Source organism: Malaclemys terrapin, chromosome 3 (assembly GCF_027887155.1).
Source record: "Malaclemys terrapin pileata isolate rMalTer1 chromosome 3, rMalTer1.hap1, whole genome shotgun sequence".
Lineage (NCBI taxonomy): Eukaryota > Metazoa > Chordata > Testudines > Emydidae > Malaclemys > Malaclemys terrapin.
Genome location: NC_071507.1, coordinates 18998349 through 19069952, shown reverse-complemented (window position 1 = coordinate 19069952; position 71604 = coordinate 18998349). Strand labels below are relative to the sequence as shown.

The window sequence follows — 71604 nt, the reverse complement described above, 5'->3', positions numbered from 1 at the left end:
TTAAGAGACAGTCCCTAGCCTCTCTCAAATCACGGTCAATTCCAGGGTCGGCACCTGGCCAAGCTGCCTGTCTGGTAAGCCGTTGCCAAACTTCGGCTGGCATAACCATCCGCAAGAGTTGATTAATGTCTGCCCAAGATGGATTATAACACTGAACCACCATCTGGAGTTCGTCTCTAAATTTTTCTGGCTCTTCCCTGACATTAGGAAATTCCTTCACCAAGTTTCTCAGATCTCCTGGTGACCACGGGGCATGCACTGTAACCAACTGTCCTGCAGTCCCAGGCAGTTCTCTTAAAGGATCCTGGAGTGTCTGGGCTAGGCTTCTAGTGAAGTAACGGGTACCCTCCTCTGAAGGACCAGAGTCGGGAGAGCTACTGGGAAGATCAGAATCACCCCTTTGTGGTGAAGAGGAGGATTCTCTCATAGGAGAAGAGGGAACAATTTGTTTAGCTGATACATGTGGTGGTGAAGCTGGCACTGCCGGGTGAGGTTCGTTAGCAGACCCAGGCAGCGGAGGGGGAGGAGGCGGCACGGGCTGCTGCTGCTGAATGTTACTGAAAAAATCTACAATGTCCTCAAAAGTTTCCTCCTTACTCTCAGCCCTAACTAATCGGGGATAAAGAGGAGCAGAAGGAATTGCTCGAGCAGGAAGACAGCTGGATGCCTTACATTTAAGTTGTAAATTGTGTACTTGGGCTTTTAATTTTTCCTGGGAGTCCTTTAGACTCCTCACCCGAGACTCGTGGAGTCTCTTTGTTGCTTCCTCCCACCAACAGACAAATTGCTCCCACTGTGTTTCAGAGGCTTTTGGCGAAGCCAGGGTTTCTCTGAGATATTTAAGTTTATCTAAATCGAAGGTACCTTCTAGTGGGCATTGTTTAGATGGATTTGCACGCGTGTAAAGATTCCAATTATCTAAATACCTGCAGGTTGTCGGACCATAATGTACGTACATGAAATAAGCTGGGGTACCCTTAGGGGGTGAAAGGGAATGCTTAGACTGTCCCCCACCCATTTTCCAATCACACACACAGGGAGGAGGATGCCCTGTCCGTGCTAGCGGCTTATAAACTAAGGATCTCTCCCTACAGGGTACTCACACAGGAGAGACTAACGAGGATAGCCATGACCCTCCTACACCTCCCTTCAGCAAAGAGCGTCGGCTAATCTCAGAGAGACGGCGCCGCTTACTCTGTTGCATCCAGTGAGATGATCAGACTGTCAGTGGCTCACACGGAGAGGAAAAGGGGAGGGAAGATGGGTTCACACACTCCTAGACCCAGGTAGCCTCCTCGCCGGACGATGCCAGGCCGAGTCAACCTACCGTGGGTCAGATCCCCTAAAAGATCCTCTAGTTACCGGGCTTGTGTTAGAGTAGTTCTGGTCACGAGCCAAAAGACTTTGCAGAGTACCCTGGGCGTCTTCCGGTAACACTCAATTCACACTGGTGTACACACACACACACACACACACACACACACACACACACAAAGGCCTTATACCAGGTACTATTCCCAAGTACCTCCAGGTACTATTCCCAAGTACCTCGATGCATCACTCGAGGCGGTAACAACCCCTCCTGAGGCGGTAACAACCCCTCAACACCGGTGTAAACCTATGCACCTAGCATATGCATACAGGGGGCGGCAACAATTCCCCTATTACGCCGCTCAGCATCTGACCTTGCTGCACAGTCAATAAGTTCAGATGGCGTGAGCCCAACAGGGACAGACAGCCCCACGGACAGTCCTCCTCCGACACCCCAATAGAGATTTCAAAAGGTCTCTTACCTCTATTGTGGCGCCATGGGGTTCGAAGGGGAACGATACGTAGCAGCTGCCGGTGCTTCTGTGGGCGTTGCCATCCCGGACGAGCCCCCAAATTGTTGGAGAAAAACAGAGTTCTCACTCTTTTGTTTAGGTATAGCAAGTTAGATGCTTTATTAACTCTCACAATTGTGCAGAGGGAGAGAGCTAAGCAGATCTCTCTCAGGTAACTAATTACAGCAAGCATTTATACCTTTCACTACAGAAATAATGAGGAACAGCTGCATTTTGTTTATACATAGGCCATCTTGATATCTTATTTCCTCACTTGTTTTGACTCTAGCCAACATACAATATTTTCTATACCTTATCTACACAAGGTCTTCTACACCTTATCTATACAAGGTCGCAACAACTTCTCACACAGTTCTTTCCCACCCGCCTCACACAATCCTCGCTTCTACAAATCTCGCGTTATTAGGGTTACAGTTAGCCTGACTCTTGCTAACGAACTGTCATGCATTGCAGTTCCTTCCTGTCAGTTCTTTCTCTGCTTCCACACCTGGTTAGACGCTTTCCCTATCCCTGGATCCCAGCCCTGGTACAGAGACCTATTTCTCATCATGATATCCTCATTTTTTTCTCAGAGGATGTGTCCAGGATCCTGGATAATGTTTTCTGCAGGAGGTTTGAATGGGGAGAGATCACTCACTGTCAGGACCCAGAGGTCTTCAACCCGGGGCTGTAGGATTCATGGAAGCAGCCACACTCCAACCCTCCACCTGGAAGCCTGCTGAAAATTGCTTACCTAGGACCCATGAAGTTCAGCCCCAGTTTGAGGCTCCACTCCTGAGGTCCTATTGGAGGAATCCCAGAGAAGCTAATTGGCCCTCTGGCCCTGCTTAAGGCAGCAGCAGGAAAAGGAAGCTGACTGAACACCAGGGCTGTTCCCTGTTCTGGACCATGTGCTGCCTGTTTCTGCTGCTGCTCCCCTGGCTTGATTTCGTGGCATCTGATTTGTGGCTGTGATCGCAAGTTTCTCTTGTGCTTCTGATCTTCCAGAATCCTGACCCAGCTGACTCTCAACTCCTGTCATGTGAGTGTGGACTCTGGCTCTGACCAGTAGGTCTGGCTGCCCTTGACCAAGCCGTGACATTGTACAATTTCTCCAATGCTCTTTTTTGCTCTTCAGAAAGATACACCAGTACCTTGGCTCCCAAAGTCCTGGTTGCCTGCTATTCAAGGGCTGAGGGGTAGTGCTTGTATTGCCCCCACCCCCACCCCAGCTGCTTTTCCCATGGGAATCTCCCTAGAGCAGAGGAGAAATCTCCTCTTTTCTTAGGATCAGTCCCAACAGTAATTCCACCCACCCTGGCCTCAGCTCAGCTACTTTGTTGACCTGGGATCAGGGACCACTTTTGAAGCCCTTAGCATGTGTGTGGAGGTGGGAGCAGAGGCTGAAGTTCCAGCAGTTTCCACCAAAGAACACCACCTTGTCTTTCTATGGTCTGACTAGGGCTCACCATCCATCTTGGAGCTGAACACCAAATGGGAGCTGATAGATTGTCCTTGGTGGGCCATGTTCTTGTGTGTGATGGAGCTGTGTGTCAGAGAGGGCCAGGAGAAGATGCACCACGCATGGCCAGGACCGGGCTAAACAGTCTGTAATGGGAGGTGAGTCAAACCATGGCCACATATATATATCTTAGGCATCCGTGGGGACTGAATCTGGGCCCTTCGCTGCCAAGAGCACAACTCACTCCAATTTAAGTCATTACAGTAGTGACCCCTACCAGCCCCTCTGAGGGGGTCAGTATTATCTCTGTTAGCTGGCGCACAGGGATGGAAAGCAACTGTCTGCAAGGTCACACACAACATCACTGCCAGAGGCAGGAAGGAAGCATGGTACTGATACCAGTCCAGCTCCAACCACTAGACTCCACCCGCCTCTAAAGCCAGAGAACCCCAGGAGCCCTGACTCTGATAGCTAGGCCTTAAATGACAAGACCAACCTCCCTCCCACTCAGGAAGCCATAGAAAGGGACCATCTGCTGAGCTCCCCTTTGCAATGACAGTGTCAGAGACCATTGCTAGTGAGTGCCAAGTGACTGAGCAGGGAACTCCTTGAGAGACTCCTAGAGACTTGCAGATGTTTCACTGTGACCCTCTGGGGTCTGTGGAAAGAGAGCTGCATTGAAGAGACTCTCCTGCTCTAACAAAAGGTTTCTATGCTCCTAGAGAGTCAGCCAGTGAGGCCAGTTTTCAGAATGTGGAAGAGCTGTTTGGCGATGGGTTGGAGGATTCACCATGTAGGTGGCAGCAGCTGCAGTGCCTGGGGTCCCCATGGGCCAAGCCTCCACTCCTGACACACTAAGCTCATTTCCCACTGCTCTCAGTGGGGCTTTGGCATTAGCTGCTGGGCCTGCGTGCCTAGACAGAGGACTCAGGTATTTCCATCATGCTGCTCAATGGCAAATACAGCCATCCACAGAAGTGAAGAAGAATGGAAGTGAAAGAGTAAAGCTGGAGCATCCGCTGAGCTGCTGCAATCAAGTGAGCAGAGCTGGGGAGAGAAGAGGGAGAACGCGAAGGTGGCTGGTGGCAGTAAGGAGGAAAAACAGTTTGGGAGCCAGGAGCGTAGAAATAAATAGTTAATGATGAATACTGTGGGCTTTGTCTTGTGTGGTGAAGGGTTGAAAATGGGTCTCTTTACTATCACACTCAACTTTAAAATAGCCTTGTACGATGAAAGGGCAGGTCTATAAAGGTAAGAGGTCACTCTAGGGGCTTGACATCCCAGTTTCTGTCACTACTGCATGCTTCTATCAACATGATCTCAAGCCAACAAATCCCTGAGGTGGTAGCAGTAGTGAGCTCTTCTTCTCTTTTTCTGGACTAGCCACCAGAAAAAGGACACAATACATGTGGCCAAGGAAATAGAGAGGCATGGGGGTCAGTCGCAGTGTTGCCTGTTAATATGGCTCTTGTCAGGGAGCACGGCAGGTTACTTTGGACTAGGTAGGAGCAGGTCCAGCTTTAGGCCGATTCAGCCGTTTCGGCTGAATTGGGCCCCGCGCCAAGAGGGACCCGCGCTGCAGCTCTCCACCCCGCCCCCAGCTCACTTCCCCCTCCTCCCCTCCCCTGAACGCTCCGCCCCCTCCCCTGCTTCCCGCGAATCTCTGATTCGCGGGAAGTCTGAAAAGAAGCAGGGGCGGGCCGGCAGCACCAGGTAAGCTGGGGTGGTGGGGGCGCGAGAAGGGCTCCGGGGAGGCACGGCCCGTTCCCGCAGGCACCAGCGGCTCTGGCCCGGCTTGGCTCCAGCCCGGCCCCTGCGGCGCGGCGCGGCCCGGCTCCAGCTCGGCTCGGCCCCCGCGGCGCGGCCCGGGTCTGGCCCGGCCCGGCCCGGTTGGCGCGGCTCGGGTCGGCTCCGGCCCGGCCCGGTCGGCACGGCTCGGGTCGGCTCTGGCCCGGTCCCCGCGGCGCGGCTCCGGCCCGGGTCCCCCCCCGGCGCAGCCTCCACGGCGCGGCTCAGGTGCCCCCCCCCCCCCCCGGCGCGGCCCCCACGGCGCAGCTCGGGTCCCCCCTCCCCGGCGCGGCCCCCGCGGCGCGGCTCGATTCCTGGGGGCGGGGATTGCAGCAAGCCCCGCCCGCAAGAATCAGGCCCCGCTCTTGCTAAAGCCGGCCCTGGGTAGGAGCCACATGTCTCCAAACCTGCACATCCCGAGGCTCCAGAGACCTCTCTTCAGATCCCAGAGCTTATGTCATGTGTCCTCTCCTGCCACACTCACCTGTTGGTGACTAATGCAGTCACAGAGTTCAGGCTCAGTGTCATGCATTCCTCTGGGCTGCGACAAGCGGGAGGACTTGAGCTGCAATGGATCCTCCTGTGCATGGGCTGAGTGGGTAACCTCCTTATTGCCATATCTGGTTTCCAGCCCATACACACTAAGGAGGAGGTGATGGACTTACCCCAAAGGTGGGTTGGGAACAAGCAGAGCGAGGCGGTGATCAGAAAGCCATCCCATAGCATTCCACCTAGAGTCATTCCAACAACCACCTGGCTCCTTCCTGCTGTAGGCTGCAGCCCCTAGGTTCCATAGGGAATTTCTGAATGCCTCTGGCTCTCTACAAGCTCTCACACAGCCCTATCATGAGAGGTAAGGAATAAGGTCCTGCCTCCCACAACTGCTCATGGGAATCTTCTCAGAGAAATCACTGCAGGGCGTTATGCATCTCTACAAACAGATCACTTTGCATTGTGTAGTCAAGAAGCTGCACCACTCTTTTTAGAGAAACATTAACACCCACAGGGATTTCTGCTCTAAATACTCTGGGCCTCAGGGAAGGATTCTGTGGGAAAAGAGGCCGTTCCCTTGCTCCAATCCAGGCTCTGCTGTTCTGATGCTGCAGAGCAGATAGGGAAGGCTTGAGGGTTCCTGGAGAGCATGCTGCAACGCCAGCAATCGCATTTTGCAATGCCAGCAATCCCATCCTGCCTCAGCCCTTGGGACACGTTCTCTTTCTCCCCCCGCCACCTTCCAATGGAGGGAAGAAAGGAACACGTAAGATGGAGTCTCTCCCTGGCTTACAGATAACCCAACCTGCAGTAACCCAAGTGTGGACTCAGAGGAATGCTGTGGTGCAGTGTATGTGCCCTTCAAGACATCTCTCGTGAAGGGAAGCAACACTGCTCTTGGCACTGGAACCTGGGCAATAAGGAAGAGGAGCTGGAAATTCTCCCTGGGGTGGGGAAATGGGGAAACCCGGTGGGACGATGTGTATGACTGGAATGTTAATGTCACTGGTTACAACCCATTGAGGTAGGGGAGAGAGGATAAAAGTGGTGGGCAGGGTTACATTAGACCAGCGGTTCTCAAACTGTGGGTCAGGACCCCAAAGTGGGTTGCAACCCCATTTTAATGGGGTCACCATGGCTGGCTTAGATTTTCTGGGGCCTGGGGCCAAAGCTGAAGCCCAAGCTCCACTGTCTGAGGTTGAATCCAAAGCCTGAGGGCTTCAGCCCTGGGCAGTCAGGCTCAGGTTGCAGGCCCCACGTCTGGGGCTGAAGCCCTTGGGCTTCGATTTTGGCCTCCCCACGCAGGGTGATGGGGCTCGGGCTTTGGCTTCCCCCCACACCTGGAGCGGTGGGGTTCGGGAGGGCTCAGGCTTCGGTCTCCCCTCCTGGCGTCGTTTAGTAATTTTTGTTGTCAGAAGGGAGTGGGAGTGCAGTGAAGTTTGAGAATCCCCACGTTAGACACATCATTACCTGTTTTATGTTCTTGGTTATTGAGAACCCCAGGACCTCGAATGGATGGGGATCAATCTGCTAATTCACACAGCCCAGCAGGTTAACCGGTGGGGGCTGGCACAGTTCACTGAATCCAAACCAGAGAGCAGGAAATGTTTCTCCTTTTGCACCTGTCTGTGACTTGTGGGAAGAAATTAGGTCAGCACGGGGGACTTCCTACTGGGAGACAGACGGGGAGGTCTCCCGTAGCCAGGAGTAAATCATCCTTGGAGATTTTGAAAAATTATAAATACTTTTCTAATGCAAAGTTTTGTACCCAACTAGGGGTGACTCTATTGTGGGCCTCCTTGTGGTGGATAAAGATGAACTGATCACTGGACTGGATGTTCGTGGTTGCTCTGGGGCACTGATCATAGATTCATAGATTCATAGATTCATAGATTCTAGGACTGGAAGGGACCTCGAGAGGTCATCGAGTCCAGTCCCCTGCCCGCATGGCAGGACCAAATACTGCCTAGACCATCCCTAGTAGACATTTATCTAACCTACCCTTAAATATCTCCAGAGACGGAGATTCCACAACCTCCCTAGGCAATTTGTTCCAGTGTTTAACCACCCTGACAGTTAGGAACTTTTTCCTAATGTCCAATCTAGACCTCCCTTGCTGCAGTTTAAACCCATTGTTTCTGGTTCTATCCTTAGAGGCTAAGGTGAACAAGTTCTCTCCCTCCTCCTTATGACACCCTTTTATATACCTGAAAACTGCTATCATGTCCCCTCTCAGTCTTCTCTTTTCCAAACTAAACAAACCCAATTCTTTCAGCCTTCCTTCATAGGTCATGTTCTCAAGACCTTTAATCATTCTTGTTGCTCTTCTTTGGACCCTTTCCAGTTTCTCCACATCTTTTTTAAAATGCGGCGCCCAGAACTGGACACAATACTCCAGCTGAGGCCTAACCAGAGCAGAGTAGAGCGGAAGAATGACTTCTCGTGTCTTGCTCACAACACACCTGTTAATGCATCCCAGAATCATGTTTGCTTTGTTTGCAACAGCATCACACTGTTGACTCATATTTAGCTTGTGGTCCACTATAACCCCTAGATCCCTTTCTGCCGTACTCCTTCCTAGACAGTCTTTTCCCATTCTGTATGTGTGAAATTGATTTTTCCTTCCTAAGTGGAGCACTTTGCATTTGTCTTTTTTAAACTTCATCCTGTTTAACTCAGACCATTTCTCCAATTTGTCCAGATCATTTTGAATTATGACCCTGTCCTCCAAAGTAGTTGCAATCCCTCCCAGTTTGGTATCATCCGCAAACTTAATAAGCGTACTTTCTATCTATAAGCGTACTATCATGACTTGACTGTATTCAGTAAGGACCAGTAAGGAGGTTTTGGAACAAATTCATAAATTAAACAGCAATAAGTCACCAGAACCAGATGGTATTCACCCAAGAGTTCTGAAGAAACTCAAATGTGAAATTGCAGTACTACTAACTAACTCTGGTATGTAACCTATCTTTTAAATCAGCTTCCATACCAGATGTCTGGAGTATAGCTAATATGACACCAATGTTTTTAAAAGGCTCCAGCGATGCTCCCGGCAATTACAGGCCACTAAGGCTAACTTCAGTACCAGGCAAATTGGGTGAAATTATAGTAAAGAGCAGAATTATTAGACACATAGATAAACACTATTTGTTGGGGAAGAGTGAACATGGTTTTTGTAAAGGGAAATCATGCCTCACGAATCTACTAGAATTCTTTCAGGGAGTCAACAAGCATGTGGATAAAGGTGATCCAGTGCATATAGTGTACTTAGATTTTCAGAAAGCCTTTGCCAAGGTCCCTCACCAAAAGCTCTGAAGCAAAATGGGTTACGATGGAAGGTCCTCTCTGGGATAGGTAACTGGTTAAAAGGCAAGAATGAAAGGGTCTGACTAAATGGTCAGTTTTCAGAATGGAGAGAGGTAAATAGTGGTGTCCCCCAGGGGTCTGTACTGGGACCAGTACTGTTCATCATACTCCTTTGTGATCTGGAAAAAGGGGTAAACAGTGAGGTGGCAACATTTGCAATTGATACAAACCAACTCAAGTTACAGAGTGGTAGCCGTGTTAAGCTGTATCAGCCAAAAAAATGTGGAGTCCTTGTGGCACCTTAGAGACTAACGAATTTATTTGGGCATAAGCTTTCATGGGCTAAAACCCACATCCGATGAAGTGGGTTTCAGCCCATGAAAGCTTATGCCCAAATAAATGTGTTAATCTCTAAGGTGCCACAAGTAAACCAACTCAAGTTAGTTAATGCCAAAAGAGACTGCAAAGTGTGGCAAAGGGATCTCACCAAACTGGGTGACAGGGCAACAAAATGGCAGATGAAATTCAATGTTGATAAATGCAAAGTAATGCACATTGAGAAACATGATCCCAACTCTACATCTAAAATGATGGGGTCTAAATTAGCTCTTACAACTTAAGAAAGAGATCTTGGAGTCATTGTGGATAGTTCTCTGAAAACATCCACTCAATGTGCATCGGCAGTCAAAAAAGCGAACAATATGTTGGGAAATCATTAGGAAAGGGAAAGGGGTTGTTACCCCAAAATCTCTGTGTGGAATAATAAGGAGGTGACATATACAACAGGTTCAACTCCTACCAGCATCTATCAGCTGGGAGAATTAGAAATCTGTGTGCCTCCCGCCCATGTTGCATTGAAATAAAGGATAGAAAGAATATAACCTTAAACAGAAAGCAGATTTATTAAGGGATAGATACAACTGGGGGAAGATTCACTGTGGGGAACACTACAAATACCCATGAATAGATTCCAGCAAGGGGGCATAAAGCCCAGGCCCTTAAACTGTCCCTTGGCTAAACTAATAAATGCCCCAAAATAATTACTGTCTCTCTTCTAGCTGCAGGAGGACACCGGCAACGAATGGTCTGTCTCGGGATCTCTGGAACATCGGAGGATCTGGCTCTCTACTGCCCAAGCAGGAGATCAACAGATCTGAGCGGACAGCACAGCCTTCACTGGATCCTTTGGTGGATTACAGGAGTCAGGTAAGTATCAGAGTCCTTGACAGATGTTAGTAAGCAAAGTCTTGATCTAATGCCGCACAAAGAAGCTGGACGTGGCTGCCTCGATGGTGGACAGCGCCTGCATCACCACTAACAGTCCCTTATACGCTCTCTGAGGCGCGCACTCCTGAGGCACACTCTGACAGGCACCGCTCCCAACCGGTTCCCGCCAGTTCTCTGTCCCTCAGGTTCCGTGAGGAAAACAGAGTTTTGGCAGGAAAATGCCATGAAGAAAGGGTACCATAACGGCGTTCAAACCCTTCCTATCATATGCGCCATCTTGAATTTCTAAACTCCATTTTGAATTACAGCAACCTTCCTAACAGAATATGACCATGTACCAAAATCACATTACAGGATAGGTAAGAAGACAGAAATGTAATATTGCCTCTCAATAAATCCATGGTATGCCCCATCTTGAATACTGGAGCTGGTCTGTAAAAGATATCCTGGAATTGGAAAAGGTACAGAAAAGGACAAGCAAAATTATTAGGGATATGGAACAGCTTCTGTATGAGATGAAATTAGTAAGACTGGGTGGAGTTTTCAGCTTGGAAAAGAGGTGACTAAGGGGGGATATGATAGAGGTCTATAAAATGATCACTGGTATGGAGAAAGTAAATAAGGAAGTGTTATTTACTTCTTCTCGTAACACAAGAACTAGGGGTCACTAAATGAAATGAATAGGCAGCAGGTTTAAAACAAAAAAAGGGAGTATTTCATCACACAACACAGTCAACCTGGGGAAACTCTTTGCTAGAGGATGTTGTGAAGGCCAAGACTATAACAGAGTTCAACAAAGAACTAAATAAGTTCATGGAGGATAGGTCCATCATTGGCTATTAGCCAGGATGGGCAGGGATACAAAACCATGCTCTTGAAGTGTCCCTAGCCTCTGTTTGCCAGAATCTGGGACTGGGCGACAGGGGATGGATCGCTTGATGATTACCTGTTCTGTCGATTCCCTCTAGGGCACCTGGTATTAGCCACTGTGGGAGGATAGGATTCTGGGCTGGATGGACCATTGGTCTCATCCAGTATGGCTGTTCTTATGACCAACAGAGGGCAGACCCAACCAGCAATATGTATATTTGGTGCACTGAAAGGGTTAACTTTCCAAAGCTGACCAAAACGATTAGTGAAAGTGTTTTGGAGCAAAAGAATTAAACAGAACAATGTGAATGAAAATTGGGAGCTATTGTTTAAGGAGCTTGTTAGATGGGGCATAACCCCCATTACATAATTAGCTGAGCTTGCAATGGCCTTCCACTCAACTCGCTGACATTTCTCTGTCTGTAAATGTGGTAACCATTTTTAAATCTAGATCCAATCAATTACAACATGTCAGGGAACAGTTTAGGCATCAATGGTCTGATCATTGGGTTGATGGCGGTAAACAAGAGATTCCCATACGGCTCCCACCCTCCCTCTCTCTCTCTCTCTCTCAATGTCTCCCCTCCCCCCCTCGCCAACAGCCACCCTCATCCTCTCTCCCCTTTCTGCCCCTGCATCCTCTGCAAACTTTCAAAGACGGATGCCTCGTGATGGCATTCGCTCGTGGGGATGTTGCCTAGTGGTCAGGGTTTCAGTCCTTCGACATGCGGAGGGGAAGGGCGCGGCAGGTGGTGGGGGAGCCCAGGGCCTCCCACAGGGTCTCACCAGGCCACTCTGAGGGCAACACAAGGGTGTGACACTTCCTACCAGCCAGTTAGTGTCCAAAGTTCAGAGTTTATCACAGGAGGCTCTGAAGGGTGTCAGCTCACTGCTTGGCACCTCTTCTCAGCTGGGCGTGGCATGGCAGCTCTCTCCCTCTTGGGGTGGCAGCTGCCTCTGTAATGCTGACAGAGCCTGGTTGTTGGGACCTCTGGAGCTTAGTGCATGAGCCTCTACAGCATGAGCTAAAAGCCAACTGGCTGTTGGCTAAGACTGTAGAGCAGACTCATTTTATCTTTCTCTCTAAGTGGTCTCGGTGCCACTAGATGGGACACATCACCACACCCAGAAGGTGTGTGGGTTACATACTTCCCCTAGCTGAGGAAGCGCATCCTGAGCTTCAGAGACTTCCCAGTTGAAATCCCAGATGACCCCTGTAACGATGCGGCCTCTGGTGGGACACTACTGAGAGTATCAATTCAGGATAAATTGCTTGGAGCAGGACAGTTACAGCCCAAGGCTGGGTGTCCTTTACTATTAAGGCACACCAAACCAGCCAAACAGAAAGGACTTTGGTTTTACCCCACTGGCTAACCAGAAGTCATACAAGCAATTCCCTCAGATACCCCAGTTCCCTTGTATTACCACCAGCACCACTCCTTATTGGGATGAATGGTTATGAAAACCAATACCAATACAGAAAAGGACCTAGGGGTTACAGTGGACTAGAAGCTGGATATGAGTCAACAGTGTGCCCTTGTTTCCAAAAAGGCTAACAGCATTTTGGGCTGTATAAGTAGGGGCATTGCCAGCAGATCGAGGGACATGATCATTCCCCTCTATTTGACATTGGTGAGGCCTCATCTGGAGTACTGTGTCCAGTTTTGGGCCCCACACTCCAAGAAGGATGTGGAAAAATTGGAGAGAGTCCAGCGGAGGGCAACAAAAATGATTAGGGGGCTGGAGCACATGACTTATGAGGAGAGGCTGAGGGAACTGGAATTATTTAGTCTGCAGAAGAGAAGAATGAGGGGGGATTTGATAGCTGCTTTCAACTACCTGAAAGGAGGTTCCAAAGAGAATGGATCGAGACTGTTCTCAGTGGTAGCAGATGACAGAACAAGGAGTAATGGTCTCAAGTTGCAGTGTGGGAGGATGGTGGGTGGAGATGGATGGCAGGAGAGAGATCAGTTGATCATTACCTGTTGGGTTCACTCCCTCTGGGGCACTTGGCATTGGCTACTGTCGGTAGACAGGATACTGTGCTGGATGGACCTTTTGTCTGACTCAGTATGGCCATTCTTATGTCTAAGTTGGTGATTAGGAAAAACCTTTTCAGTAGGAGGGCGGTGAAGTTCTGCAATGGGTTACCTAGGGAGGTGGTGGAATCTCCTTCCGTAGACTTTTTAAGGTCAGGCTTGACAAAGCCCTGGCTGGGATGATTTAGTTGGGGATTGGTCCTGCTTAGAGCAGGGGGTTGGACTAGATACCTCCTGAGGTCCCTTCCAATCCTGATAGTCTATGATACTCTCATAACATCTCTCTTTGTAGTTAATAAACTTGTTTTCTATGTTATATAAAACTAGGGTTACCATATGTCCGGTTTTTCCCGGACATGTCCGGCTTTTTGGTAATCAAACCCCCGTCCGGGGGGAACTGCCAAAAAGCCGAACATGTCCAGGAAAATACCGGCCGGGCACTTCCCCTCCCGCGGCTGCTCTGCTCCTCCCCTGACTATTCGGCTCTGTTTAAGAGCCGAGCTGCCCGAGTATAAATTATAAAAGCAGTGATCTTGGACATATAAAATTAGTTTTTATGACATGCTTATTACACACTATTTATTATTAATTATTATATATCATTACAGTATTTTTATTACATTATGAAAACGGCAACACCCTTCCAAGGTCTCACTTTCGTAGCTTGTATCACTTTGAATAAGCCTGTTTATAAGACAAGGCTCCTATGTTTCATCAAGGAGTATCAGATGTGAAACAGCATGAAGGTATTTAAGAAGCCAACTCAAAGAGTTCCTCCTACACAAGCATTCAGGTCTTGAGCAGTCCAGGCAAACAACACACATTACAACAGAGCTTAAACTTGTTCTTCATAATAATTTAAAAACAATACTAGCTGCCTATTTAATTTTAAAAACAGCAAAAAATATCCCCCTCCCTTTCCATTTCTTATAAGGTGTCTTGAAGTTTAAATCTCCTCAGTATGATAGATATGCTTGCTTTGATGTGCTTAGCTCTTGGCAATCCAAGGGCTCCGGGCTGCTGGCCTCGTGATGGTCGGGGTCCCTATGGACAGCTCTGTCCGCCATTACGGAATTTTTTCCCAAGAATCCCCTGTAACATTTTGCGAACCCCCAGGGGTTCACAAATCCCAGTTTGGGAACCACTGATCTAGACCATGCCTGACTAACCTGCTCTTAAAAACCTCCAGTGAGGGAGATTCCACAACCTAGGAAGAATTGGGGGAACAGATAGCTCAATGGTTTGAGCATTGGCCTCCTAAACCCAGGGTTTGTGAGTTCAATCCCTGAGGGGGCCATTTAGAGATCTGGGGCAAAAATTGGGGATTGGTCCTGCTTTGAGCAGGGGGTTGGACTAGATGACCTCCTAAGGTTCATTCCAACCCTGAGATTCTATGATTCTAACCTCTCCAAACAATTTATTCCAGTGTTTAACCACTCTGACAGGATTTTTTTCCTAATGTCCAACCTAAACTTCCCTTGCTGCAATTTAAACCCATTGCTTCTTCTCCTATTCTCAGAGGTTGATGAAAACAATTTTTTCCCTCCTCCTTGTAACAACCTTTTATGTACTTGAAAACTGTTATCACATTTCCCCCTCAGTCTTCTCTTCTGCAGACTACACAAACCCAGTTCTTTCAGTCTTTCCCCATAGGTCATGTTTTCTAGATCTTTAATCATTCTTGTTGCTCTCCCGTGGATTTTCTCCAGTTTGTCCACATCCTTCCTGGACACAATACTCCAGTTGAGGCCTAATCAGCGCAGAGTAGAGTGGAAGAATTACTTCCTGTGTCTTGCTTACGACACTCCAGCTAATACATCCCAGAATTATGTATGTTTGTTTTTTTGCAACAGTGTTACACTGCTGACTCGTATTTACTTTGTGATCCACTATGACCCCTAGATCCCTTTCTGCAGTACTCCTTCCTAGGCAGTCATTTCCCAATTCTTTATGTGTGCAACTGATTGTACCTTCCTAAGTGTGGTAATTTACATTTGTCCTTATTAAATTTCATCCTACTTATTTCAGACCATTTCTCTAGTTTGTCCAGATCATTTTTGTATTCCAAAGCACTTGCAACGCCTCCCACCTTAGTATCATCCAAAAAACTTTATAAGTGTACTCTCTGTGCCATTATCTAAACCATTGATGAAGTCATTGAACAGAACCAGACCCTGAACTGATCCCTGAGGGGCCCCACTTGTTATGCCCTTCTAACATGACTGTGAATTATTGATAACTACTCTTTAGGAACGGTTTTCTAACCAGTTCTGCACCCACCTTATAGTAGCTCCATCTAGGCTGCATTTCCCTAGTTTGTTAATGAGAAGGTCCTGTGAGACAGTATCAAAAACCTTACTGAAGTCAAGATATACCACATCTACCATTCCCCCCACCCCATAAGGCTTGTTCTTCTTCGAGTGATTGTTCACGTCCATTACACATTAGGTGTGTGCGCGTTGCGTGCACGGACGTTGGAAACTTTTTCCCTCAGCGGCTCCCGTTGGGCTGGCAGGGTACCCCCCTCCTGCCAGAGCGGCGCCCCGCTCTAGCGTATATATATCCCTGCGGGCCCGACCCTCCCTCAGTTCCTTCTTACCGTCCATGACGGCGTTGGAACAACTCTGTCTCTCACTTGAGAGTGTCCCTTAGCGTTAATAGTTAGAGTTCTTCTTAGCAGTTATCAGTTCGTTAGTTCCTAGTGTTAATCTTAGCAGTTAACAGTTCTTTTGTAGTTGTTAAGCTCCTTTGTGTTAGGTATTAGGTCAATCCCGACACCGGCCCTGGGCGGCGGGGCATGCCGCACGCCCAAGGCTTCAAGGCTTGTGCCATGTGCCACAAACCTATGCCGATAAGCGATCCCCACGACTTGTGTCTCCGTTGCCTGGGGGAAGCGCACCAAAAAGAGCGCTGCAAGTTCTGTAAGGCCTTCAAGCCCAGGACTAAGAAAGAGAGAGAATTTCGCCTTAAGCAGCTGCTCATGGAGGCTGCATTACAGCCCTCCATTTCGACGCAACAGGCCGCGGCACCGTCAACTTCGGTACGGAGTGCCCCGGCATCGGTTCGTGATCCGGCACCGGCAGGGCCCCATAAGCCGACAGCACCGGCACAGCAAGACCGCCCCCGGCACCGGTCATCTTCGCCAGCAAAATCGAAGGGCCAACCCAAGGCCCGAGGACGCTCCCCGCATAAGAGGGCAGCGCCCGCGAAGACCTCAACTGCGCCTATGGGAGTGGCGACCCCAGCACAGATCCCAGTGCCAGTGGCTCCGGCGCCGAAAGGCCCATCGAGCCCCGGGATAGGCGCATCGAGTGAGGAGGAAGGGCTGGAGGAGCTTTTGGAACAGCCCTCCACCCTGGGCACATTTTAGGCAGCAAAGGACCTCATCAAATTGTCCTCGGAGGGCCCCCTCCAAGCCAAAGATAATCCGCCGAGACTGCCATCCAGAGGCAAGCCGGCAATGGTGCGCCCATCACGGTCACCATCTCGGCACCGTTCACGGCGCCGTTCACGGTCGAGCTCCACCTTGGTGGACTCCCGGCTTCCCTCGGCGCAGAGGGCCGCATGGCCGTTGGGCTCCAACAAGCGCCCGGCACCGACCCAGTAGCCCTACTCGAGTAGGCACCGGGACGTGTCAGCCACACGGTCCCCAAGACCGACCACTCGTAGTCGTTCCCGGTCCCGAGGTCACCGGTACCGGTCCAGGTCCAGGTCGGCAAGACGTTACTCCCGGTCCCGGAGGTACTACTCTCCGACCCTGGACCGGCACCGTCCCACGGCACCACCATGGCCATCCAGGTCACCGTCCGTGTTTTCGGAGGCAGACTTGGGCCAGTCCAGCAGATTTGCCCACAGGGCACCGGCCGGTAGGGAACACGAAGCCGCTTGGCACCCACAGTGGGGCCAGCCAGGACAGTGGCCATTCTGGACCCCTTGGGCCTACCACCAGCAAGGCCCCCCGTCCAGGACCTCGAGATCTGGCCCCTTGAGACACCGGTCCCGCTCCCCGCTGGGGCGCCCCTCCTCGCGCAAGGAGGCCACGGTCTCCAGACCTCCGGAGCAAGAAAGAGCCGACTCAGCACCGAGCCCGGCACCGTCTCACGCCCACACTATAGGATAGACCCCAGAGGAGCGCCCAGTAGGTGAGGAGTTGCAGGAAGAGGAGGACGCACAGAAGGCCCTAACCTCTTCCTCCTCACCAGATGAAGCCGTGGCAGGCACGACAGTGTCCGGCCCTCCCCCGATTGACCATCGGGCACACCAGGATCTGCTCCGTCGAGTAGCCCTCAACCTGGGGTTGCAGGCGGAGGAGACTGTAGAGCAGGAGGACCCCATGGTTGACATCCTAAGCCCAGAAGGCCCCTCCAGGATTGCACTCCCGCTCATAAAAACTGTACAGTCTAACTATAAGACAGTGTGGCAAACACCGGCCTCCAGCGCACCAACTGCGAAAGGCGTAGAGAGGAAGTACTTCGCCCCCTCCAAGGGGTTCGACTTCCTCTTTTCTCACCCAGCACCCTGTTCGCTGGTCATCTCTGCGGTCAACGAATGAGAGCGGCATGGCCAGCAAGCCCCGGCCCCCAAGGCCAAGGAGGCAAAGCACTTGGACTTATTCGGTAGGAAGATCTACTCGTCCAGGGGCCTCCAGTTGAGGATCGCTAACCAACAAGCGATTCTGAGCAGACACAATTTCAATTCTTGGACATCAGTCTCCAAGTTTAAGGACTCCCTGCCCCAGGGTTCACAGCCAGAGTTAGCTGCCTTGGTGGACGAGGGGAAGGCAGTAGCCAAAACCTCTTTGCAGGCTTCCCTTGACTCCGCGGACGCAGCGGCCAGGACAATCGCGTCAGGAGTGGTGATGAGGCGCTCGGCATGGCTACAGGCTTCTGGCCTTCCCCCAGAGGTACAAAACACCTTGCAAGACCTCCCGTTTGAAGGGTCAGGCTTGTTCTCAGACCAGATGGATGCCAGATTGCATAGCCTCAAAGACTCTCGAGCAACCCTCAAGTCGTTGGGAATGCACACCCCAGTGACACAGAGGAAACCCTTTAAGCTCCAACCACCGCAGAGGCAATACCATCCTCGTCCTAGACAGGAACCATACTGCAGAAGGGGCAGGGATAACAGGCGTAGACGTAACAACACACCTAACCAGGGCCAAAGCCACGGCCAAGGCAAGCCACAGCCGGGAAATAAGCAACGGTTTTGAAGCTGCGGTCGAGGACAGCGTACCAACCCTTATACCGGATCCTCCTCTATGTTTCAGGGACCGTCTGTCCCATTTTTACCATGCTTGGTCCCGTATAACTTCGGACCGCTGGGTCCTTCACCCGGTGGAGGCAGGATACACCCTTCAGTTCTCCTCGCCCCCTCCCTCCCACCCACCATCCCCGTCCCTCTTCAGGGACCCCTCTCACGAGCAACTCCTTATGCAGGAGGTGTGGGCCCTCCTTGAAGTAGGAGCAGTGGAAGAGGTCCCTCCAGACCTAAGAGGGAAAGGGTTTTACTCCAGATAGTTCCTCATTCCCAAAGCAAAAGGGGGCCTCTGCCCCATTTTGGACCTACGCAAACTAAACAAATTTTTGATCAAGGCACGTTTTCGTATGGTCTCCCTTGGCGCTATTATCCCATCCCTGGATCCGGGGGATTGGTACGCTGCCCTCGGTATGAAAGATGCGTACTTTCACATGGCCATCCGCCTGCCCTGCCCGGCGGTTCCTGCGCTTCACCATCAGCCAACACCATTTCCAATTTACGGTTTTGCCCTTCAGCCTAGCAACGGCCCCGCGAGTGTTCACAAAATGCATGTCCGTGGTGGCAGCCTTTCTTCGAAAAAGAAAGATGCGGGTATACCCGTATTTGGACGACTGGCTCCTCGTGGGCAGGTCAGAGGACGAGGTCCGCTCCCACGTGGCGCTGGCATTACAGATGTTCCGCAAGCTCGGTCTACTGGTCAATGTACCCAAGTCCTCACTGATCCCCACGCAGAGACTGGATTTCATAGGAGCAGTCCTGGACTTGGTGGCGGCACGGGCAGGTCTTCCAGTGTCACGGTTCCTAGCCATTCCAAGGGTCGTAAGCTCCATCCAACAATTCCCCATGACCACAGCCAGATGCTGTATGCAACTTTTGGGGCACGTGGCGGCTTGCACACATGTAGTCAGACATGCCCGCCTAAGACTCAGACCGTTACAGTTGTGGCTGGCCCAAATGTATCGCCCCAACAGAGACCCCTTAGACCTAGTAGTGACAATCCCAGCTCGGGTGTCGAACTCCCTCCGCTGGTGGCTCGATCAGCAGCAGGTTTGCGAAGGGGTCCCTTTCGCCACCCCGCAACCCACGCTGACGCTAGTAACAGATGCGTCAGACCTGGGCTGGGGGGCGCACCTTGGGGACCTGCGGACCCAGGGCTTATGGTCCAGGGAAGAAAAGTTGCTTCACATCAATCTGAAGGAGTTAAGGGCAGTTCGCCTCGCCTGCTAGACCTTTCACGCTACCATAGAAGGCCACAGCGTGTCAGTTCTGAGGGACAACACTACCGCCATGTTCTACATAAACAAGCAGGGCGGGTCCCGATCCTCTCCCCTCTGTCATGAGGCGCTCCTCCTATGGGACTTCTGTATAGCCCATTCAGTCCACCTGCTGGCAGCATATCTCCCAGGGATCCAAAACGGGTTAGCAGACCGCCTCAGCAGGTCCTACCACATGCACGAATGGACTATGAGAGAGGACGTCCTGCATTCAATCTTCCAGAGGTGGGGGTTTCCCCAGGTGGATCTCTTCGCCACCAAGGACAACAGCCAATGCCCTCAGTTTTATTCATTCCAGAACCTCAGCCCGGGCTCATTGGCAGATGCCTTCGCAATCCCGTGGGGCGGGAGCCTGAGGTATGCACTCCCACCATTCACGCTCATCCACAGGGTCCTGCTCAAGATCCGCAGGGACAAGGCGACAGTCATCCTCATCGCACAGGCGTGGCCACGCCAGAATTGGTTCACGACCCTGCTGGAACTGTCCGTGACCACCCCGAACTCCCTCCCCCTCCATCGCGACCTCATCATGCAAGACCAGGGTCACCTACTCCACCCGAACCTACCATCACTACATCTCACAGTGTGGTATCTCTCTGGCTAAACGATACGGAGCACAAGTGCTCCCACCAGGTCCAGCAAATTCTTCTTGGTAGTATTAAGCCCTCCACAAGAGCGACCTACCTTGCCAAATGGAAGAGGTTCTCCCACTGGTGTGAGCCTCATCACATACAGCCTCTGCAGGCCTCCGTCCCATCAATACTGGACTACTTGCTGCACCTCAAGCATCAAGGGCTCGCCCCCACCTCAATTAAAGTGTATCTGGCCACCATATCAGCGTTCCACCCTGGAGAGTCGGGGGTTTCGGTGTTCTCCAACCCCACAGTAGTCCTATTCCTCAAGGGGCTGGAGAGGGTGTTTCCCTACTCGCGCCTGCCAGTCCCTGCATGGAATCTTAACCTGGTCCTAACTAAACTCATGGGGCCACCCTTTGAACCCCTAGCCTCTTGCTCCCTCATGCACCTCTCATGGAAGGTAGCGTTTCTAGTGGCCATCACATTGGCTAGGAGGGTATCGGAATTGAGAGCCCTCACTTTGGAACCCCCTTATACAGTTTTTTATAAGGATAAGGTACAACTGAGGCCGCACCCCAAATTCCTTCCTAAGGTGGTCACGCAATTTCATATGGGGCAGGACGTTTGTTTACCGGTATTTTTCCCTAAGCTCCATACGGACCCAAGCCACCGCAGCCTGCATACCCTCGATGTCCGTAGAGCCTTGGCATTCTATCTGGAACAGACCAGGCCATTCCGCAAGTCGACGCAACTGTTCATTGCCATTGCGGAGACAATGAAAGGCCAGCCTATCTTGGCGCAACGCTTGTCAGCATGGATTGTGCTTTGCATACGCACATGCTATGAGCTCGCCAACGTACCAGCCCCGGAGATCAGGGCTCACTCGACTAGGGCCCAAGCGTCCTCGGCGGCTTTCTTGGCGCAGGTTCCGCTCCAGGAAATCTGTAAAGCGGCCACCTGGTCGTCGGTGCATACGTTCACAGTCCACTACGCGATCCATCATCAGACCAGAGAGGACGCGGTGGTCGGCAGGGCTGTGCTTCAATCAATTGTTCCTTGACTCCTACCCTCCTCCAATGATAAGCTTGTGAGTCACCTAATGTGTAATGGACGTGAACAATCACTTGAAGAAGAAAAAACGGTTACTTACCTTCTGTTACTGTTGTTCTTCGAGATGTGTTGTTCACGTCCATTACACTTCCCACCCTCCTTCCCCTCTTTCGGAGTCACCGGCAAGGAGGAACCGAGGGAGGGTCGGGCCCACAGGGACATATATACGCTAGAGCGGGGCGCAGCTCTGGCGGGAGGCAGGGACCCTGCCGGCCCGATGGGAGCCGCTGAGGGAAAAAGTTTCCGACGTCCGTGCACGCAACGCACGCACACCTAATGTGTAATGGACGTGAACAACACATCTCGAAGAACAACAGTTACAGAAGGTATGTAACCATTTTTTACCCTGTCAAAGAAAGCCATCAGGTTGGTTTGACACAATTTGTCCTTGACCAATCATGCTGACTGTTACTTATCACCTTATTATGTTCTATGTGTTTTCAAATTGATTGCCTAATTATTTGCCCTATTATCTTTCTGGGTACTGAAGTTAAACTGACTGGTCTGTAATTCCTCAGGTTGTCCCTAATCCCCTTTTTTAGAGATTGGCACTATATTTCCCCTCTTCCAGTCCCTCTCCCCCATCTTCCATGGCTTTCCAGAGATATTGGCTCAGATATCTCCTCTGTCAGTTCCTTGAGTATTCTAGGATGCTTTTCATCAGGCCTTGGTGACTTGAAGACATCTAACTTGTCTAAATAATTTTTAACTTGTTCTTTCCCTATTTTAGCCTCAGATTCTACCTCAATTTCACTGGTATTCACTATGTTAGACGTCCAATCGCTATGAAACGTTTGGGTGAAAACCAAAACAAAAAACATTTAGCCCTTTTCCCATTTTCACATGTTCTGTTATTGGCATTTCTTCCTCATTGGCTAATGGGTCTACCCTGTCCTTGGTCTTCCTCTTGCTTCTAATGTATCTGTAGAATGTTTTCTTGTGACCCTTTATGTCTTTAGCTAGTTTGATCTTGTTTTGCACCTTGGCCTTTCTAACTTTGCCCCTACATACTTGTGTTATTTATTTACAGTTGTCCTTTGTAATTTAACCTAGTTTCCACTTTGTGTAGGACTCTTTTGATTTTTAGATCATTAAAGATCTCCTGGTTAAGCCAGCGTGGTCTCTTGCCATCCTTCATTTCTTTCCTGTGCAGTGGGATAGTTTGCACCTGTGCTCTTGATAATGTCTCCTTGAGAACTTTCCAACTCTCCTGAACTGTTTTTCCCCTTAGACTTGCTTCCCATGGGATCTTACCTACCAACTCCCTGAGTTCGCTAAAGTCTGCCTTCTTGAAATCCATTATTTTATTATGTTGTTTTGCCTCGTACCATTCCTTAGAATCATGAACGCTATCATTTCATTATCACTTTCACCCAAGCTGCCTTCCACTTTCAAATTCTCAACCAGTTCCTCCCTATTTGTCAAAGTCAAATCTAGAACAGCCTCTCCCCCAGTAGCTTTCTCCATCTTCTGAAAGAAAAATTGTCTCCAATACATTCCAAGAACTTGTTGGATAATCTGTACCCTGCTCTGTTATTTTCCCAGCAGAGGTCTTCTTCAGTAGTGTAGAGTGGCTGTAGACACATGTTCTATAACCTTGCTCAGAGGAAGTCTAGATGATGCCATGGTTAAAAACACCTGAACCCCGTCTCCTCAGTTCCTCCACCTTTGCTATCACTGGTGGAATTGCATTGCTTGTGGGGATGGGTCCCAATTTTGCTAGTGCAGACAAGGCGATAGTCAGGAATGTATACGGTGGTGTTGGACTGAGTTATTATCCCCCTAGAGCTGTGCTGTGTGTGGCTGAGTGTGACCCTGAAGGTGTCTGACCTGCTTTTAATGTTATACTGTGCTTTTTTTGACTCATCTGAAAGTTGGGTTTCAACACATGTGAAATCTGGGTCTTTTTCAAAGCCTGTTAAAGCCAATGGGCATCTTTCCATTGACTTCAGATCAGCACCAAGCTGTCACGTGGATGACAAGTTCAAATCCCCTCCTCAGTAGTCTCCATAATTAGCTTTAGGAACAAGACCAAGACTAACAACTATGGGAAATGTTTACATAAATGATGGACTGCATCTGAGGCCATCTAATGCCTGGCACCAAGAGTCAGTATAAAGTGCGCAGATCTGCCGGGCCCTGCTAGGGTGTAGCCGTCCAGCTCTCTCTTTACCCTCTCAGGGGTGCCTCCAGCAGATAACTGAGGGGGTTTGAGAAGTGCCAACACAACCTCCTCAGAGCACCCCCCTTCCTCCTACAGCTGGCCCTCAGTTGTGCCTCCTTCGCTCCTCCTCGTTACTCCAGAACAATGGAAATTCACAAGCAAGAACTTTGTTAATGTGGAGTTAAGGTTGTAGGTGCTCAGCCCTGCCCTGGGTTCCCTATGTCCTTTCAGAATGGGAGTGTTTAATTCCCAGAAGTCAAAGGTTGGCAAACCAGGATATGCAGAGCAATTATGATGAGGGCCCTACTAAATTCACAGCCTTGAAAAATGCGTCACGTACTGTGAAATCTGGTCTTGTGTGCTTTTACCCGATACTATACAGATTCCACAGGGGAGACCAGCGTTTCTCAAACTGGGGTTCCTGACCCATAAGAGGGTTTTTGGGGGGGTTGCAAGGTTATTGTAGGGGATTATAGTATTGCCACCCTTACTTCTGCACTGCCTTCATAGCTGCGTGGTCAGAGAGCAGCCGCTGCTGGCCAGGTTCCCAGCTCTGTAGGCAGGGCCCTGCCAGCAGCAGCGCAGAAGTAAGGGTGGCAATACCACAACCCCCCTACAATAACCTTGCCGTGCTTCCCATCCCCTTTTTGGGTCAGGACCCCTACAGTTACAACCAGTGTTCCCTCTAATTTTTCCCACTCGTGTGCGGAATGAATCTTGTTATGTGACACCAATATGGAGGTGATGTGTGACAGATCACCTCCATATTGGGGCACATAACAAAATTAATGGGATGGGGCTGAGGGGTTTGTTTGGTACGTGGGAGGGAGCTCCAGGCTGGGGCAGAGGGTTGGAGTGTGGGGGTGAGGGCTCTGGCTGGGGGTGAGGGCTCTGGGGCGGGGCTGGGCTGGGCATGAGGATTTCAGGTTGCAGGAGAAGGCTCGGGGCTGGGGCAGAGGGTTGGGGTGTGGGTGGGGACGGCGGGTGATGAGAGTGCTGACTGATGATAAAAATATATAAATACACTAGCCAGATTAGATTTACCAGAAACTAGAAACTGTTCAGTTCCAGTTTCAGAATGTGTGTTAAATTGTCTTGCTTTCAGACCCTATCTGTCTAGAAATTGCATTAAAGCACAAATACATGAATTGAAAATTTATGTTTTATATACGATCAAAGATACTGTTGTATTGGGACCAGTTGGCCTTTACCTTTAACTTTCCCAGCTCTTCTCAATCCCTTGCAATCTGTCTTTCAACTACTCGTTCTGCTCAGTTTGCTTTCAACAAAAGGCAAGAGTGATTTTCTTTTCTTAACTCCGTTGCCTTGAGTGATGTCGCTTTCTCCTTTGCCTTGTGTTTTCAAACAACAGTTCTTGGTTTTCTTTTGGTGTTTCTCCTACCTGCCCACATTTTCATCAGCACCCTTTGGGAACTCCTCTTCTTAGGGTGACTAAAAATCACAACTAAAATGTTTATTTAAATTATGACATTTAAATTTAGGGTTTTTTTGAAAATTGAAATAAAATTTCTTATTTACATATTGCTAGATCTTCTCTTCCATTATATGGTCTTAAATTGCCAAAGTGAATGTTTTCTACTTTTTTGGTTTTTTAGTTTCCCAATTGTTAATAAAATTTCAGATTTTATGTAGATTTTTTTCTACTAAGTTTCATACTTAAAATGCTCATCTGTGCTGAAAAAGACAAGACCAAGGCCTCATTAATATCCCCTATTATGAGAGTACACAGACTGAGAATTGAAAAGCAAATAGCTTGTGCTCTGTGCCTCCTTTGTAAAGAGCTTTGAGATCTACGAGTGAAAAGCGATGTGTAAGAGCTAGATGATTTGCAGCCAGCATCACCTTCCAGTATACTGTACTGCCACAAGTAAAGACCTGAAATCCTTCAACCGTCAGGTTTTGCAGTTCGAAGTCAATGGGACTTGTGCCCTAAGCACTCTTGAAAACCCCTCCCTTAGATGGTTAAAGGCAGGCTGAAGAGCCTAAATTTGGGCTCCACTTTTTGAAAAATTTGGCCTGTATAAAAAAATTGGTATTTAATCAGTTAAATTACTGAGAGTTTAACTAACTCTGACCCAGTATGGCCATTCTTATGTATCCTTAACCCACCATCTCCTACGTTGCTAGCCTTTGAATGTTGAGTGTTCAGTGCTCCCATTCTGAAGAGGCATGAAGAGCACAAGTCAGTGCTGTCCCCCTACAGTGGTAATGTTTTTTGCATGTGAATAATGGAAATCCAGGGCAGCTGCACTGTAGACTGATCTGTGCACCAACCATCTCACCGCTAGGGAAGAGTAAGGTGATGACTGTTCCCTTTGGATAAGAGTCCCCCGAATATACTAACTACACTGATACCCTGCCTTGTGAGAGATGCTAATATACTCTCTTCTCCTCCTCTGCACAGCAAATGACCAAGGATCTAGTGGCTCTGACATATCTGCCAGGGGTAAGTGAGGGGGGCTCTAGCCTAGGGGTTCACTGCTCTCACTGAAGCCTCTGGAGAGAGACACCTAGTCCAAGTCATTGGACCCTGAGTCTCAGTGGCCCGTCCCCTCTAGCAAACCAGCCTCAAGGAGCAGAAAAAGGGAGTTCTGGATCTCTTATTTCCCTTTTATTCACACTGGGGGGTGCAGGAACAGGTTTGCTGCCAAATCCCCCTTGTTTCCTCTGCGATGAATTTAGGTGTGAAAGACTCTAGTGAGAGGGATTTCTTGGTGAACTGCTGATACAGCATTGGCTGAGATTTGTAATAAACCCAGCTGCTTCAGAGACCAGTCTCCAGTGAAACTGCCTGGAGGGAGCAGGAGCGACAGAGCCCAGCACCTCAGGCTCCAGGAACAGACTTGAGCTAAAAGCTTTGTCGGCGGAGTTAGAGATTTTGTCCACTGAACACTGCAGCCACTAGGGTGACCGCCCCACAGCAGTGTGCACTGTCATTGCAAAACATTATGGCAGGTTCCCTTTAATAGACATTGCCTGTGTTTAACTTCTGCAGCTTAACAGAGTCTGTTGGAGTCTGTGCCACAACCTGAGGGGACCCCAAGGAGGAAGATGGATGAGCTCTGCTCTGTCTCCCTACAAGAACCAATGAACACCTGCCAAGCTTTTCTCTAGTACTTGGAGTGTCCCGTGTGGGATTTCTGGCCTCATCTATCTGCTCACTGGACCACTTTTTGCTTTTCAGATGTAATAATTTCTATAAAAATGCTTTATTTGCACAAAATAATTTCCAAAATTTTAATGGATAAACTCATTTAGTAATTGCTAGCATTTAGTGTGTGCACTCAGTGTTCTGCCCTATGCAGTGCTGTTTGCACACCCTGTACGGTATGCTAGATATGTGAGCAGTAACTGCTTGTGTGTATATGGTGGGGGATGTATTTTTTTTTTTTTCTGTAGAATTTCATGATTGTAACATGGTAAATGGCCTGGTCTACTCCAGCTGGTAGCGCTGTTGCCATCATCAGCGGAGGAAGTCTGTTGGACAGAAATAAGTGTCTGCGTTTAGTTTATAAGTTCCTCTAATGGCCTTTTCACCATTCATAGAAATGCTGGGCTAGAAGGGACCTCAAGAGGTCATCAAGTCCAGACCCTGATCACTGGCAAGACCAAGTAAACCAAGACCATCCCTTGTCACACCCCCATAGCCCTTTCCCTCAAGTCCCCTGGGAAGGCAGATCAGTATTGTATGTTGCTAACCCTGGTGCAGGCATTGCAAAGTATTCTGGGAAGGGTTAAAAGTGTGAGTGAGTGGGGAATGGAAGGTTCCTTTACAGGTTTCAAGAGGCCAAAGGAGGGAGAGAGAGAGAGAGAGAGAGGAGGGAACGGGTTAACTCAACACTCCAGCTAGGCCTGAAGATAAGAGGTTGACTCCAGCCCAAGGTCACTGCACACAACAGATTCTCTGCTACCTGCCAAGAAAGAGGGGGGCCGAGCTTCCAACCCTGCCCTGCTGTAAGAAGGGAGAATCACAGAACAGAAACTGCAGGCTCTACGAAAACGAGGGAGACAGTGAAGGTCAGCAAATGGGAAAACAGCCGTCTCCTGTCCCCTGAAGCCGGTGTGTTTTGGGGAAGCTGAGGAGGCCACAGAAAGCCAGTTCAGACTGGGGCAGAGAGCAAAAGCCCCCAGGAACACCCAGGGTAAAAACACACCCAAGAGCAGAAGCAAGTTGGAGATTTACAGCGGAGCCTAGACGACCTATGCATAGGGCAGAACTCCCGTCCTCCCTTCCCCCCGCCTTCTTACACTACACCCAGGCTTGGCCAGCCTTGGGTTTTGCGTGTGAGAATATGAAAGTGGGTCAGGGCTCGGGCACTAATGCTTTCTTCCTTCCTCACAGTGACGTGGGAAACCCCCAGCGCTCTCCGCTGTTATTTTCTTAATAAAGCTTTAAACTTAGTTACTTGGTGTGGTCTCTTCATCTCCGTCCCTAAAGATCCTGCCACCTTAGCCTGATCACCTAAGGTCTCTGGCAGCTTGGTAACATAACTCTGTTACATCCTGACAGGTGTTTATCCAGCCTCTTCTTAAAAACCTCCAATGATGGGGATTCCACATCCTCTCTAGGTAACCTGTGTGACTAAATGGGGTATTTTCCTAATGTTGCGTATGTAGACTGTGTGTGCCCCAGTTTCCCCCATGTGCTGCATGTCTAACCAAGGTGGGAGGCGGGGAGTGTCTGTTGTTGCAGAGGACCAGGTGTGACCCAGTCTAGCAGCCTGGACCCCAGACCATGGCCTGGACATTTTGTAACTTAGCGACTGATGACCTGAAGGCCCATCCGAACTTGGAACTAACCAGTTCTGGCCAGCAGAGAGAAGAACTGAAGAGAGACTCACCTGGACATCTGTTTGCCTTGGAAAGAAGACAAAGGATGGAGGTGGGGCCTTGGAGGTGATATAGGGTGGACCACAGGAAGGAGTCTCCTCTTCTGGACTGGGAACAAAGAGCGGCCTGAGCCCACCTGGGTGGGGACAAGCCCAGCAGGACGGTGCTGAGAGTTTCTTGCTCAAGGCTCCTGAGAACTTCCTGTGTTAGGTTCAGACGTACAATAAACCCTTCTGTTTTGCACGGGCAGGGAATCACTGCAGTCCAGAGATGGGGGGCAGCATTGCTTCTTCTGGGTGTCAAGCCTTCTCCAGGGATCCAGACAAAGTACATTCACTGCGGCGAGGTCACAGAGAGGAAGGCATACTGAAGTTTGAGGTGTGATACTGGGAGGTGGAGGAGCCTATGGCTTAAACCCCAAGCTGCAAGTATGGTCAACACGCTAAAGAGCAGTTCCTCCTACTGGCAGTCGAAGCTGAGAGCGCATTCGCCTGTGGGTCGGTGGCAACCTGTTCCACAGATTAGGAAAAACTTTCTATGAGGATAGCGAATGTCTAACCCAGGGGTGGGCAAACTTTTTGGCCTGAGGGCCACATCGGGGTTGCAAAATTGAATGGAGGGCCAGGTAGGGAAGGCTGTGCCTCCCCAAACAGCCTGGCTGACCCTCTCCCACTTCCTGCCCCTTGACTGCCCCCTTCAGAATCCCCAACCCATCCAACCCCCCACCCCCCACTCCTTGTCTCCTGACCTCCCCCTCCAGAGCCCCTCCCTGCCCCTAACCACCCCCCTGGAACCTCATCCCCTACCCAACCCCCCCGATTCCTGTCCCCTGACTGCCCTGACCCCTATCCACAGCCTCGCCCCCGACAGACTCCTGGGACTCCTATGTCTATCCAACCCCCCCTTTCTCCATCCCCTGACTGCCCCCAGTACCTCCTGCCCCTTATCCTGCCCCAGCCCCCTTACCATGCAGCTCAGAGCAGCAATAACTTGCTTCCCTGCCGGAGCTAGACACACTTTCCCGCAGGAGTGTACAGCCCTGTACCCTTACCATGCCGCTCAGAGCAGCAGCCTGGATGGAGCTAGACATGCTGCCCCCCAGAGCGCTGCCCGGGTGGTGGCATGGCTGTGGAGGAGAGCAGGGGAGGGGCAGGGGGCAGCCTCCCCGGCTGGGAGTTCAGAGGTCAGGCAGGACAGTCCCGCAGGCCGTAGTTTTCCCACTCCTGGTCTAATCTAAATCTCCATCACTGCAAAGCATGCTGATTTCCCCCTTCTATTTTCAGTGCAGCTGGAGAACAGTTGATCACCGTCCTCTCCCTTATATGAAGACTCTTATCAGGTGTGTGTTCCCCTCCCCGCCCCCAGTATTCATTCCTCAAGAATAAAGATGCCCATTTTTTTTAACCTGTCTTGCATACGACATCTTTGTTAATACACTGCAGAATGATCTTTTCCTTCTTCACAATAGCCTCATATTGTTGACGCATATTCAGTTTGTGGTCCACTGGAACCCCAGCTCCTTTTCTGTAATATCGGTACCTAGGCCGTTTAATGCATTTCATTTTGTCCTCCTGGCTGAAATATTTGCACTAATTAAGTTAAATTCAACTAAGATAGTTTCAGACCAATTCTCCAATTTGTCAAGATTGTTTTGAATTCTAATCCTGTCCTCAAAACTGCTAGCACCCCTTTACTCTCCACTACAGCATCTAAATCATTAATGAAAACTGTCAGATCCCGGACCGACCCTTGTAGGACTCCATTTGCAATGTTTTCCCAGTGAGAGACTGAACCATTGATAACTACTGTGAATCTTTACAGTCATTTCATCTAGCCCTGAGCCATAAACAATGTAGGCCAACCTATGTGAGATATAGATGCAGCCATGGATTCCCATTCCTTCTGCTGCTGTCTCTGACCCGGGTATCCAATACAAGAAGGGAGTTTGTACCTTTGGCTAAACAATAACCCTTTCCCTCGTGTAGCATCCCCTGGGTGTGTGTGTGGTCCCTCTGGGGCTGACCCATTCCTCCTTCTTCATCCCGCTCAGTGGAACAGATTTGGTTCTATTTACCCCAACTGAAAAGGAGAGTGGTCCCAGAGTCAGTGCTTTGGACGTGCAAGGTGAGCCAACGCTGGTGTAGAATCTGCACAAAAACAATGCTAGGCACTCCCACTGCTGGCTATAGCTGCAGAGAAACAAGCCTGTCCTCCCAGAGCCAGGTTGGGACTAGAGGCTGTTCTACAAATACTGCACCCCTCACCCCAAATTTATCCCACATGCTCCCCACTCCTTCAGCGACCTTACCCAGTGCAGGGGGATCGGTTGCTAGGTTTTGCCAGGGTAACGCACAAAGAGTTTTAGGAAAGAATTGTTATTGATTAGAACGGGGCTGGGAGCCAGGACTCCTGGATTCTGTTCCCATTTCTGCTGCTTCCACAGAAAATCAGCCATTTCCTTCTCTTTGTGCCTTTATCCCCATCAATAAAATGGAGCCAACAATGCTCTATAAGTTCTAGGGATTATTGTATTGCAGTTGCCTGGGACAGCCCTCACTAAAAATGCCAAGGTTAGGGCAGGCTGCAAAATGGAGAGCAAAACTGGTGTTTAACACTGAGGTTAAACTCACCAACCAGTCATAAACTGTGCTTCTCATCCCCCATACTGGTTATTGAGAAGCTGAAAAAAGAAATCACATTGTTTTTCAGTTTTCTGGCTCCCAATCAGCACCTTGGTCTAGTACAGTGAGAAGTTATTTAAAAACTCTGCTTGCTATACAAAATATTCTGCTAACCCCAAAGGGTCATCCACAGTGCCAGCTCAATATTAAGTTGGATCTTACCCAATATACCACGCTGCTAGGCAATCCTTTAGTGTCTAAAACTAAAGGTTTATTATAAGGAAAAAAGAAAGACAAGAGTGTTAAATGATAAAGCACTCAGATACATACAGAGACTTCAAGGTCCATATATCAAGTTCTTAGCCGTCTTGGTGAGTTCACTGGCTTGAAAGTCCCTCTGGATCACATCCACAGCTTGGATGGGTCATTCAGTCCTTTGTTCAGAGCAGGAATGACGACAAAATGGAGATGATGCAGCTGCCCTATCTATTCCTTTTCCAGGTGGCTTGTAGTTCCTGTGTCTCAACTACAAACTTACAGCACATGGGCATGGAAAAGCCTTAGGGCTTGTCTACACTGTTCACGGGTGCCTGTGAAAGACAAAACTTTTGCCACAGCAAGCAGCAGTGTGAACACCATGTTGTCAGCAGGAGCCCGGTCCTGTCAACAACGTGAACACCGCTCATAGGGGGTGGAAATTTTTTGTCGGAAAAAATGCCAACAAAAAAAGTTCACACTGCCAAAGTTTTAGCGACAGGGCCGTGTCGCTAAAAGCTGGGGAGTATAAACAAAGCCTTAGAGTCCCCTGCCTATAGATATGCCCCTACAAGTCCTGCTGAGTCATAAGGTGTAGTCCCTGGCCTTTCAGTGGGTCCATTGTACAGCTGATGACCCTTGATGGATCATTGAACAGGCCAGGCAGTGCTGATGCCAGTCTGTGTGGGGGTGTCACCCAGAAACACTGCACAAGTCTGGAAACACGGATATACCCTACGTATCTATAACTCACACTACAAAGGTGATACAAACATATAAATATGATTATCATACTTGGCAAATCCTAACATTTTCACAGATACCTCACATGGCATATCTAGCACAATTCATCGCAATTGTATAATACTGGTATCACCAATATGATAAAGTGCCTCCCACGTTCCACAGCATCACAGTGCCCCCCATCCACCAGGTTAGCTCTAAAGGAGGCAGTCATATAGGTTTTGATGGACTGGCCTGGGTTCTTCTAGATCCTGCCTACAGCTCTGCAGGGTGTAATCTACTTATTTTCTTCCCATATGAATGTATTTGGCGGTGCCCTCCACCCCCCGTGTCCCTTCCTGGCAGGATCATCAGGGCAGCTTAGGAGGGAAATTCTAACACCAGTGTAACCCCCACTTACCTGCCAGATATTTTTGGAGGCTCCCAAGAAATCCCACACACACAATTGAACACAATAATTATATTAATCAGGAGGTAAATATAATGCAACCGGTTAAAACACTATTCTCCGGGTCATTGGTGCCCATGCTGATAATACACCTGAATTTCCCCAGGCACATGACCTGATATAGCAATTGTGAAATTAGTGTCCTGTTGGTACTCATACTTTGTAGGGGCCCTTGGTGACCTGTGACCACGAGATCTTCTGTGCAGCTGTTAGCAATGTGGCTGACTGGGCTCAGCGCTGCCTAAGTGACTCACCCCTGGGACAGGGTGGTAGGTCCCTCTGCAGATTTATAGGCAGCAGCAAGTCTCTGCTCGGACCCCAGGGAAGCACCAACAGCCTCTGAGGCTCCGGGAGATCAAAGCCCGGCAGGCTCCGGGCCGCTGCCCAGCAGCAGCTGGCGCCCAGCCGGGAAGTGTGAAAATCGGGGCGGGGGTAACAGGTGCCGATATTAGACAAAGCCCCAACTATCGGGACTGTCCCTATACATCAGGACATCTGGTGCCCCTGGCAGCAGCGCCTGGTAGGGACAGAGCCCCCCCCCCCCTTCCCCCGCGGTCTGACCCCTCTGCCCAACACAGAGCCCACTGCCCCCCCGCCCTTCCCCCGCGGTCTGGCCCCTCTGCCCAACACAGAGCCCACTGCCCCCCCGCCCTTCCCCCGCGGTCTGGCCCCTCTGCCCAACACAGAGCCCACTGCCCCCCCGCCCTTCCCCCGCAGTCTGGCCCCTCTGCCCAACACAGAGCCCACTGCCCCCCCCCGCCCTCTTCCCCCGGGGCATCATGGGAGTTGTAGTCTCTAGCGCTACATCGCAGCACAGGGTCTCCCCAACTGGGACAAGTCCCAATTAAGGCCAGAGGCCCCTCTAGCAAGGTGCGGGCTTCATTAGTTAATTGCTGCTCTGGTCATTACAGCCCCGGGGCCAAATCCCCCCCCATTTCCCCTCCGCTCAGACTTTCGCTTCCCCTTCGCCCCCCCGCCTGCCCAGCGGGTTCTGCCCAGCGACTGGTGACGGAGACGGGTCTGTGCGCCGCTATTGGCGGGATGTTCCCCTCTCAGCCAATCCCTGCCGCGGAGCGGTTCCGGCTCAGTAGCGGGGACTCGGGAGCTGGCAGCGCGCAGCGAAGTTCCCGGGGTCGTGCCCGGGGTCGTGCCCGGCGTGTGAGCGGCCGAGAGCGGGTCCATGGGCCGAGTCCTGCCGCGCTGAGCGGGGCGGCGATGGCCCTGGCGCTCCGCCTGCTGCTGCTGGCGGCTGTAGCCCTGTCGGGGGGTCACTCCCGTGAGTATCAGGAGCAGGGAGGGGGGAGCTGGGTGTCGGGGGGCAGCCAGGCCGGGGGGTGCAGGAAGAGGGGAGCTGGGTGTCGGGAGGCAGCTGGGATGGGGGAGCTGGGTGTCAGGGGGACAGCCGGGCCAGGAGGAGCAGGGAGGGGGGAGCTGGGTGTCAGGGGGCAGCTGGGCTGGGGGGTGCAGGGAGGTCGGAGCTCGCTGTCAGGGGGGCAGCCGCGGTGGGAGGGCGCAGGGAGGGGGGAGCTGGGTGTCAGGGGGGCAGCCAGGCTGGGTGGGTGCAGGGAGGGGGGAGCTGGGTGTCAGGGGGGCAGCCAGGCTGGGTGGGTGCAGGGAGGGGGGAGCTGGGTGTCAGGGGGGCAGCCGGGCTGCGGCAGTGCAGGGAGGGGGGAGCTGGGTGTCGGGGGGCAGCCGCGGCTGGAGGGCGCAGGGAGGAGGGAGCTGGGGGGCTGAGAGCCACTGAACTGTAACCCTTTAATCTAATGCCAACCTCACTGAGCCAGGGGGTGTGGCTTCGTTGGGGCCTGCACCCGTGGGTGCTGCCAGGGCCGGCTCCAGGCACCAGCTTCTCAAGCAGGTGCTTGGGGCAGCCGCTCTGGAGAGGGCAATTATTCGGCGGCAATTCGGCAGACGGTCCCTCACTCCGCCTGGGAGCGAAGGACTTGCCACCGCAGATCGCGATCGCAGCTTTTTGTTTTTGTTTTGGCTGCTTGGGGCGGCCAAAACCCTGGAGCCGGCTCTGGGTGCTGCACACACTGACAAGCCCGTCACAGCCTCCTGAGTTGCTCAGACTGTGGGGAAATTGCCGGTTACAAGCGCTGCCCAGGCTGTTTCATTCCCAGCATCTCAGGGCAGGATGAGGCTTTCAGACAAGATTTCTGTTTTGCTGATGGTTAGTGAGAGAGAGTAAATTAGCCCCCCCACACACCCCATAGACCAGGCTTAAATGAAGGGAAAAGGCTTCTTGGATCTCTCTAGCCTTTAATGGCTCCCAGAAGGTTCTTCACGCAGAGTCCTGCACTTAGGACGGAAGAATCCCATGCACTGCTACAGACTAGGGACCGAATAGCTAGGCAGCAGTTCTGCAGAGAAGGACCTAGGGGTTACAGTGGACGAAAAGCTGGATATGAGTCAACAGTGTGCACTTGTTGCCAAGAAGGCTAACGGCATTTTGGGTTGTATAAGCAGGGGCATTTCCAGCAGATCAAGGGACGTGATCATTCCCCTCTATTTGGCCCTGGTGAGGCCTCATCTGGAGTACTGTGTCCAGTTTTGGGCCCCACACTACAAGAAGGATGTACATGAATTGGAAAGAGTCCAATGGAGGGCAACAAAAATGATTAGGGGGTTGGAGCACATGACTTATGAGGAGAGGCTGAGGGAACTGGGATTGTTTAGCCTGCAAAAGAGAAGAATGAGGGGAGATTTGATAGCTGCTTTCAACTACCTGAAAGGGGGTTCCAAAGGGGATGTATCTAGACTGTTCTCAGTGGTAATAGATGACAGAATAAGGAGTAATGATCTCAAGTTGCAGTGGGGGAGGTTTAGGTTGGATATTTGGAAAAACTTTTTCACTAGTAGGGTGGTGAAGAACTGGAATGGGTTACCTAGGGAGGTGGTGGAATCACCATGCCTGGAGATTTTTAAGGCCCATCTTGACAAAGCCCTGGCTGGGATGATTTAGTTGGGGTTGGCCCTTCTTTGAGCAGGGCGTTGGACTAGATGACCTCCTGAGGTCTCTTCCAACCCTAATCTTCTATGATCTTACAAAACTGGGTGACTGGGCAACAAAATGGTAGGTGAAATTCAGTGTGGATAAATGCAAAGTAATGCACATTGGAGAACATAATCCCAGCTATACCTATAAAGTGATGGGGTCTAAATTAGCTGTTACCACTCAAGAGAGATCTTGGAGTTGTTATAGGTCTCTGAAAACATGCACTCAATGTGCAGTTTCAGAGTGGTAGCTGTGTTAGTTTGTTTCAGCAAAAACAACAAGGAGTCCTGTAGCACCTTAAAGACTAACAAATTTATTTGGGCACAAGCTTTCATGGGCTGGAACCCCCTTCATCAGATGCATACACGAAAGCTTATGCTCAAATAAATGCATTTGTCTTTAAGGTGCCACAGGACTCCTCGTTCTTTTCAATGTGCAGTGGCAACAAACAAGCTAACAGAATGTTGAGAATCATAAGGAAAGGGATTGATAGTAAGACAGAAAATATCATATTGCCTCTATATAAATCCATGGTATGCCCACATCTTGAATACTGCATGCAGATGTAGTCATTCTATCGGAAAAAAGAAATATTGGAATTGAAAAAAGTACAGAAAAGGGGAACAAAAATGATTAGGGGTATGGAATAGCTGCTACATGAGGAGAGATTAATAAGATTGGAACTTTTCAGCTTGGAAAAGAGATGACTGGGGGGATATGATGAAAGTCTATAAAATTAAGACTAAGGCTTTGGTTTTTTTGCACAGAGGTAGCGGAAGTCATGGGATCTGTGACTTCAAGCAACCTCCATGACTTCAACACGGGGTGGCCGGAAGCTGTGCGGTCTCCCTAGCACCTGTAGGGCGTGGTGTGGTGGGGCGGCCTCCGTGAGCTGTGGGGGAACCAACCGCTCCCAGTTGCTGTGGGCGGCAGGGGGACCCGGAGTTTTGAGTGGCCTGCGGTTGCCTACCCCTCTGGGTGGTGTGTGGGTCACGTAGCTGAGCTCCCCATTTTGCCATGGATATTTTTAGTAAAAGTCACGGATGGGTCACAGGCTTCCGTGAGCTTTTCTTCGTTGCCCAGGACCTGTCCAGGTGTGATACTACAAATATCCATGACAAAATCATAGTCTTAATCAAAACAACAAAGAGTCTGGTGGCACCTTAAAGACTAACCAAGACTAACTTAATCAAGACTGGTATGGAGAAAGTGAATACCGAAGTGTTATTTACCCCTTCACATAACACAAGAACTAGGGGTCACCCAAATAAATTAATAGGCAGCAGGTCTAAAACAAACAAAAGGAAGTATTTCTTCACACAACACACAGTCAACCAGTGGAACTCCTTGCCAGAGGATCTTGTGAAGGTCAAGACTATAACACGATTCAAAAAAGAACTAGATAAATTCATGGAAGATAGGTCCATCAATGGCTATTAGCCAGGATAGGCAGGGATGGTGTCCCTAACCTCTGTTTGCCAGAAGCTGGGAGTGAGCGACAGCGGATGGATCACTTGATGATTCCCTGTTCTGTTCATTCCCTCTGGGGCACCAGCCATTATCCACTGTCGGAAGACAGGAGACTGGGCTAGATGGAGCTTTGGTCTGACCCAGTCTGGCCGTTCTTATATTCTGAATAAATTATAGTAAATTCTGTGCACAGCCGGTGTCCTGGCTCCTACCTGTAGCTTGGACGCATCCCCCTGCCCACCTTGCCTTCCCCAGCTTGAGCTCCTGCATCTCCTGTCCTGCAGTCCTCCTGCCCCACCCTCTCCCATAACACCCCTTTTCTTCACACGGCACTCCAGCCCTGGCCCTCCTCCTGGGCCCCCTCTCCTGCCTCACACTCCCCTGTACCCCCAATACACTGTCCCCATATGCTCCCCTCCTCCCCACATGCTCCAGCCCCCCTGTACCTCCCCACCCCTTCCCCTCCTTACTCCCCCTCCAGTCCTGCCTCCCTTTCTCCTTCTACCCCACCATCTCTTTCTCCCCGTCAGGCCGTTCTGTGAGCCCTTTCCCAGGTCTCTCTCCCACAGGAGTGCTCCTAAGGGATGGCACCACCTCTCGCATATTGCCAGGGGCTCCTGGCAGGGTCCGGTTGGGTCTGACTCCCCCCTCCTCCAATCTACCCCCCCCAGGCCTGCACTCCAGGCGCGTTTTGGACACAGTGGTGTCGGAGCCTGGCCCAGGGCTGCCCTGGTACAGACGTGTTGTGTACGTGGACGATCAGCTCAACTACGTCTACACCAGCGAGACGCAGCGGGCGAAGCCCGGCCTAGTGTGGATGGCGCAGAAAGAGGGTCTGGAGTTCTGGGACGAGATGACCTGGTGGGCACAGCGCTACCAGAAATGGTACAACGCAAGTCTGAACACCTTGAGTCAGCTCTACAACCAGACTGAGGGTGAGTGAAGGACAGGACATGACCTAGGGATGCAGGGACATCGGGGGGGAGGAGGGTCGAGACGTGGTTCATGTAAACAGGTATAAGGGACACCGGGATGTGTGTTGGGGATTGAGGGAGGGGACAGAGCCCAGTGGGGCACTCAAGGGCATTATACCAGTTCCCATACCGGATCCTGCTCCTCTTGTTTTTGGACCATCTCTCCCGCTTCAGCTCAGCAGGTCCCTTATCACCTCAGACCAGTGGTCCCCAACGCGGTGCCCGCAGGCGCCATTGTGCCCGCCGGGGCATTTATAGGTGCCCGTCCACCAACTAGTGCCCAGAAGGGGAGAGAAGCCGCTGTCTGGGCCTGCCGGGGACAGAGAACTCCAGGGCTGCAGGCTGCGGGCGCCGGTGATCTCTGTCCCCGGCTTCCCTCGGCGCTGCCCCACGGCCCTGCGCCTGACGGAGACAGAGAACTCTGGGGCTGCAGGCTGCCGGTGATCTCTGTTCCCGGCAGGCATGGGGCTGCGGCTTCTCTCTCCGCTGCCCAGAACTGCGAACCCCTCCCCACCCCAAAAAAGGGTAAATAAAAAAAGAGCAAATTCACATGGTAAGGTGAAAGAATAATTGCCGAATAATTTAATTAATACCTTTTACATGTAAAATTACCTTTTTTAGCTTATGGATTCATATATTATGTAATATTAAATATGATGGTTTTCGTATTATATAAAGTACAAATACAAAATAAGTCTTGAAAAATTGTTGGCGCCCGCCACACTCTTCTGAAAACATGAATGTGCTCTTCACCACAGAAAGGTTGGGGACCACTGCCTCAGACCATTGGGTGCTGAGTATGGTGGAGGAGGGTTATACGCTTCAGTTCGTTTCCATGCCTCCCTCTTGCCCCCCAACCCCGTCCCTCTTCAGGGACCCTTCTTATGAACAACGTTTAGCCCAGGAGGTGCGAGCCCTTCTCTGTGCAGGAGCCCTGGAGGAAGTGCCTTGGAACTTAAGAGGGAAAGGGTTTTACTCCTGTTATTTCCTAATCCCGAAGGCCAAAGGGCGTCTCCGACCCGTTCTAGACCTGCAATGCCTCAACTGTTACCTCAAAAGGTTGAGCTTCCGCATGGTCTCCCTGGCCTCCATCATTCCTTCCCTGGATGCAGGGGACTGGGACGCTGCCCTCGATTTGAAAGATGCCTATTTCCACACACCTATATTCCAAGACCACAGGTGGTTTCTCGGGATCGTTGTGAACCAGACTCATTGCCAGTTTACCATCCTCCCATTCAGCCTGTCAGCAGCCAAATGGGTCTTTATGAAATGCCTGGTAATAGTTTCAGCCCTTCCTGAGAAGGTGAGGGGTGCATTTGTATCTGTACCTCAGTGACTGGCTGGTCAATGGCCAGTCCAATCCCAGGTGAAAGCCAGCAACCACCTCGTCCAAACAACCTTTCGAGCATTGGGCCTGCTGCTAAACGAACAGAAGCCAACACTCGTCCCGGCTCAGAGGACAGAGTTTATCGGAGCGTTGCTCAGTTCTACCCAGGCCAGGGCCTTCCTCCCAGAAGCCCACTTCCAATCAGTGTCATCACAGGTCAAGGCCCACTTAGGCTGTTGGGTCACATGGTCATGTGCATATATGTGGAGTGGTATGCGAGGTTGCACCTCAGACTCCTTCGGGCTTGGCTGGCCTCAGAGTACTGGCCAAACAGCCATCATTTGGACTCGGTGCTCACAGTGCCTGCCCATCTCAGGCACCTCACGACACAAGGTCAGTAGTCCCAGCAGGAACTCTTGCTACGGATAAATGTCAGAGAGCTCAGGGCGGTCGGCCTAGCATGTCAGGTGTTGTTACCCACCATCGCAAGCAAGGTGGTGCGAGTTCTTACAGACAATGGCAGCCATGTTTTACATCAACAGGCAGAGAGCGGCCTGCTCTTCTCCCCCCTGTGTCAGGAGCCATTTGCTTGTGGGAGTTCTGCATAAAGCACTCGGTCCACCTCAAAGCTTCTTACCGTCCGGGAGCCGAGAACGAGCTGGCAGCTCAGCTCTTCTCACCACGAATGGTCCCTATGTCCCGACATAGCAAGGGCCATTTTCCAGTGGCGGAGTGCTCCCCTCATAGACCTGTTCACAACCAGACAGAACAGGAAATGTCAGCAGTTCTGCTGTCTGCATGTCTGCAACCCGGGCTCACTCACAGATGTCATCTTACTCCCTTGGAGAAATCACCAGTTCTGCACCTCCCCCCCCCGATTCCTTTTGTGCACAAGACTATACCTACAAATCTGGGAACCCATCCACCTGGAGGACTTAAACCCGGTTGTGTCAGAGCTCACAGGGCCTTCCTTCAAACCACTGGCATTGTGCCCTTTCCTGGAAGGTCACCTTTCTGGTAGCAATTACCTCAGTCAGGAGGGTCTTGGAGATTAGTGCTTTTATGTCAAAACCTCTGTATACAGTGTTCTTGAATGACAAGGTACAACATTGCCCCCACCCTGTGTTCCTCCCAAAGGTAGTCTTGGAGTTTCATTGTAATCAGGGTATTTTCCTGCCCATTTTCTTCTCGAAGTTGCACAAGAATAGGGAGGAATGACATCTCCATACCTGGATATTAGGTGCGCCCTGGTGTTCTATATAGAAAGGACTATATATAAAGTCGATCCATAAATCCACACAGCTCTTTGTGGCAGTAGCTGATGGGATGAAAGATTCAGAGAATTTCAGCCTGGATCACATTGTGCATTCACATGTGCTGTGAGGTTTGAGAGAGAGATAAGCAACTAGTATGTTGTGGGGGGAGGGATAGCTCAGTTGTTTGAGCATAGGCCTGCTAAACCCAGGGTTTCAAGTATCAGGGGGTAGCCGTGTTAGTCTGTATCTACAAAAACAACCAGGAGTCTGGTGGCACCTTAAAGACTAACAGATTTATTTGGGCATAAGCTTTCGTGAGTAAAAACCTCACTTCTATCCGAAGAAGTGAGGTTTTTACTCACGAAAGCTTATGCCCAAATAAATCTGTTAGTCTTTAAGGTGCCACCAGACTCCTTGTTGTTTTTGTAAACCCAGGGTTGTGAGTTCAGTCCTTGAGAGGGCCATTTAGGGAGCTGGGGCAAAAATCTGTCAGGGGACAGTACTTGGTCCTGCTAGTGAAGGCAGGGGACTGGACTCGGTAGGAATATCTCCATATATTTATATTTAAAAAACTGGGTACAAATTCTATGAGACCACAAGCTTCCTCAGTGGTGTTCGTAGCCCAAGCTTGATCCAGGACATTTGCAGAGCAGTGACCTGGGCATCAGTACATACTTTTTCTTCCAACTATGCCATCACCCAGCAAGTTAGAGATGACATTGGGTTTGATTGGGCAGTGTTGTAATCCATGTGTCCATGAACTCCAAGCCCACCTCTTACAGTACTGCTTAGGAGTCACCAAATGTGGAAGGGACGTATGCAAGCATTTGAAGAAAAAATGATTACTAACCTTTCTGTAACTGTTGTTCTTTGAGATGTGTTGCACATGTCGATTCCACGAGCCACCGTCCTCCTCCTCCGTTGGAGTTGCCAACAAGAAGGAACTGAGAAAGTGCGGGGTCAACTGGTCCCCTCACACTGTGACATAAGCGCATGGTACCAGAGGGTGGTAGAGCCAGCGCTTTTCCTGAGGGAAAAGTTTCCGGTGATTGTGCGGGGCACGCACACCTAGCGTGGAATGAACGTGTACTCACACCTAGCGTGGAATGAACGTGTGCAACACATCTCTGAGAACAACCATTACAGAAAGGTTAGAAACTGGTTTTTGTCCAAGCCTGTGGCATAGTTCAGGGACACAGCTTAGTGGGCTTGACTGGGACACCAAATTGTATTTTAATCCCTAGACTGCATTTTTCCAAATGTGATTAGGGATTTTTGGGTGTCTGATATTCAGACACCAGATACTCCCACTTTCTGATCAGGTCCCCTTAAAAGGTCTCAGTTGGGCACCCAAAATCATTAGTGATTGCTGAAAATCTAGGCATTTACCTCGCTGTATCAAATGCAGGGTGAGGGAGGGGTGAAAATATTTGGGAGCCTCTGTGGGTTATTTTTGTGCCCCCACATTCTGCCCTGTTTGCCAAGCTAGGGGTCTGATCTGTTCTCTGCACTTTTCAGTCTTCCTCATGATCCCCACAGTGTTCTCTGTTCACCACAACCTCCCTACCTGTCCCCTAAATTTTCCTTCCTGTCCCCATCCCCTTCCCTTCCCGCCTCCTATCAGCCCAGGGGTGGCTGTATTAACTGAGTCTGCTTTTGGTTGTGTGCGAGATGGGGGTCGTTGTGAAGATTAGCCTGGCTGTAGGAAAATGGTGGCCAGCTGAACTAAGGGCCATCAGTGGCCTGATCCTTATAAGGAATCACCTTGAGACAGTGGCCCTGTGAAAAAGAGGCCAAGCATCTGAAGTTGGTTCTTTGCCATTCCTAGATTGTGTTGGGGGTACGGGGAAGATGGGGCAGGGAAACAGATTGACCGTGGGGATTCTGTGAGGTCATTAAACTAGAGCAGAGGTTAGTGTGGGGGTCAGACTGTACCCCCTCCTCACAGGGGCATGGGGGTACTGTGTATGGCGGAGGTGGGGGATCAAGTGACCCTGCAAAATAAATATAACCAGAGCAGGAGAGAGTAGGGTACAGACCCTCTGCACTCACTCTCTTGTCCAGAATGACCCTGACTGCCAGAATTGGGGCAGATCCTCAGAGAGCAGAAGAGAGCTGGAGGAGATAGACCCCTGCAATATCTGGAGTACTCCCTTTTTGGTGTGTCACCCTGCACCCCCTGCAGGGAACATACAAGAACAAGCAGCAGTGAGGTACTCCTTGAAGGTTGTGAGCTCTCTGCAGTGGGGGGTCTTTAGTATACAAGACTCAACATATGGAGAGGGTGCCCCCTGTGGGTTTGGGTTCCCACCTGAAAGGAGCTGGGAGGGTGTAGGACCCAACAGCATAAATGGGAACCCCATATCCCAGGGGAGGGAGGGCCCAGTAGCAAGGGGAGGACCCACTGGGCTACCTGCAGTGGGGTCTTGGTGAGATTTTCAGAGAGAGGCTGCTGCTGAACCTCAGCTGTGTTTCAGGGTTTCACATTATCCAGACGGTATTCGGCTGTGATCTCCGGGAAGACAACACCATTCAGGCGTTTTACCAGGATTCATATGATGGACGAGACTTTCTTACCTTCGATAAGGAGACGATGACTTGGGTAGCAGCAGATATTGGGGCCCAGATCACCAAGAGGAGATGGCATGCTGAAGTAGATGATATCCAGGGATGGAAACACTTCCAGGAGGAGACATGTATTTCCTGGCTAAGGAGTGCTCTAGAGTTCGGGAAGGAGACTCTACAGAGGAAAGGTAAGGCAGGGAGACAAGACCCACCCAGGAGGTCATTACAAGTTACATCTCCATTCTCCAGCCCCAGTTCCAAAATGGAGCGGGGGGCATAGGGGGCCATTCAGCTAACCTTGTACCGGGGATGGGTGGGGAAACAACTCCTCTTCTCTCCCCCCTCCCTCCCCCCCCCCAGCTCTGCTGGAAAAAAAGATAAATTGAAAATGTTAAAAGCAGTTCAGTGTAGAGGAGCTGTCTCTCCAGAGCCACTTGAACAAATGAGCCCAACTTCACACCACAAAATCTACCTCTTCCCTTGGTGTCATGCAGCGTTATCAAGGCAATCTGCATATGGATGTGCATTTTAGAGCACTCTGAAAAATAGATTCTGTAGAGAAAGCTTCCCTGAACTTTGAGTATGGAATTGCCACCACTTCTATGGACACCAGCTTCATTTACCATAAAATTCTTCCTCATTCAGTGTCTCTACCATCATATTTCTTGCGTTACCCCCAGCCCCTGTGTTCCACGAATGACGGTAGTTTTGACCTTGTTGCCTCTTTGTTCAAACTTGTCCCACAGTCATCTATGTGCTTCCATCCATGCCATCCCCTACATGTGGAATTGCCCTCCCCATATTAACCTGGAAGAAGGCTCCCCTTGTCCTTAAAGTTTTCCCCCTCAAGACCTGCCTTTGCTGCAATACTTTCATATTTACTTTTTGATTCTTTTATCAATAAGACATCAGATAATCACACTCAGTCAAATTTATTACCAAAGCTTTTTAGTTAAAGATTAATCAGCACAAACATAGAAGGGAAGAGGTTAAATGCTTTACCACTCTGATTCAGGAGGACAGTTGCAGCAGCAGTCTGCTTCAAAATGTTAACTCACTATTACTCATGTATGTACCTTGTCTGTTACCATGGACGCAAATTTCCCAAACTAGTTAGCATCATTACACACCCTGATCTTTCCCTTCCCAAACAGTTTGCACTCGCTGTTCAAGGTTACTTGAAATTTGTACCCAGTTTTTTGCAACATACTAGTTGCTTATATCTCTCTCAAACCTCAGCAGAACATTATCTTGTCCTTTGCCATCTTTACAAATGCCAAGAAGAAAAAGCCATACACAGCAGTGTAATGTGTATGTCAGTACCATGGGGCCAGGAAATGGATTTTTCAACATGTGTAAATCCTTTTGAAATCTATAATATTGGGGTAAATAGTTTTGGTAACAACCTACAAGTAATTAGCCTATTAATATTAACTTGTTTGAGGGGCAGTTTACAACCATGTGTCATTTTTTTGTTTAATGGTCCTTTCCATCTCTAATTGGTCAGTTTATCTAGTTCATTTTTTGAGCCCTGGCCAGGGCAAGATTCTTTGCTGTTTCTTACCCAGCAACTGATAGGAGATGAGCACAAATGCAGCATGTGATTAAGGACTGACCTCTGTGACACCTGTATCTGGAGCTTAGTGAAGCCTTTTAAGGTACTTGTGTCATTGTGCCTGGGAGCAGAGGCTTCTGGTTTCCACACTCATAGAATCTGGTCAGGGACCTGGATTCGGGGTTCACCATTGCTGATGCTGTGAATTCGGCACAGAAATACTCTAACATGGTGGCTCTCATCAGAGGGATTCTGTCTCATGGACTCTCATCCTCTCCCACTGCTCGGGTCTCCGAATTTCATGCTGCAAAGCTTCAGCAAAGGCTGCCTGGCTTAGAGCTTGAAAACAACTAACTTCAGTTTCTTCTTTTTCCCAGTGTGCCCAACAGCTAGAGTGAGTGACAGGTCATCTCATGATGGCCTCACCACCCTCTCCTGTAAGGTCAGTGGGTTCTATCCCCGGGACATCACTGTGATCTGGCTGAAAAATGGGGAGAGCAAACAGCAAGATACCTACTCTGAAGGCATCCTACCCAGTGGGGATGGGACCTACCAGACCTGGGTGACAATGGAGATTGATCCCAAGATCAAAGCCCATTATTCATGTCACGTGGAGCATGAAAGCCTGTTAGAGCCACTCTCTGTCTCCTGGGGTAAGGAGTTTGTGTTTGTGTCTGTTTTCCTAGTGGGAGAGGGGGATTCCATTAAACTCAAACCCTGAAAAATTCTCATTCCAGCTTCATCCTATAAATCCGAATTTCCTTAGGGTTTGTGAGGCCCTGTCCTCTTTGGCTCTGTCCCTCTGCAGAGAGAGGGGGGGCCACAGTGCCTGGGGCTCATGTCTTGCTCTCCAGTTTGCTGCCTCTGGAGCGGTTTGATACATCTCAGCAATACAGTGTCTCTGAAGGGAGAAGATTAACAATGAGACATTAACGCTGGAAGAGAGCAATCTGAGCCCCTGCATAGCCCAGGGCAGGGAATCACACCAGGGACCAACCTGGTAGCCTGTGGGCAAACTAGAGCTGATCCGTCAGAAAGAGATGCTCATTTCAGTTGTAAATTCTCCAAGGGATGGAGAATTTATCACATCCCAAGGAAAGCTCAAATCTGCCCCTTATTTCCAGTCAGAATTGGTCTTGCTTCAGCTTCCAGCCCATTCTCAACTTCAGCAGGTTCTCAGAAACACAGCTCTCTGGGCCCTTCATTCTTGCCCATGTGGCCAGACGTAGAGGTTTAATTTTGGGAGCAGCTTGTTTTTGTGCGCAGTGATGCTGGAAGAGAGGGTCTGGCCTTGGCATGAAGCGAGGAGGCAGATTAGAGCCCTGCATGACAGGGGAGAGTCCCCTATACCCCTAGCACAAGGAAGAATTTATTACATGTGGAGCTGCCTTCCAGACATCTTTTTGCTTGGTTAATTGGGATGTGGAAAAATGCAACATTTGGAAGTGCAAACAATTTTTGTGTCGTATGCTGGCAGCAATTCACCTGGCGGCTCCTTCTGCTGGTCTCTTTGGGGAATCAGCTCACCAGCCTCTGGAGCGCCCTCTGCAGGCCAGTGTCCCACTTGCCACCAGGCCCCGTGTCCCTTCCGGCCCCCTGGCAGTACCCCCTTAGTCTGGGTCTCCCCTCCCAGGAGGACCCACCCCCACTATCCCCACCGCGCCTCAGCCTATGGGCTACTGCCAGTCATCATCCAGCCCCCGTTCGCTGGGGCAGACTGCAGTCTGTATTAGCCAGTCATTATAGGCAAGGGGGGGTTTGGACCTTCTGCCTCTGCCTACCCGGGGGCTGCCCCCTTCAACCTCAGTACCCTGTATGGCCTTAGACTAGGCCCTGCAGCCTGAGGGTTTCCCCAGGCTGAAGCTCCCAAGCTTCTTTGGCCTTCCCCCAATCCTGCTCCACTCTAGGTACTTTCTGCAGCCAGGTTCTTCCCTCTCTGCATTCAGAAAAAGACTGTCTGCTCCAAGCCCACTGTCCTCTTATAAGGGCCAGCTGGGCCCTGATTAAATTGGCCACAGCTGTGGCTGCTTTGCCAATCAGCCTAACCCCAGCCCTCTCCCAGGGCTGTTTCAAGCCCCCCTGGGCATGAGTGGGGTAGCCACCCCGCTACAGTCATAAACCGCATTTCCTTATTCTCTTAGAAATATTTTTCTTTTTGCTGTATTATTATGTGGATCTTTCAGTTTCACTAATCAGCTTCTCCTGTTGTCTGAAAGTGTATACAGCACTCTGGGTTTAACAGGTGTGACGGGGCAAGCCCAGATGCCCATAGTAAAGTAATGGGAGACAGATATATTTGCCACAGGCTAAACAAATCCCTGTTACCAGGATAAGCAAATGACAGCTGCTCCAGGTTAATTAAGACACCTGGGACCAATTAAAATCTTTCCTTTTGAGTGCCGGGAGGACATCTAGGTTGACTGGGACACCTGAAGCCAATCAGGGGCTGGCTGAAACTAGTTAAAAGCCTCGGAGTTAGTCAGGTGGGTGAATGTGACAGGAGCTGTAGGAGGAAGCCTTGCTGTTGGAGAGACTGAGCAGTACAAACCATATCAGGCACAAGGTAGGTGGCCCTGAGGTAAGGGTGAAGTGGATCTTGAGGAAGTGGCCCAGGGAATTGTATGCATCCTGTTTCTAAAAGGTCAGCTACCATAGCTGATACTATTAGGGTCCCAGCTGGAGCCTGGAGTAGAGGGTGGGCCCGGACTCCCCCCTTTGCCCCCTGATTAATCATGGAGACTGGGAGGCAACAGAGTCTGTGCAAGGGAGGATAGCTTCTCCTCACCTTCCTTGCTGGCTTATGATGAAAATGGCTCAATAGGCTGTGACCCTTGCCTCTAGAGCAGGGGTTGTCAACCTTTCAGAAGTGCTGTGCTGAGTCTTCATTTATTCACTCTGATTTAAGGTTTTGCGTGCCAGTAATACATTTTAACGTTTTTAGAAGCTCTTTCTCTAACTCTATAATATATAACTAAACTATTGTTGTATGTAAAGTAAATGCAGTTTTTAAAATGCTTCAAATTAAACTAAATGAAAATGCAGAGCCAGCCCCCCCCGACTGATGGCCAGGACCCGGGCAGTGTGAGTGCCACTGAAAATTGGCTCGCGTGCCGCAGGTTGCCTACCCCTGCTCTAAAGAGAGAAGGGCTACATAGAGGGTCACAGTGAGGCTCTGAGGCTAGCAAAATTCACCAGGAAACACGGGACCCACAGAGACAAGGACAGAACATTGTCACACAGGTTTATATAAACCAAGAACAGTATTAAAATATCCCTGTCGTCCCCTCTTCACTTCTTGCCCCCTCAAAAAACCTGCATTGTGTCTGTAACTATTCATGGCAGAGAAAGCCAGAGCTTTGAGGTCAGTTTTTAGTTTATTACAAGACTCCTACAATGGGATTGTGTTCCATTAGTCATAAAAGTCAGCGTGGTCGGGGGTGGTTAGGGGCTCCTGGGTTCTGTCCTTGGGTCTAGGAGGTAAGTGGGTTAGAGCAAGGGTGCTGGGAGCCAGAACTCCTGGTTTCTATCCCTGGCTCTAGAAGGGGAGTGGGGTCTCGTAGGTTAGAGCAGGAGGTCTGGGAGCCAGGACTCCTGGGTTCTGTCTCTAGAAAGGGAGTGGGGGCTAGTGGGTTAGAGCGGGAGGGGCTGGAAGTCAGGGTTCCTGGGGTCTATTCCTGACTCTTGAATTGACTCACTGTATGATCTTCAGCAAGTCTTCCTCCTTTCCCGTTTAGGGACGATACTGACACCCATAGTTAGGTTTACGAAGATTTATTAATGTTATAAGTCTTCTATTTCAAGTGCTAAATATTTATTATGAATTGAAGTGGTAGAGGCTGGGTCTAGTGTCCACAACTTTCTATGGTGGGGTGCAATGCATGGTGGCTGCAGTGGAAGGGGTAGGAAGGTTGCAGGACTCAGCCCTTATCTTGGGAGCTGACTGACTGATCCCTGCAGTGGGATGAAAGGAGGGTTTTAGTGTGGGGGTTCCCCATTGATCATTCTCTCCATTCCATTTCAGAACCAAATAACAATCTGATTCCCACTGTGGCTGGAGTTATCACTGCAGTTGTCCTGATTGGTGTTATAATTGGAGTAGTTGTCCGAAAAAAGAAACGCCCAGGTAAAGAGGCTGGGATGGGGGTATTCCCTGGACTTCCTGGGCCCTGCACACCCACCTAAGGACAACAGCAGTACAGGAACCAGTGTCTGTACAGTGTAACTGTCCCACTGTGGAACTGAGCTAATGACCCCCATGGGAGCTGCTGGAGGGCCAGACCCAGAAACTGGGTACGGGTAGTTTTTTTGGGGTTAGGTTTTCCAATGAGCTTAGCACCAAGTGCACTGAGGTCTTTGGAAACTGTCTCGTTGTCTTTGTCTCCTGCCGATTGTGAGCGCCTGGGACCTTGAGTCCATTACTGAGCGCCAGGGGGCTGTGCTGGGCCAGGGGCCCTGTTTCTGAGCCGCGGACACAGATCGGAGTCGGTTCCTACCTTGGGAGTTGAATTCACTGAAATTTGCCTTTCCTCTGCAGGGAGGAAGGGAGACGGCTACACTGTAGCTCAGGGTAAGTGACAAGAGACCCATCGCCTCTTTTCAAGTGACCATCTTTGAACAGCCATCAGTATTTGCTTGTGGATTTTAGCCTAGAGGTACTGACAGGAGATCCTCGCTCCCACTTATAGGCCTTGTCTACAATGAGGATTTTAGGGAAATCTCCAAATATTGCTCTAGTGCAGGGGTCTCAAACACACGGGCTATATGCGGCCCGTGGAGTTGTTTTTCTGCGGCTCGCGAGCACCTCCCGCCCGCCCCCCCTCCCCCCCCCCCCCCCAGTGTTTACGTACAGAGGCTCCGACCCAATGTGCACTGGGGGCAGGGCAGGCTCCTCCCTGGCCGCCCTGCCCCCGCACGGCTCCGGCAAGCTGCTGGAACCTGGGAGAGGAGGGGCACAGGGGTCTGTCACTGTTGCGTCCAGGCACCACCCCTAGCAGCTCCCATTGACTGGGAATGGGGAACCGCGGCCAATGGGAGCTGCTGGGGGTGGTGCCTGGACGCAACAGTGACACAGACCCCTGTGCCCCTCCTCCCCCAGATTCCGGCCTCTTCCCGGAGCACCGCGGGAGCAGGGGGGGCAGGCAGGAAACCTGCCCTCAGTGCATGCCGGGCCAGAGCCTGCACCCTGACCCCCTGCTCTGAGCCCCCTACTGCACCCCTCCTACACCCCTGCCCTGAGCCCCCGCTACAGCCCGCACCCCTCCTGCACCCTGACCCCCTGTCCTGAGCCCCCTGCTGCACCCTGAAACCTCCAGCACCCCGACCCCCTGCCCTGAGCCCCCTGCCGCACCCTGCACCCTGAGCCCCCTGCCGCACCCCTCCTACACCCTGATCCCCTGCCCTGAGACCCTCCTGCATCCCGACCCCCCTGCCCTGAGCCCCCTGCTGCACCATGCACCCCTCTTGCACCCCACACCCCAACTCCCTGCCCTGAGCCCCCACCACACCCCTCCTGCACCCCCTTGGGGCAGGGAGGGGGCAGAATTGGGGTGGGGATTTCGGGGAAGGGGCGGGGCCTCATGGAGGGAGTGGAGTGGGGGTGTGGCTGAGGGTGGCGGGGGGGGGAAGTTTGTGTAATGCGGCTCTTGGGCCAATGTACTAATCCTCATGTGGCCCTCGTGGTCATTTGAGTTTCAGACCCCTGCTCTAGTACCATAGAATTGTAGGACTGGAAGTGATCTCGAGAGGACATCTAGTCCAGTCCCCTGCACTCATGGCAGGACTAGGTATTATCTAGACCAGTGGTTCCAAACTTTAACCTGTGAACCCCTTTCACTAAAATGTCAAGTCTCGCAAACCCCCTCCTAAAAATGAATATTTCCAGGGATTTTCCCCTTTACCGGAGTATAAATTATAAAAGCAGTGACCTTGGAAATATAAAATTTGTTTTTATGACATGCTTATTACACACTATTTATTATTAATTATTATATATCATTACAGTATTTTTATTACATTATGAAAACGGCAACACTCTTCCAAGGTCTCACTTTCGTAGCTTGTATCACTTTGAATAAGCCTGTTTATAAGACAAAGCTCCTATATTTCATGAAGGAGTATCAGATGTGAAACAGCATGAAGGTATTTAAGAAGCCAACTCAAAGAGTTCCTCCTACACAAGCATTCAGGTCTTGAGCAGTCCAGGCAAACAACACACCTTACAACAGAGCTTAAACTTGTTCTTCATAATAATTTAAAAACAATAGTAGCTGCCTATTTAATTTTAAAAACAGCAAAAAATATCCCCCTCCCTTTCCATTTCTTATAAGGAGTCTTGAAGTTTAAATCTCCTCAGTATGATAGATATGCTTGCTTTGATCTGCTTAGCTCTTGGCAGTCCAAGGGCTCCGGGCTGCTGGCCTTGTGATGCTCAGGGTCCCTATGGACAGCTCTGTCCGCCATTAGGGAATTTTTTCCTGAGAACCCCCTGTAACATTTTGCGAACCCCCAGGGGTTCACGAATCCCAGTTTGGGAACCACTGATCTAGACCATTCCTGACTAACCTGCTCTTAAAAACCTCCAGTGAGGGAGATTCCACAACCTGGGAGGGACTGGGGGGACGGATAGCTCACTGGTTTGAGCATTGGCCTACTAAACCCAGGGTGGTGAGTTCAATCCCTGAGGGGGCCATTTAGAGATCTGGAGCAAAAATTGGGGATTGGTCCTGCTTTGAGCAGGGGGTTGGACTAGATGACCTCCTAAGGTCCCTTCCAACCCTGAGTTTCTATAATTCTAGCCTCTCTAGACAATTTATTCCAGTGTTTAACCACCCTGACAGGATTTTTTTCCTAATGTCCAACCTAAACTTCCCTTGCTGCAATTTAAACCCATTGCTTCTTCTCCTATTCTCAGAGGTTGATGAAAACAATTTTTTTCCTCCTCCTTGTAACTACCTTTTATGTACTTGAAAACGGTTATCACATTTCCCCCTCAGTCTTCTCTTCTGCAGACTACACAAACCCAGTTCTTTCAGTCTTTCCCCATAGGTCATGTTTTCTAGATCTTTAATCATTCTTGTTGCTCTCCCGTGGATTTTCTCCAGTTTGTCCACATCCTTCCTGGACACAATACTCCAGTTGAGGCCTAATCAGCGCAGAGTAGAGTGGAAGAATTACTTCCTGTGTCTTGCTTACAACACTCCAGCTAATACATCCCAGAATTATGTATGTTTGTTTTTTTTTGCAACAATGTTACGCTGCTGACTCGTATTTAGTTTGTGATCCACTATGACCACTAGATCCCTTTCTGCAGTACTCCTTCCTAGGCAGTCATTTCCCAATTCTTTATGTGTGCAACTGATTGTACCTTCCTTAGTGTGGTAATTTACATTTGTCCTTATTAAATTTCATCCTACTTACTTCAGACCATTTCTCTAGTTTGTCCAGATCATTTTTGTATTCCAAAGCACTTGCAATGACTCCCACCTTAGTATCGTCCAAAAAACTTTATAAGTGTACTCTCTGTGCCATTATCTAAACCATTGATGAAGACATTGAACAGAACCAGACCCTGAACTGATCCCTGAGGGGCCCCACTTGTTATGCCCTTCCAACATGACTGTGAACTATTGATAACTACTCTCTGGGAACGGTTTTCTAACCAGTTCTGCACCCACCTTATAGTAGCTCCATCTAGGCTGCATTTCCCTAGTTTGTTAATGAGAAGGTCCTGTGAGACAGTATCAAAAACCTTACTGAAGTCAAGATGTACCACATCTACCATTCCCCCCGCCCCCAATAAAGCTTGTTACCCTGTCAAAGAAAGCCATCAGGTTGGTTTGACACAATTTGACCTTGACCAATCCATGCTGACTGTTACTTATCACCTTATTATCTTCTATGTGTTTTCAAATTGCCTAATTATTTGCCCCATTATCTTTCTGGGTACTGAAGTTAAACTGACTGGTCTGTAATTCCTCAGGTTGTCCCTAATCCCCTTTTTTAGAGATTGGCACTATATTTCCCCTCTTCCAGTCCCTCTCCCCCATCTTCCATTACTTTCCAGAGATATTGGCTCAGATATCTCCTCTGTCAGTTCCTTGAGTATTCTAGGATGCTTTTCATCAGGCCTTGGTGACTTGAAGACATCTAACTTGTCTAAATAATTTTTAACTTGTTCTTTCCTTATTTTAGCCTCAGATTCTACCTCAATTTCACTGGTATTCACTATGTTAGACGTCCAATTGCTATGAAACGTTTGGGTGAAAACCGAAACAAAAAACATTTAGCCCTTTTTCCTTTTCCCATGTTCTGTTATTGGCGTCTCTTCTTCATTGGCTAATGGGCCTACCCTGTCCTTGGTCTTCCTCTTGCTTCTAATGTATCTGTAGAATGTTTTCTTGTGACCCTTTATGTCTTTAGCTAGTTTGATCTTGTTTTGCACCTTGGCCTTTCTAACTTTGCCCCTACATACTTGTGTTATTTATTTACAGTTGTCCTTTGTAATTTAACCTAGTTTCCACTTTGTGTAGGACTCTCTTGATTTTTAGATCATTAAAGATCTCCTGGTTAAGCCAGCGTGGTCTCTTGCCATCCTTCATTTCTTTCCTGTACAGTGGGATAGTTTGCACGTGTGCTCTTGATAATGTCTCCTTGAGAACTTTCCACCTCTCTTGAACTGTTTTCCCCTTAGACTTGCTTCCCATGGGCTCTTACCTACCAACTCCCTGAATTCGCTAAAGTCTGCCTTCTTGAAATCCATTATTTTATTATGTTGTTTTGCCTCGTACCATTCCTTAGAATCATGAACGCTATCATTTCATTATCACTTTCACCAAAGCTGCCTTTCAAATTCTCAATCAGTTCCTCCCTATTTGTCAAAGTCAAATCTAGAACAGCCTCTCCCCCAGTAGCTTTCTCCATCTTCTGAAAGAAAAATTGTCTCCAATACATTCCAAAAACTTGTTGGATAATCTGTACCCTGCTCTGTTATTTTCCCAGCAGAGGTCTTCTTCAGTAGTGTAGAGTGGCTGTAGACACATGTTCTATAACCTTGCTCAGAGGAAGTCTAGATGATGCCGTGGTTAAAAACACCTGAACCCCGTCTCCTCAGTTCCTCCACCTTTGCTATCACTGGTGGAATTGCATTGCTTGTGGGGATGGGTCCCAATTTTGCTAGTGCAGACAAGGCGATAGTCAGGAATGTATACGGTGGTGTTGGACTGAGTTATTATCCCCCTAGAGCTGTGCTGTGTGTGGCTGAGTGTGACCCTGAAGGTGTCTGACCTGCTTTTAATGTTATACTGTGCTTTTTTTGACTCATCTGAAAGTTGGGTTTCAACACATGTGAAATCTGGGTCTTTTTCAAAGCCTGTTAAAGCCAATGGGCATCTTTCCATTGACTTCAGATCAGCACCAAGCTGTCACGTGGATGACAAGTTCAAATCCCCTCCTCAGTAGTCTCCATAATTAGCTTTAGGAACAAGACCAAGACTAACAACTATGGGAAATATTTACATAAATGATGGACTGCATCTGAGGCCATCTAATGCCTGGCACCAAGAGTCAGTATAAAGTGCGCAGATCTGCCGGGCCCTGCTAGGGTGTAGCCATCCAGCTCTCTTTACCCTCTCGGGGGTGCCTCCAGCAGATAACTGAGGAGGTTTGAGAAGTGCCAACACAACCTCCTCAGAGCACCCCCCCTTCCTCCTACAGTTGGCCCTCAGTTGTGCCTCCTTCGCTCCTCCTTGTTACTCCAGAACAATGGAAATTCACATGCAAGAACTTTGTTAATATGGAGTTAAGGTTGCAGGTGCTCAGCCCTGCCCTGGGCTCCCTATGTCCTTTCAGAATGGGAGTGTTTAATTCCCAGAAGTCAAAGGTTGGCAAACCAGGATATGCAGAGCAATTATGATTAGGGCCCTACCAAATTCACAGCCTTGAAAAATGCGTCATGTACTGTGAAATCTGGTCTTGTGTGCTTTTACCCGATACTATACAGATTCCACAGGGGAGACCAGCGTTTCTCAAACTGGGGTTCCTGACCCAAAAGAGGGTTTTCGGGGGGGTTGCAAGGTTATTGTAGGGGATTACAGTATTGCCACCCTTACTTCTGCACTGCCTTCATAGTTGCGTGGTCAGAGAGCAGCCGCTGCTGGCCAGGTGCCCAGCTCTGAAGGCAGCGCCCTGCCAGCAGCAGCGCAGAAGTAAGGGTGGCAATACCACAACCCCCCTACAATAACCTTGCCGTGCTTCCCATCCCCTTTTTGGGTCAGGACCCCTACAGTTACAACCAGTGTTCCCTCTAATTTTTCCCACTCGTGTGCAGAATGAATCTTGTTATGTGACACCAATATGGAGGTGATGTGTGACAGATCACCTCCATATTGGGGCACATAACAAAATTAATGGGATGGGGCTGAGGGGTTTGTTTGGTGCGTGGGAGGGAGCTCCAGGCTGGGGCAGAGGGTTGGAGTGTGGGGGTGAGGGCTCTGGGGCGGGGCTGGGCTGGGCATGAGGATTTCAGGTTGCAGGAGAAGGCTGGGGCAGAGGGTTGGGGTGCAGGTGGGGACGGCGGGGGATGAGGGTGCTGACTGATGAAAAAAATATATAAATACACTAGCCAGATTAGATTTACCAGAAACTAGAAACTGTTCAGCTCCAGTTTCAGAATGTGTGTTAAATTGTCTTGCTTTCAGACCCTATCTGTCTAGAAATTGCATTAAAGCACAAATACATGAATTGAAAATGTATGTTTTATATAGGATCAAAGATACTGTTGTATTGGGACCAGTTGGCCTTTACCTTAACTTTCCCAGCTCTTCTCAATCCCTTGCAATCTGTCTTTCAACTACTCGTTCTGCTCAGTTTGCTTTCAACAAAAGGCAAGAGTGATTTTCTTCTCTTAACTCAGTTGCCTTGAGTGATGTCGCTTTCTCCTTTGCCTTGTGTTTTCAAACAACAGTTCTTGGTTTTCTTTTGGTGTTTCTCCTACCTGCCCACATTTTCATCAGCACCCTTTGGGAACTCCTCCTCTTAGGGTGGCTAAAAATCACAACTAAAATGTTTATTTAAATTATGACATTTAAATTTAGGGGTTTTTTTTGTTTTGTTTTTGAAAATTGAAGTCAGATTTCTTATTTACATATTGCTAGATCTTCTCTTCCATTATATGGTCTTAAATTGCCAAAGTGAATGTTTTCTACTTTTTTGGTTTTTTAGTTTCCCAATTGTTAATAAAATTTCAGATTTTATGTAGATTTTTTTCTACTAAGTTTCATACTTAAAATGCTCATCTGTGCTGAAAAAGACAAGACCAAGGCCTCATTAATATCCCCTATTATGAGACTACACAGACTGAGAATTGAAAAGCAAATAGCTTGTGCTCTGTGCCTCCTTTGTAAAGAGCTTTGAGATCTACGAGTGAAAAGGGATGTGTAAGAGCTAGATGATTTGCAGCCCGCATCACCTTCCAGTATACAGTACTGCCACAAGTAAAGAGCTGAAATCCTTCAACCGTCAGGTTTTGCAGTTTGAAGTCAATGGGACTTGTGCCCTAAGCACTCTTGAAAACCCCTCCCTTAGATGGTTAAAGGCAGGCTGAAGAGCCTAAATTTGGGCTCCACTTTTTGAAAAATTTGGCCTGTATAAAAAAATTGGTATTTAATCAGTTAAATTACTGAGAGTTTAACTAACTCTGACCCAGTATGGCCATTCTTATGTATCCTTAACCCACCATCTCCTACTTTGCTAGCCTTTGAATGTTGAGTGTTCAGTGCTCCCATTCTGAAGAGGCATGAAGAGCACAAGTCAGTGCTGTCCCCCTACAGTGGTAATGTTTTTTGCATGTGAATAATGGAAATCCAGGGCAGCTGCACTGTAGACTGATCTGTGCACCAACCATCTCAGCACTAGGGAAGAGTAAGGTGATGACTGTTCCCTTTGGATAAGAGTCCCCTGAATCTACTAACTACATTGAAACCCTGCCTTGTGAGAGATGCTAATATACTCTCTTCTCCTCCTCTGCACAGCAAATGACCAAGGATCTAGTGGCTCTGACATATCTGCCAGGGGTAAGTGAGGGGGGCTCTAGCCTAGGGGTTCACTGCTCTCACTGAAGCCTCTGGAAAGAGACACCTAGTCCAAGTCATTGGACCCTGAGTCTCAGTGGCCCGTCCCCTCTAGCAAACCAGCCCAAGGAGCAGAAAAAGGGAGTTCTGGATCTTTTATTTACACTGGGGGTGCAGGAACAGGTTTGCTGCCAAATCCCCCTTGTTTCCTCTGTGGTGAATTTAGGTGTGAAAGACTCTAGTGAGAGGGATTTCTTGGTGAACTGCTGATACAGCATTGGCTGAGATTTGTAATGATAAACCCAGCTGCTTCAGAGACCAGTCTCCAGTGAAACTGCCGGGAGGGAGCAGGAGCGACAGAGCCCAGCACCTCAGGCTCCAGGAACAGACTTGAGCTAAAAGCTTTGTCGGCGGAGTTAGAGATTTTGTCCACTGAACACTGCAGCCACTAGGGTGACCGCCCCACAGCAGTGTGCACTGTCATTGCAAAACATTATGGCAGGTTCCCTTTAATAGATGTTGCCTGTGTTTAACTTCTGCAGCTTAAAAGAGTCTGTTGGAGTCTGTGCCACAACCTGAGGGGACCCCAAAGAGGAAGATGGATGAGCTCTGCTCTGTCTCCCTACAAGAATCAATGAACACCTGCCAAGCTTTTCTCTAGTACTTGGAGTGTCCCGTGTGGGATTTCTGGCCTCATCTATCTGCTCACTGGACCACTTTTTGCTTTTCAGATGCAATAATTTCTATAAAAATGCTTTATTTGCACAAAATAATTTCCAAAATTTTAATGGATAAACTCATTTAGTAATTGTTAGCATTTAGTGTGTGCACTCAGTGTTCTGCCCTATGCAGTGCTGTTTGCACACCCTGTACAGTATGCTAGATATGTGAGCAGTAACTGCTTGTGTGTATATGGTGGGGGATGTATTTAGCACAGAAAGCTATAACACAATCCAATGGCTGGTACAGAAGCCCGCAAAAATAAGTAAATAAATAACTGGTCAGACGCTGGTCTGAGTGGTACGGTAAGGAGGTTGGGGGGTTGGAGAAGGGGTAGGGAGCTCCAGGGATGGGGACAGGCAAGGGACAGGGAGCAGGAGGGGTTGGATGGGCCAGAGGTTCAGGGGGGCAGTCAGGGGCAGGGAGAAGGGGGGTTAGATTGGTCAGGGGTTGGGGGGGCAGTTAGGAGACAGGCAGCAGTTGGATAGGCATGGGAGTCCCAGGAGGTTGTCAGGGGACAGGTAGTGGGTGGGGTCCTAGAGGGGAAGTTGCGGGGGGGGTTCTCAAGAAGGGGGAAGTTGGGTACAAGGACCCGTGGAGCATTGATAAGTCGTGGGGGGCAGTTGGGGCAGGGGTCCCAGGAGGGGGTGATCAGGGGCCAGAGGGGTTGGATGGGTTGGGGTTTCTGTGGGGGGCAGTTGGAGGGAGTGGATGGGGGCAGGGTGGGGCTACCCTCCCTCCCTGGGGCGTGCCCTATTTTTTTAATGTTAAAATGTGGAATCCCTACTCACAGCGCAGCTCTCCATTTACAGCAGGAGGTCTCAGCTTCCTCACTCCCTCCCCCTCTTTCCTGTTGCTAGTGGCCAAGGGAATGCTGGGAAATGTAGTTCTTTCCCTGCTCGAGGGGTGGCTATATAGGCAGGGAGCTAACCAAGGAACTACAGCCCCCAGGACCCCCTGCGGGTTCTCAGCTCCCATGCTGGATCCCTGCTGCCCCTGCAAATGGGCTGCCCCAAGCACGTGCTTGTTTTGCTGGTGCCTAGTGCCGCCCCTGGACACGCAGCAGGGGGTTGTGGATGGCCAGCAGTGCCGTCCGGAGGAAGAGTCTTCTCTGCCCTTCCGAGAAGAACTTTCCGAAGACCCAAAACCAACAGGATGTGAGGCATTAGCAGATTGCCCAGAGCCAGGCTCCAACTCCTGGGGCTAGAATGGCATCTCCATCTAGTGGCCCCCGGAGGCAGCCACTGCAGGGGACCCAGCCAGCCCCGCTCCCAGAGCTGTCTCATGCCCTGGCAGAGTGTCCTTACCTCCCCCACCCTGGCTGTGTTCCTGTAGCCCAGGAGCCTGCTGTCCTGCTGCCAGTCCCAGCAGCACAGGTCTTCGGCCTCACGGATGCTGAGCCTTGGGAAAGAGAGAGACACACATTTGTCATTCTGGTTGCAGTGCTTGTGTCCTTCCAATCCCATTGGTGACTGCACAGTGGGTAGAGTCCTTGCTGCGTGCCTGGCCCAACAGAATTGCAGGGGAGGGGTGTAGAACGGAGAAAGAGACAGACAGAGACTAATCCTCCAGCTGGGGTCAGTCTGAGAGAAAGTGGCTGGGGTCCCAGTCTCACTCTTCTATCGGGTGCCATTTCCCAGCTGGGTTCCTTACCCCTCTGGTGCAGCAGCAGTTGGTAGAGCCGGTAAACCCCCTCCCTGGCCTGCCGGCTGATGTCCTGGGCTGGGTCACTGATCAACAGAGCCAGCTGTGCAACGTGGTGACCCATCATGGAGAATTCTGCTCAGTTCTAATGGAAGGGAGAGGGGACTCCATCCGCATTTTCCTGTCAGCTCCCAGTCCCCTGTGGGCCAGGACTCTCTTTTTCCCCTCAGCCCCTCTGCAGGAGATGCTAGAGGATAGAAGTTAGAGCTAGACCCTTAATTTCCGCTGCCCCAAAGGGAGCCTGGAGAACAGGGATACGGGGAAGGGCCCTCCATGAGCACTTGCTTCCCCAGCTGCTCCAGGATGACAGGAAGGCATGAACCTGGAGCATAGTCCCCTTAAAAGCCCAGTCACCACTTAACCAGGACAAGAACAACATGACTCCAGCCAAGCTCATTCTCTGCTCTGCCTTTGCCTCCCCAAAAGGAACACTCTTAACCCACAGCCCCTGCAGCAGCAGATCCCACAGCCAGTTAGAGCCAGCCCGCCTCACCCCTCCTGGTGGTGGGAGGGGAACAGGAGAAAGGACAAAAGAACTAAGAGATGAAGAGAAAGGAAGGCGGGATGGAGGAAAAGGTAAAATGAAAAGGACAAACCCTAATGTCCCCAGTGATTGTATGGGACAAAATCCCAGGTGGGGAATAAAATTCTGCCACCTTCAACTAGTGTTTTCCATGCCTAGAATTCGGCTGGCACCAGATGGATCAGACTGAACAGGTTCCAAACCTCTCAGAGGCTCTTACCTTGTAAACAGGGACATCTGTTTTCTAGTAAAATCAGTAAAAGGAAAGGAGAAAACTCAAAAGAGGCTCCTCCTCACATACACATACGTGAACCCTAATACTCTCAGTCCTCAAAGAGAGACCTCGAGAAGGAAACTTGATGAAGCAAAGCCACAGGGGTCCCTGAGGTTTCCCTGACCCTGCGCCCCTATCCTGCCTCGCTGATGTCAGCATCTCTCTGTGAGGTCATCACCTCCCCACCACCTTTGACCAATAGGCTGAGGTCCTGCAAAAGGCCTTTGTGATGTCACTGCCACACACATCCCTCCACTGAAGTGCTAATGTCCTGCTGCTGGCCAGACACTTTGTTTTAAGATCCAAGGGATTTGGATCTGTAATCACCAGGGAATTGGTGAAGAGTCTCTCAAGGCTACCCAGGGAAGGGAATTAGCATCTTGGGAGTGGTGGAAGCGGACCAGATCTAAACTGGTAGTTAAGCTTAGAAGTTTTCATGCAGGCTAAAGGCTAATGTACACTAAAGTTCAGAGTGGGGAAGCAGCCTTGACAGAGCTAGTCTGTGTGGATCACCCCACTCAATGCGTATTCATTCTAGGAAGCAAGTCGGCTAGACAGTAAAACATCAGAGGCTGCTCCCAATGCTACACTCAGTTTTTCCAAAACTAGGAGACTTGATGGCCAGAAGAGACCTTTAGAGCATCTAATCTAACCCCCTGCATGATCACGGGCTTCCTGTATAGTACAATAGTTACTTCTGGGGAACACACATTCCAGAAAGGCATCTAGTCTTCATTCAATGACATCAAGAGATGGAGAATCCACCACTTTCCCTTTTAGTGAGTGCCAGGGGGCTCCATTTCCCCTTCCACTAGCTCCCCATTTACAGTGAGCCAGAGCAGTACCTGCAGCAGGGAGCAGGAGTTGCTGATGGCCTCAGAGGCCCATTAACCAGGGCTGCCATCCTGTAGCTTCAGCATTATTGTCTGGGATGACTTGGGGCAAGATCTCGACTTCCCCGCAACCCACTTCACTGCTGCCAGAATCCCTCCTGCCCGCCCTGCTAGAGGCCCCTCCCTCTCCAACCTGGGTGGGGGTGGAAGGAGAGGGTTCTGACAACTTGAGCTGTGGTTTGGAGGTGGATCAGCTGTCAAGGGCGCTGAGTGGGAGGTGGCAGGAGCTCACCTTTCAAGGAGGGGGTTTGGCACTGGAGGTTACTAGAAAGGACAAGACTCCATTCTGGGGGTCAGGAGGTGAATCCATCCCTCAGTGGTGTGCAGGTGCTGTGTGGAAATGCTGCTGGTTCCAGATGCTCTTAATTCCCCCTGATTCCTCGGGGCGTTTGAGTCTCTGACAGGTTTTCGTTCCCATGCAGCAGGAGAACGTCAGGGCCAAAGTGATGCACTAGCTCCGCATCATCCGGCACTTGCGCCAGGTGCCTGAGGCCCTGGGATTTTGTCCCATACAATCACTGGGGACATTAGGGTTTCTCCTTTTTTTTTTACCTTTTCCTCCATCCTTCCTTCCTTTCTCTTCATCTTTTCTTTTTCTGTCCTTTCTCCTGTTCCCCTCCCAACACCAGGAGGGGTGAGGCGGGCTGGCTCCAACTGACTGTAGGATCTGCTGCTGCAGGGGCTGTGGGTTAGGAGTGTTCCTGTTGCGGAGGCAGAGGCAGAGCAGAGAATGAGCTTGGCTGGAGTCAAGTTCTTCTTGTCCTGGTTAAGTGGTGACTGGGCTTTTAAGGGACCATGCTGACCCTCCACACACACACCCTGTCAGGTGCTGCAGGGAGGTGAAGGAGGAAACAGTTGGCACAGAGATGAAGCAGACTGAAGTAGGGACAAACACAAGGGTGGAGCAGTCCATGGTGGGTTCCTGTGCACTGTCCTGAAGGGAGTATAGAGCATAGGCATGGGGAAGACCAAAATTCACCTCCAGGTAGATCATCAACCTACTCCTCTGTCCCAAGGGCCAGGAAGGCCTCTGGTTTTTGCTCTCTTCGGTAGCTGAGCTGCTCTGATTTGGGGGTGGGGTGGGCAGAGGTGGGAACAGGTCATAGGATTTAATCAAGTGTCAGGGGCAGACTCCCCCTCTACGGGAGATTATGTTGCCCCTCTGTGGGGAATCCCTTCCTTCCAGATGCTGGACTCTGCCAGGAAGCTCAGCTCCCATCCCTAGCAGCTTGGCTGTTCCCAACCTGCTGTGCACCAGGCCCTCTGCAGAGAGCTGTTCTGGGCAAGGACTGCAGAGCCATCTGTCATCCTAGCAGGTGTAACCCCAGGTTCCATAACCCTGACCCATGGTCTCCCTCCGCTGGCAGGCTCTGAAGAAGGCCTGCCCAGAGACATGGATGCTATGCTGAAGAGCTTGCTGACAGCAACCCCCAGCACAGACAATCTGCAGCATATCTTGGAGGTGAGCATAATGGTCAGGGGGAGCAGGAATTTTACCTTAGCCCTGGGGAGGCCTGGAAATGAGAGACTGGATGATCCACGTTTCCATTGTGTCCTCCTACCTGAGAGCCATCCGTGGTCAGAGCAGTGAGTGGAGGGCAGCGTTGGGGCCCTTCCACTTTCAGGGATAGAGGGAAGGCGCTGGTGCTCGACAACAGGGCTCTTCCTGGTTCTGTTGAGCACTAACTCCAAGGCCCAAGGCAGGCTTGTGCAGTGAGAGCATCAGACCCCTGTGAGGTCCAGGAGAAGGCCCTTTGAGAAGAGCACTGGCTCCTTCCTAGGAAGCTGCTGAGATTCTCAAGGAGGGATTCATCCCTTCTCTCCCATGGACACAGAGGATTGTAAGGAGCAGGGCGTTGTCCTTTATCCAACAGAGACCTGCCCCAGCTCCCACAAACCTGGGAGACAGCTGGGCACTTGACCAGATCCTACCCCTGCACTTGCCCTGGTACACTTTCTTCTCCCCTCCTGCCTTGGCTATTAGGCTATGGCTCTATGAACATGAAACAAACAGAAACTTCTTCTCTATCTCTAAGCCAAACTGGTTTATCAAGTCTGACCCCTCAACATATTTCAGGGGGCGTATTTCCAGTACATGTATAGAACTCATTATACCCCACTCATACCTGGTCACGTGAATTCGGCGTCGTTTCTGCGGGCGATCTGACGGTCCCGTGTCTTCGACGTACCTGCCGCTGAATTGCCACTGAAGACTGCCTGCGCTTGCTGTGCTGGTGCCTGGAGCTGCCCCTGCAGGGCAGGCAGCCCTATGAAATGGTGCAGCAGCTGGCATACTCCCACTGCATGTGCTTTAACCCAACCAATATCCACTCCACCACCAGAGCTCTCTGCCCTGGCTTCTAATCAGAAAGGCCCTGACTGGTTCCCCGGTACAAGAGAGGGGACCAGCCCCTTCACCAGAGCCTAACAGGTCCTTCTTTATTTGATAGAGTTACAGGGGAGGGTTGAGGGTTGTTCCTGGGCAGCTAGCGGGGCTATTTTGGAGCTTTGATTTATTGCCTTCTTTTAATGTTTTATCTAATCCAGAGTATCTGGAGAGACATTTCCCTCCGTGCTTTACATACAATTTTATTATAAACCTTCAGTTGAAGAGTGTCATGTTCATGGTCATATTCAGGGAAGGGCAGAGGCTGGTGGCTGAGGAAGGTCTCCCAACTTCAGAACTGCCAGGTCTGCTTTTCAAGTGAACGTATCAGTATTTACGACGGCATTGCCCCATAGGCATGTCTGATAAATGAAGGTGGGGGTATCTCCCTTTTATGGACACCCAGCCAGCCACTTAGCTATAAAATCCCTGTTTGTAGCTGTTCTCTACTTTCTTGATCTGTAAAGGGTTAAAAAGTCCCTAGGTTAAAGGAAGAGAGTGAGCACCTGACCAAAAGAGCCCATCGGGTTAGAATTTTTTAAAATTGGAAAAAACTGTCCCTTTGTCTGTCTGTGTTTGTTCTCCTGGAAAGCAGGGACAGGGCTGGATCTAAGCTGTAAAAGCTTGTGCCAGGTATGAAAATCATCAGATCATACCTAGAAACTACTCTTTTGAAACCCCAGATATGTAAGTAGATCAGGAAATGTCTAGGAAGACGCGATTAGGTTTATCTCTTTTGTTTCTTTATGGCTTGTGACTCTTCTGTACTAACCCCAGGTGCTTTTGTTTTGCTTGTAACCCTTAAGCTGGACCTCAAGAAGCTATCTTGATGCTTAATCCTTGTAATTGTTTATTTAAAACCTAGCAAAAAGCGTAATTTCCAGATGTATTTTTCTTTCTTTTTGTTTTTAATAAAATTTACCTTTTTTTAAGACCAGGATTGGATGTTTGTGTCCCTAAGAGGTTTGTGCATATGTTGTTTAATTAGCTGGTGGCAACAGCTGATTTCCTTTCTTGTTGTTTTTTCTCAGCTCTTCCCTGGGGACGGTGGGTGAAAGGGCCTGAAGGTACCCCACAGGAAGGAATTCCCAAGTGTTCCTTTCTGGGTTTTTTTTTTTTTTTTTTTTTTTTTTGCATTTGGATGGTGGCACCATCTACCTATCCAAGTTGAGAGAGAAGCTGTAACCCTTGGGAGTTTAATACAAGCCTGGAGTGGCCAGTATTAATTTTTAGAATCCTCGCGGGCCCCCACCTTCTGCACTTGAAGTGCCAGAATGGGGAATCAGCCTTGACATGGTGGCAGAGGTTTGAGATCATTTCGAACCAGAAGCACAGACTTCAGGATTTTAAAAGGACTAATTTTTTCTTTTGGCAGCCTGGAAAGCCAGGGAAGGTTTCTTTTCCTTTCTTTTCTTTTCTTTTCTGCCTGAGGGGGAACAGGCACAAAAAGGGTTCAGCCTGCAAAGCCAGGGAGTCCAACATGCCTTTTTTTTTCTAGCTTTGTGGCAACAAAATAGCCAGGCTAGAGTAGGGCAGCCCTGTGCATGAGGTTGAGGTCGGGCACCAAAACTCTAGAGCAACCAGTCTTCCCAAAGCCGCATGCCACGGAGAAGACAGACCCAGACCAAGCCCAGACATCCAGCTCCATGATGGAAATTCAGGGAGGGGATGAGGGAATGGAGAATCCCAACCGAGATCCTGGTGCCAGGATGGAGGGATGCAATGAGGGGGGAGGGGCAATGGCAGAAACCCATCCCAATGGCAGAAACCCATCCCAAGGTGGTTCCTTGGGAGGAAGAGGAGCCAAAGGGGTCGGCAGAGAGCCCAGGGCTGGGAATACATGAACAGACCCCTCAGATCGCCTCCTGTTGCAGCAAGCAGGGGTCACTGCACAGATCTGCCCTGATGTCCCTCACCTACTACCATGGATCCATACGATTGGTGCTACACTCTGGCTTTGGAACAGTCTCTCAGGAAGCCCTTTGATGTGCCAGACCCCCTAGAGGTGTCACTCTTCCTGCAGGGTAAGACACACGGCTTCACTGCCTCCTGTGACTGGACCTCTGGGCCTTCAGCACTGTCTCTGGTCCAGCGCGCAGCGGGGGCAGGTCAGACTCCCTGCTGCACTGCACCGCGCTGCTACGGAAGTGTCCGGAATCTGGGGGAGGTGGGGCACAAGGATCTGTGTATTGCTGTTGCTTCAGGCACCGCCCCCAGCAGCCCCATTGGCCGGGAACTGCGCGTAACCCCTGTGCGCCCCCTTCCCCAGGTTCTGTACACTTCCCGGGGTGGCGCAGGGGCAGGACGGGCAGGCAGGCAGGCAGGGAGCCTGCCCTTCCCCGGTGCGCGTTGGGCCAGAGACGCTCTAGGTAAACGTTGGGGAGGGTGGGGGGGCCACGAGGAGCTTGCAGGCCGCAGAAACTACCTGGCCCATGGGCCGCGTGTTTGAAACCTCTGGATTACAGCATGACGGTGCAAAACTCATTGGTCCCAATGAAGGAAAATCACTGTATAAACAGGTTTCAGAGTAGCAGCCGTGTTAGTCTGTATCCGCAAAAAGAAGAACAGGAGTACTTGTGGCACCTTAGAGACTAACAAATTTATTAGAGCATAAGCTTTCGTGGACTACAGCCCACTATGCATCCGAAGAAGTGGGCTGTAGTCCACGAAAGCTTATGCTCTAATAAATTTGTTAGTCTCTAAGGTGCCACAAGTACTCCTGTTCTTCTTTTTACTGTATAAACAGGGTGTCTTGCCATGAAATTTTTGGGTTTGTCCTGCCAAGACTTCCCTGGGGCATCATGTCGTGACCAACAGAACCTGGCTCCTACCTACCCGTGACCAACCTAGCTGGCCACTAGATTGATCCAGACTCTGGACTGGTAACTATAACATCACCAGGCGGGGGTAGGGGGGTGCGTGTGTGTGTGTGGTGATTAAATACATATACTAATTGTTGTATCTTTAATAAATGCGGCGTATTGCCTTTTCCCCTGAAACATATCCCGTGTGCTTCTTATAAGCATAACAGGGTGGGGTGCCTTACACTTAGCAACCCTAATCATAACTCCAACTGGCCTACCTACAGGAACCCTAATGCTAGGTCAGGGAGCCATAACCAAAGATTTACTAAAACTAGGGCAGGGAGCCCTAGACATGGGAACCCTAACCCTAGGTCAGAGAGCCCGAAACACAGGAACCCTAACACTAGGGAGGGGAGCCCTAGCCAGAGAAACCCTAACCCTAGCCTGGAGAGCCCAAACCGTAGAACCCTAACACTATAGTGGGGACCCCTACTCACAGGAACCCTAATCCTAGTGTGGGAAGTCATATCCATAGGAACCCTAACCCTAGGTCAGGGAGCCATCCCCCAAAGGGTATGGCTCCCCACCCTAGTTTTAGGGTTTTTTTCTGTAGGGATCCCCATCCTTGGGTTAGGGTTCCTATGGGTACGGTTCCCCAGTTTAGGGTTAGGGTATCTATGGATAGGTCACTTGGAGTTAGGATTACAGTTCCTATGAGTAGGAGACTTGGAGTTAGGGGTAGAGTTCCTATGGGTTGAGCTCCCCTCCGTATGATTAGGGTTGGTATGGGTTGGGCTCCCCGCCAAGGATTGAAAGGGCTCTCCACCCCAGGGTTAGGGTTTATATGGGTAGGGCTCCCTGCCCTAGGGTTAGGGTACCTAGGGGTAGGCCACTTGACGTTAGGGTTCGGGTTCATATGTGTAAGCCACCCCAGAGTTAGGGTAGCGCTGGTGGCATTTTACAATGCTGAGAATGAGGCTCCTATCTTTAATTTCATGGCCTCCTTCGCCACAAAGAAGATCTTTCTTTACTTTGCAGTGTGGGGTCCCAGAGACAAGCTGAGGCTGGCTCCCCCAGATCCAGAGTAACCTGCGGCCAGCACTCCGTACACCAGCATGTATTTAGCCCCATCAGGGCCGGCTCTAGGTTTTTTGCCGCCCCAAGCAAAACAAATTTTGGCTGCCCCCGTCCTAGCCCTGGGCTCCTCGCCACACCCCCCTCCTACCCCAGCCCTGGACTCTCCCCCACCACCCGCACCCCCCTGCCTCCCCAGCCCTGGGCTCTCACCCCCCTGACCCACACCCCCCTGCCACCCCAGCCCTGGGCTCTCACCTCCCCCACCCGCACCCCCTTTCTGCCCCAGCCCTCAGCTCTCCCACACACACACCCTGCTGCCCCAGCTCTGGGTTCCCCTTACCCCCCCACCATTGCCCCACCCACCCACACAAACACCTCCTGCTGCCCCAGCCCTGGGATCACCCACTCCACCTGCACCCTCCTTCCGCCGCAGACCTGGGTCACTGGTAACTCGTTCCCACGGCAGGTCAATCAGCAGGAATTTTAGATGTACACAGAACTCAGACAGGATTGGTTCCCACATGGTTACAGAACTTCAGTAAAGTGGATCAATTCTCAGCTTGTGTGATTGGAGGATATCTGGATGCATATTATAACACTGTCCTACATAAATGAGGAAAAGTTGAGGTGCCTTTATTATTCTTTTCTTCCACTCTTTCTTTTTATGGGGAATTTGCCTGTGCAATATCACTGTGTTCCTTTTAAACAAACAAACAAAAGGCAATGGCTGTTGAAAATAGCAATTCCAGTCCTAATAACCACTGAGAAGCATTTCTTGCTCAATTTTATCCTCCTTTTTCTACAGCAAGTTACAGTGGATCAGTATATTTGATTTGGGAGAAATGAAGTAACAGCTGCCCAAACTGAGCTTGAGCACTCCTGAATTTTGAGGTGTTCAAATCTGGAAGGCAGGTGCTGGGCGGGAGGGGGAGCCTGTGGCTCCGCAGGGGAGCACAGCAGCATGTATGCAGCAGCGTGTCTGGCGCTGCACGAAGCCAGACACGCTGGTCAGAGTGGCACGGTAAGGGGGTTGGGGGTTGGAGAAGGGGTAGGGAGTTCCGGGGTGGGGGCAGTAAAGAGACAGGGAGCAGGGGGGGCAGTTACGGGACAGGCAGCAGTTGGATAGGCATGGGAGTCCCAGGGAGTTGTCAGGGGACAGGTAGGGGGTGGGGTCCTATAGGGGAAGTTGGGGGGGGTCTCAGGAAGGGGGAAGTTGGGTACAAGGACCAGTGGGGCTTAGATGGGGGTGGAGTCCTGTGGGGCAGTTGGGGCAGGGGTCCCGGGAGGGGGTGATCAGGGGGTTGGATGGGTTGGGGTTTCTGTGGGGGGCAGTCGGAGGGAGTGGAGGGGGGCAGGGTGGGGCTACCCTCCCTCCCCATGGAGCGTCCTATTTTTTGAATGTTAAAATATGGAATCCCTACTCACAGCGCAGCTCTCCATTCACAGCAGGCTACAGCATGAGGTCTCAGCTTCCTCACTCCCTCCCCCTCTTTCCTGTTGGTAGTGGCCAAGGGAATGCTGGGAAATGTAGTTCTTTCCCTGCTCCAAGGCTGGCTCTATAGGCAGGGAGCTAACCAACGAACTACAGCTCCCAGGGGCCCCTGTTGGTTCTCAGCTCCCATGCTGGATCCCTGCCGCCCCTGCAAATGGGCTGCCCCAAGCACGTGCTTGCTTTGCTGGTGCCTAGAGCCGCCCCTGGACACGCAGCAGAGGGTTGTGGATGGCCAGCAGTGCCGTCCGGAGGAAGAGTCTTCTCTGCCCTTCCGAGAAGAACTTTCCGAAGACCTAAAACCAACAGGATGTGAGGCATTAGCAGATTGCCCAGAGCCAGGCTCCAACTCCTGGGGCTAGAACGGCATCTCCATCTAGTGGCCCCTGGAGGCAGCCACTGCAGGGGACCCAGCCACCCCCACTCCCTGAGCTGTCTCATGCCCTGGCAGAGTGTCCTTACCTCCCCCACCCTGGCTGTGTTCCTATAGCCCAGGAGCCTGCTGTCCTGGTGCCAGTCCCAGCACCACAAGTCTTCGGCCTCATGGATGCTCAACCCTGGGAAAGAGAGAGACACACACACATTTGTCATTGTGGTTGCAGTGCTTGTGTCCTTCCAATCCCATTGGTGGCTGCACAGGGGGCAGAGTCCTCGCTGCGTGCCTGGCCCAACAGAATTGCAGGGGAGGGGTGTAGAACAGAGAAAGAGACAGACAGAGACTCATCCTCCAGCCGGGGTCAGTCTGAGAGAAATTGGCTGGGGTCCCAGTCTCACTCTTCTATCGGGTGCCATTTCCCAGCTGGGTTCCTTACCCCTCTGGTGCAGCAGCAGCTGGTAGAGCTGGTAAACCCCCTCCCTGGCCTGCCGGCTGATGTCCTTGGCTGGATCACTGATCAACAGAGCCCCGACCCCCTGCCCTGAGTCCCTGCCACACCCTGCACCCCTCCTGCACCCCGCACCCTCCTGCACCCGACCCCCTACCCTGAGCCCCCTGCCACACCCTGCACCCCTCCTGCACCTGACCCCCTTCCCTGAACCCCCTGCCACACCCTGCACCCGAGCCCATGCTCTGAGTCCCTGCCACACCCCGCACCCCTCTTGCACCCCACACGCTGAGCCCCCTGCCACACACTGCACCCCGCCCCCTGCCCTGAACCCCCTGCCACACCCCGCACCCCTCCTCTACCCCAACCCACTGCCCTGAGCCCCCTGCCACACCCCACCTGAACACCAACCCCCTGCCACACCCCGCACCCCTCCTCTACACCAACCCTCTGCCCTGAGCCCTTTGCTGCACCCCGCACTCTGACCCCCTGCTGCACATCGCTCCCATATCCGCTGCCGAGCCCCCTGCCGCACCCTGCACCCTGACCCCCTGCTGAACTGAAGATGGCAAACCCAATTGCCTGGGCATTGAAACCTAGCAACAAATGTCCCAGAGGGAGCTGCTGTCCTGGAGTCATTCAGCCCGGGACCAGCACTTGAACTCTGCATTTCGGGACTGTCCGGCCCAATTTGGGACAGGCCGTCACCCTGGTTAATTAATCAATGCTCTGAATGTCACTGCAAATGCTTGGTGAGGTGCCTTAATCCCTGAAGTGTATACAAGTCTCCATCAGGAGTCTAGCTCAGCTGGATTTGCTGAACACTGCTCCTGGTGTGAAGCAGGAGTGCTGAAGGCCCAGAGGTCCAGTCACAGGAGGCAGTGAAGCCGTGTGTCTTACCCTGCAGGAAGAGTGAGACCTCTAGGGGGTCTGGCACATCAAAGGGCTTCCTGAGAGACTGTTCCAAAGCCAGAGTGTAGCACCAATCGTATGGATCCATGGCAGTAGGTGAGGTGACATCAGGGCAGATCTGTGCAGTGACCCCTGCTTGCTGCAACAGGAGGCGATCTGAGGGGTCCGTTCATGTATTCCCAGCCCTGGGCTCTCTGCCGACACCTTTGGCTCCTCTTCCTCCCAAGGAACCACCTTGGGATGGGTTTCTGCCATTGCCCCTCCCCCCTCATTGCATCCCTCCATCCTGGCGCCAGGATCTCAGTTGGGATTCTCCATTCCCTCATCTCCTCCCTGAATTTCCATCATGGAGCTGGATGTCGGGCTTGGTCTGGGTCTGTCTTCTCCGTGGCGTGCGGCTTTGGGAAGACTGGTTGCTCTAGAGTTTTGGTGCCCGACCTCAACCTCATGCACAGGCTTGCCCTACTCTAGCCTGGCTATTTTGTTGCCAAGAAGCTAGAAAAAAAAAGACATGTTGGACTCCCTGGCTTTGCAGATTGAACCCTTTTTGTGCCTGTTCCCCCTCAGGCAGAAAAGAAAAGAAACTTCCCTGGCTTTGCAGGCTGCCAAAAGAAAAAAATGTGTCCTTTTGAAATCCTGAGGTCTGTGCTTCCCACCGCTCTGCCACCATATCAAGGCTGATTCCCGACTCTGGCACTTCAAGTGCAGAAGGTGGGGGCCTGCGAGGATTCTAAAAATTAATACTGGCCACTCCAAGCTTGTATTAAACTCCCAAGGTTACAGCTTCTCTCTGAACTTGAATAGGTAGATGCTGCCACCACCCAAATGCAAAAAAAACCCTTCTGAGAGCCCAGAAAGGCACACTTGGGAATTCCTTCCTGTGAGGTACCCTCAGGCCCTTTCACCCCCGCTCCCCAGGGAAGAGCTGAGAAAAAAAAACAACAAGAAAGGAAATCAGCTGTTGCCACCAGCTAATTAAACAACATACGCTCAAACCTCTTAGGGACACAAACATCCAATCCTGGTCTTAAAAAAAGGTAAATTTTATTAAAAATAAAAAGAAAGAAAAATACATCTTGAACTTACACTTTTTGCTAGGTTTCAAATAAACAATTACAAGGATTAAGCATCAAGATAGCGTCTTGAGGTCTAGCTTAAGGGTTACAAGCAAAACAAAAGCACCTGTGGTTAGCACAGAGGAGTCATAAGCCATAAAGAAATAAAAGAGATAAACCTAATCGTGGCTTCCTAGACATTTCCTGATCTACTTACATATCTGGGGTTTCAAAAGAGTAGTTTCTAGGTATGATCTGATGATTTTCATACCTGGCACAAGCTTTTGCAGCCTAGTTCCAGCCCTGTCCCTGCTTTCCGGGAGAACAAACACAGACAGACAAAGGGAAAGTTTTTTCCCAATTTTAAAAAGTTCTAGCCTTCCCATGGGCACTTTTGGTCAGGTGCTCACTCTCTTCCTTTAACC

At 50.4% G+C, this 71604-nt stretch overlaps 1 pseudogene; it reads left to right on the top strand.

The window, feature by feature from the left end:
- Nucleotides 1-33488: 33488 nt before the first annotated feature.
- LOC128834416 (class I histocompatibility antigen, F10 alpha chain-like) lies at nt 33489-57525 on the top strand (annotated as a pseudogene).
- The last annotated feature ends 14079 nt before the right edge of the window (nt 57526-71604 follow it).